At 42.3% G+C, this 72,089-nt stretch overlaps 4 protein-coding genes across 8 annotated transcripts in view; 2 read left to right on the top strand and 2 right to left on the bottom strand.

Moving 5' to 3' along the window:
* The window catches only part of LOC109874582 (SLAM family member 9), a 15,895-nt gene extending 9,124 nt beyond the window's left edge, over nt 1-6,771 (bottom strand). Inside the window, exons 1-4 of one of the 2 annotated variants that reach the window (XR_002252722.2) lie at nt 6,673-6,754; nt 5,044-5,343; nt 4,580-4,858; nt 4,278-4,394 (exon numbers count right to left, since the gene is read on the bottom strand). Coding sequence is in view for 1 of the 2 variants with exons in the window: in XM_020466559.2 (XP_020322148.1) it covers nt 4,291-4,394; nt 4,580-4,858; nt 5,044-5,343; nt 6,673-6,727 (738 nt within the window). In the remaining variant the exon portion in view is untranslated. Of the gene's footprint in view, nt 1-4,277; nt 4,395-4,579; nt 4,859-5,043; nt 5,344-6,672 lie in introns of both variants that reach the window. The other variant, XM_020466559.2, reaches the window with a different exon arrangement.
* An 18,786-nt stretch (nt 6,772-25,557) lies between these two features.
* Nucleotides 25,558-32,767, top strand: LOC109874580 (SLAM family member 9). Of its 2 annotated transcripts, XM_020466557.2 has the most exons (6): nt 25,558-25,676; nt 28,366-28,680; nt 28,924-29,205; nt 29,354-29,467; nt 29,643-29,686; nt 30,812-32,767. In XM_020466557.2, exons 1-6 carry the CDS (start codon nt 25,622-25,624, stop codon nt 30,968-30,970), a joined length of 969 nt encoding a protein of 322 aa, XP_020322146.1. In that variant the 5' UTR covers nt 25,558-25,621; the 3' UTR covers nt 30,971-32,767. The 2 variants fall into 2 exon arrangements, with proteins under 2 accessions (XP_020322146.1, XP_020322147.1); XM_020466558.2 differs by lacking the exon at nt 29,643-29,686 and having other exon boundaries at nt 30,812-30,929.
* A 6,689-nt stretch (nt 32,768-39,456) lies between these two features.
* Nucleotides 39,457-53,326, top strand: LOC109875432 (SLAM family member 9). 3 transcript variants are annotated; one of them, XM_020467782.2, is made up of 7 exons: nt 39,457-39,546; nt 40,949-41,251; nt 41,552-41,833; nt 42,041-42,154; nt 43,849-43,892; nt 44,063-44,245; nt 52,503-53,326. In XM_020467782.2, the coding sequence occupies exons 1-7, from the start codon at nt 39,492-39,494 to the stop codon at nt 52,524-52,526; spliced, it is 1,005 nt and encodes a 334-aa protein (XP_020323371.1). In that variant the 5' UTR covers nt 39,457-39,491; the 3' UTR covers nt 52,527-53,326. The 3 variants fall into 3 exon arrangements, 2 of the variants coding, with proteins under 2 accessions (XP_020323371.1, XP_020323370.1); XM_020467781.2 differs by lacking the exon at nt 52,503-53,326 and having other exon boundaries at nt 44,063-44,383; XR_004206374.1 differs by lacking the exons at nt 39,457-39,546; nt 52,503-53,326 and adding an exon at nt 39,680-39,762 and having other exon boundaries at nt 44,063-44,383.
* Nucleotides 53,327-53,659: 333 nt separating this feature from the next.
* On the bottom strand, nt 53,660-57,673 carry LOC109875334 (SLAM family member 9-like). Its single transcript, XM_020467662.2, has 4 exons — nt 57,442-57,673; nt 56,154-56,453; nt 55,750-56,031; nt 53,660-55,153 (listed from the first exon to the last, which is right to left on the bottom strand). The coding sequence occupies exons 1-4, from the start codon at nt 57,488-57,490 to the stop codon at nt 55,029-55,031; spliced, it is 756 nt and encodes a 251-aa protein (XP_020323251.1). The 5' UTR covers nt 57,491-57,673; the 3' UTR covers nt 53,660-55,028.
* Nucleotides 57,674-72,089: the final 14,416 nt, after the last annotated feature.

Raw genomic sequence — 72,089 nt, 5'->3', positions numbered from 1 at the left:
TAATGTGGGTAAAGAGTTACCTGCCTAACAGAACACAGAGGGTGTTCTTTAATGGAAGCCTCTCAAATATAATCCAGTTAGAATCAGGAATTACCCACAGTAGCTGTTTAGGCCCCTTGCATTTTCAATTTTTACTAATGACATTTCACTGACTTTGAGTAAAGCCAGAGTGTCTATGTATGCGGATGACTCAACACTTTACATGTCAGCTACTACAGCGACTGAAATGACTGAAAACCCTCAAAAAAGAGCTGCAGTTAGTTTCAGAGTAGGTGGCAAGGAATAAGTTAGTCCTAAATATTTCTAAAACTTAAAGCATTGTATTTGGAACAAAACACTCAGTAAACCCGAAAAACCTCAACTAAATATTGGATAAATAATGTGGAAATTGAGCAAGTTGAGATGACTAAACTGATTGGAGTAACCCTAGATTGTAAACTGTCATGGTCAAAACATATTGATCAAATCAATCCAACTTTATTTGCAACATGCACCGAATACAAGTGTAGACTTTACCGTGAAATGCTTACTTACAAGCCCTTAACAAACAGTGCAGTTCAAGAAGAAGAAAATATTTACCAAGTAGGCAAAAACAAAAAGTAATAATAAAAAGTAACACAATAGGAATAAAATATAACGAGGCTCCATACAGGGGGCACCGGTACCGAGTCAGTGTGCAGTACAGGCTAGTTGAGGTAATCTGTACATGTAGGTTGGGGAGAAGTGACTATGCATAGATAACAAACAAACAGCGAGTAGCAGCAGTGTACAAGACGGGGGCCAATGTAAATTGTCCGGTGGCGATTTTTATGAATTGTTCAGCGGTCTAATAGTTTGGGGGTAGAAGCTGTTGAGGAGCCTTTTGGTCCTAGACTTGGCGCTCCAGTACCCCTTGCTATGCGGTAGCAGAGAAAACAGTCTTTAACTTGGGTGACTGGAGTCTCTGACAATTTTATGGGCTTTCCTCTGACACCGCCTATTATATAGGTCCTGGATGGCAGGAAGCTTGGCCCCAGTGATGTACTGGCCCGTTCGCACTACCCTCTTTAGGGCCTTACGGTCAGATGCCGAGCAGTTGCCATACCAGGTGGTGATGCAACCGGTCAGGATGCTCTCGATGGTGCAGCTGTAGAACCTTTTGAGGATCTGGGGACCCATGCCAAAACTTTTCAGTCTCCTGAGGGGGAAAAGGTTTTGTCATGCCCTCTTCACGACTGTCTTGGTATGTTTGGAACAAGATCAGTCATTGGTGATGTGGACACCAAGGAACATGAAACTCTCAACCCGCTCCACTTCAGCCCCGACGATGTTAATGGGGGCCTGTTCAGACCACCTTTTGCTGTAGTCCACGATCAGCTCCTTTGTCTTGCTCACATTGAGGGAGAAGTTGTTGTCCTGACACCACACTGCCAGTTAACTGACCTCCTCCCTGTAGGCCGTCTCATCGTTGTCTGTGATCAGGCCTACCACTGTTGTGTCGTCAGCAAACTAAATGATGGTGTTGGAGTCATGTTTGGCCACACAGTCATAGGTGAACAGGGAATACAGGAGGGGACTAGGTACACACCCCTGAGGGGCCACAGTGTTAAGGATCAGCATGGCAGACGTATTGTTGCCTAGTCTTACCACCTGGGGGCGGCCCGTCAGGCAGTCCAGGATCCAGTTGCAGAGGGAAGTGTTTAGTGCGAGAGTCCTTAGCTTAGTGATGAGCTTCTTGGGCACTATGGTGTTGAACGCTGAGCTGTAGTCGATGATAAGCATTCTCACATAGGTGTTCCTTTTGTCCAGGAGAGAAAGGGCGGTGTGGAGTGCGATTGAGTTTGCGTCATCTGTGGATCTGTTGGGGCGGTATGTGAATTGGAGTGGGTCTAGGGTGTCTGGGAGGATGCTGTTGATGTGAGCCATGACCAGCCTTTCAAAGCACTTCATGGCAACCGCTCCATGAGTGCCATGGGGCGGTAATCATTTAGGCAGGTTACTTTCGCTTCCTTGGGCACAGGGACTATGGTGGTCTGCTTGAAGGTTTACAGTCTCGGTCAGGGAGAGGTTGAAAATGTCAGTGAAGACACTTGACAGTTGGTCTGCACATGCTTTGAGTACCCGTCCTAGTAATCCATCTGGCCCAGCGGCTTTGTGAATGTTGACCTATTTAAAGGTTTTGTTCACATCGGCTACCGAGAGAGTTATCAGACAGTCATCCAGAACAGCTGGTGCTCTTGTGCATGCTTCAGTGTTGCTTGCCTCGAAGCGAGCATAACGGCATTTAGTAGCGAAGATTTAGTAGCTAAGATTTAGTAGCTAAGATGGGGAGCAGCCTGTCTATAATAAAGCGATACTCTGCCTTCTTAACAACACTATCAACAAAGCAGGTCCTAAAAGCCCTAGTTTTGTCGCACCTTGACTACTGTTCAGTCATGTGGTCAGGTGCCACAAAAAAGGACTTTGTAATTTGATCAAAACAGGGCAGCACGGCTGGCTCTTGGATGTACACAGAGAGCTAATATCGATAATATGCATGTCAATCTCTCCTGGCTAAAAGTGGAAGAGAGATTGACTTCATCTCTACTTTTATATATGAGAGGTATTGATATGTTGAATGCACCGAGCTGTCTGTCTAAACTACTGGCACACAGCTCGGACACCCATGCATACTGCACAAGACATGCCACAAGAGATCTCTTCACAGTCCCCACAACCAGAACAGACTATGGGAGGCACACAGTACTACATAGAGCCATGACTACATGGAACTCTATTCCACATCAAGTACCTGACGCAGTAAAATTAGATTTAAAAAACAGATAAAAAAACTTTATGGAACAGCGGGGTCTGTGAAGCAACACAAACATTGGCACAGACACATGCATTCAAGAACTACCCAGGAAGAGTAGCAGCTGCCTTGACAGCAGCTAATGGGGATCCATAAAAAATACAAATACATCAGCAAACCTTTCACCCACACAACGCCAAACACATTGCGAGACCGGTTGGACGTACTGACAAATTCTCTAAAATGACATTGGTGGACATTCCTGCAGTCACCATGCCAATTGTACACTCCTCAACCTGAAATTTGTGGCATTGTGTTGTGTGACAAAACTGCACATTTTAGAGTGGCCTTTTATTGTCCCCTGCACAAGGTGCACCTGTGTAATGATCATGCTGTTTAATCAGCTTCTTGATATACCAAACCTGTCAGGTGGATGGATTATCTTGGAAACGGAGAAATGCTCACTAACAAGGATGTAAACATATTTGTGCAAAGCATTTGAGAGAAATAAACTTTTTGTGTGTATGGAAAATGTCGGGTCGTCATGGTTGTTGTCAGGCAACATTTCTTCGGTTTATCACAGTTTCCCTGTGGGTTTAAGCCTTTGGCTGCCTTGATGTGCTGCAGCAGACAGAACGCATTTATCCGGGTTGCCACAATTCCCTGTGGGTCTGAGCATTGGGCTGCCTTGGCAGTGTGCGGGTACACCCTTCCAAGGTTACTGCAGGTTTCCTGTGGGTTTCAGTGACACTACTTGACGCTAATGCAGTGCGCGTGCGTTTTACCAAGTCATGACTTGGTGTTCTGTTGTTTTGGACTTGCGGTTCCTTGTACGAGTTCTGACATTTTAGGCTCACAAAGTTAGTGTTATTCTTGGAACCGTGGGGTCTGGGGACTTGGGCTGCAGTGGCAGCGTGTCAGTATACATAACCGTGTTGTAGCAGGTTCTGGTTTGTTATATAGGGCTCTGACAGTTCAGGCCTCATGAGGTACTGACAATTCAGGCTTCTCAGGTAAGTATTAAGGTAGGGGAAAAAGGTGGCTTCTGTGACCCTTTTTGGATCCGGTGGAACCTGTGGGTACTTGGGCGGGTCTCCTAGTTTGGTACCGTCTGAGCCGGCTTGGGGCTTGATTGTATGTCTGCATGTTTTATACCTAGTGGCCGACTGAAAGGGGATGTACAGTAATGAATATAACTACTGTTCCCTGAAGGAGAGAATGTGGTATAACATATTTTGGCCTTGTGCAGTCAGGGGGTTTGGGCTTACTAAAGTGCTGTAATGAATTTTGGAAATGGATGCGAGCCCCGGTATTATAGCCAGAATTGTGGGGCTTCCGAGGGTGGGCTTGGCATCCATTGGCACGTTGGGCATGATTTCAGTTTGCTTCAGGTGAACAGGATTGGTTGTTGACTCCCCTGAGTATGTTATACCTCCTTCCCTACTCCAGGGAACCGTTTTATTCACAACTGTACGGTTTCTGTAATAAGCAAGAACAGTGAGCTTACCTTTATTTAGCTTTCACCAACCAATCAAGGCGCATCCAACAAAGATGATGATGACGTGGATGATGGGACCTGGCATCCCGACTGTGACAGCGTAGTTATGGTCCTCGCTGTCACACTCTGATTTTGGAATTACAGTGACATCAAAATCTAAACGTCAACATACGTCAGCATATAACATCTAGTCTATTGTGTGTGTGTGTGTGTGTGTGTGAGCGTGTGTGTGTGTGTGTGTGTGTGTGTGTGTGTGTGTGAGCGTGAGCGTGTGTGTGTGTGTGCACGGTGTTTGTATAAATCTGTCTTACCTTTTTCCAGACAAATTGTTTTGATCTCCTTGGTGTCTTTGGCCCAGCTGACTTGGTTGCTGTGGTTACAGATGATGAAACTCCCTGCCACATAGACAGAGAGCAGGGGGACAGTGGAGGTCTCAGCCCCTCTACTCTCTCCTCCCACCTGAGAGCAGGTGCTGCTGTTACAGCTGGAGTTGACAGAGATGTTCTGACCTCTGCAGGCCACAGTCACGTTACAGTTGCCATTGATGGAGGAGACAGAGTTCACTGTCAGGACTGGAGGCTCAACTCTCTCTGAAAACAAATAGAATTCCTTTATTGTTTGTTTATTAACCCGAGTACATGAGCTAGAGTCCCAATGAATATGCATTTAACCTGAGTACAGGAGCTAGAGTCCCAATGCATATGCATTTAACCTGAACACCATGTTTAGCTTGTTTAATTAAACTGTGAAAAAATAGAAAAACTGTCAGACATACCTTGGACTTTTATCAAGAATTTAGCAACGTTTCTGTCATTGTTACCAGACACTACTGCATCATAAAGTCCACTGTCTTCTTCCTGGAGGTTCTTCAGTAGCAGAGAGAAGTTTCCCACAATCAATTCAGCCCTACCTCGGTACCTTTCAAAGGTAACTTTTTGGGGGTACTTTACAACATTGTCTGATCTGTTAAACTTCCAAAATAGCACATCAACATCTTGGAGTTGAACATTTGTCTGGACATTCAGGCGAACATCCTGTCCCTTCAGCACAAACACAGAGTTCTCAGCACTGGGCTCTGAAATAAACACACAGAATACTTCATGTAAAAAAAGAAAAAGCCCATCGTACAATGTGACAAATACAGCAGTAGGATATGAATTTAGCAACGCAACCTCCTAAAGGAAAATGTGGAAATGGATTGTTTTTGCAAATAGCCAAACTGACTGACACATTGTAATGATCCAATTTGCAGGCTTGTAGTTTGGGCAGGAATGGTTCTATATGTGTCATGCCCTGATCTGAGAGAGCCTGTGTATTTCTCTATTTGGTTAGGTCAGGGTGTGATTTGGGTGGGCATTCTAGTTTTCTATTTCTTTGTTGGCCGGATATGGTTCCCAATCAGAGGCAGCTGTCTATCTCTGATTGGGAATCATACTTAGGCAGCCTGTTTTCCATCTGAGTTTGTGGGATCTTGTTTTTACACAGTTGCTGTATAGCCCTGCAGAACTTTACGTTAGTTTATATTTTGTTGTTTTGTCGGTGTTTCAGCATTACATATCATGAACACTTTCCACGCTGCGCTTTAGTCTAATTCATTCAACGACAGACGTAACAATACGCCCTATTTGCTAAACGGTTTAAAGATGAACCCATTAATAAGATCAGCTGCCTTTAGATCAACAGAGTCACAACCTTTGTTACAGAAGTAATACAGAAGTACTTTTACAATAAAGAACTGGGTTATGATACACACTATCAACTGTTCAGTATCAGAAACCATTCAGTAAAAGCAACATGATGAAGTATAACTCCAGGAAGTACAACCTAATCTGCCTAAAAGCATAGATAACCTGGATGCTTATAAATATGGGCACATATTTGTGGTTGATTCTTACAGACACATGTGAAAACAAGTTGAGCTGTGCATTTCCGATATTGAGAAGTTTTCTTGCTTCAAATGGCGTTCTTGGGTAGTTTCCTGTCAGTAACCTTCTTGTAATTGACGCAGAACTTTTCCTCACAGTAGTGCAGTATTGTATACTATCAGTATACTATCACCACCCAAAATTGCTGTATTACTCATTACTTGTAAACAAATGTGTATTAGCTTCAACATATGTTTAAAACTATAGTATCATCAAAAAATGTTGCCCTAAAGTTAATGACAAATTTTCAATTTAAAAGTCAATGAATTACTTGAATGTGGTAAAGTTCAACACATCTTAAAAGTCATGTGATTCGTCTGGTTAGACAACCAGTACACTGATTAGACTGGTTATAAGCAGAGTAATCAGTACAAACTATACTGCCTGTTACTTACTAACCTACTAATCAGATTATAGACACACATGTCGAATCAATATAATAAATATCACTATACAGATGTTTTAGAAAATGCTTTTACCTGCTTGATGGAGAAGAGTTAGTAGAATAGCGATGGGGAAACACAAGGTCGCCATACTTTGATAAATGACTAAACCTAAATGAGGAAGTATTGTCACATAGGCCTATACTTCCTCTTCCTCCAGTAGATTTTTACACCCATAACCGGAAGGTTAACACATTCTGTTTGCCATTTTAGCTGGTTCCATGGCATTTGAAATGACTTGATAGATATTTATATAGGAACTGAAAATGCTCTCCAAACTCAGGTGTTTGTGAAATTAAAGACATGGTAGAATGCATTTTTAGCATGTTACAAATCAACTTGTGTAACTGTAAGATTTGTTATTGCGTAATTATAGTATTTCCAACACGTTTTTAACATGTACATTTCTGATGGGGCAGCCCCTACCAAATTACTGACACCAAAATAGGGCAGCCCCTACCAAATTACTGAGACCCAAATAGGGCAGCCCCTACCAAATTACTGAGACCCAAATAGGGCAGCCCCTACCAAATTACTGAGACCCAAATAGGGGAGCCATTGGTTTCATTAACTAGCAGAAAACAAATAATTCAGTAGACATTCATACAAGTCATAGATTATGGTGATATTGTCTATATGACTGCAGCTGCCACTGTATTGAAGTCATTGGACACTGTTTATCATAGCGCACTGCACTTTATTACGGGCGACAGGTTCAGTACACCTCACTGCACTTTATTAAGGGCGACAGGTTCAGTACACGTCACTGCACTTTATGAAGGTCGATAGGTTCAGTACACCTCACTGCACTTTATTAAGGGCGACAGGTTCAGTACACGTCACTGCACTTTATTAAGGTCGACAGGTTCAGTACACCTCACTGCACTTTATTACGGGCGACAGGTTCAGTACACGTCACTGCACTTTATTACGGACGACAGGTTCAGTACACCTCACTGCACTTTATTAAGGTCGACAGGTTCAGTACACCTCACTGCACTTTATTAAGGGCGACAGGTTCAGTACACGTCACTGCACTTTATTACGGACGACAGGTTCAGTACACCTCACTGCACTTTATTAAGGGCGACAGGTTCAGTACACCTCACTGCACTTTATTAAGGGCGACAGGTTCAGTACACCTCACTGCACTTTATTAAGGTCGACAGGTTCAGTACACCTCACTGCACTTTATTAAGGGCGACAGGTTCAGTACACGTCACTGCACTTTATTAAGGTTGACAGGTTCAGTACACCTCACTGCACTTTATTACGGGCGACAGGTTCAGTACACGTCACTGCACTTTATTAAGGGCGACAGGTTCAGTACACGTCATGGCACTTTATTACGGACGACAGGTTCAGTACACCTCACTGCACTTTCTTAAGGGCGACAGGTTCAGTACACCTCACTGCACTTTATTAAGGTCGACAGGTTCAGTACACGTCACTGCACTTTATTACGGGCGACAGGTTCAGTACACGTCACTGCACTTTATTACGGGCGACAGGTTCAGTACACGTCACTGCACTTTATTACGGGCGACAGGTTCAGTACACGTCACTGCACTTTATTACGGGCGACAGGTTCAGTACACGTCACTGCACTTTATTAAGGGCGACAGGTTCAGTACACGTCACTGCACTTTATTACGGACGACAGGTTCAGTACACCTCACTGCACTTTATTAAGGGCGACAGGTTCAGTACACCTCACTGCACTTTATTACGGGCGACAGGTTCAGCACACGTCACTGCACTTTATTACGGGCGACAGGTTCAGTACACGTCGCTGCACTTTATTAAGGGCGACAAGTTCAGTACACGTCACGTCACTGCACTTTATTAAGGGCGACAGGTTCAGTACACGTCACTGCACTTTATTAAGGGCGACAGGTTCAGTACACGTCACTGAACTTTATTAAGGGCGACAGGTTCAGTACATGTCACTGCACTTTATTAAGGGCGACAGGTTCAGTACATATCACTGCACTTTATTAAGGGCGATAGGTTCAGTACACGTCACTGCACTTTATTAAGGGCGACAGGTTCAGTACACATCACTGCGCTTTATTACGGGCGACAGGTTCAGTACACGTCACTGCGTTTTATTAAGGGCGAAAGGTTCAGTACACGTCACTGCACTTTATTAAGGGTGACAGGTTCAGTACACCTCACTGCACTTTATTAAGGGCGACAGATTTAGTACACGTCACTGCACTTTATTAAGGGTGACAGGTTCAGTACACGTCACTGCGCTTTATTACAGGCGACAGGTTCAGTACACATCACTGCACTTTATTACGGGCGACAGGTTCAGTACACATCACTGCACTTTATTAAGGGCGACAGGTTCAGTACACGTCACTGCATTCTGTATCAGAAATGAGGGTGGCCCTCTCTGAAGTCTCATTTGTCGATGCATTGCACTCTTTTAGTTTATACCGCCATCCTGCATAAACCTCCGCCGTACCTTACTTCATTGTTACAGACGTATGAGACACCAGACCCGATCTCAGAGATGGAGAACTCTGGAGATCCCTTTGATCTCCACTGAGTTTGGTAAATCTGCTTGAGTTTTTTTCCGTTACTTATGGAATAATCTCTGTGCATTGATGTGTATTGATTGATGGGTATATTGATGTGTATTATTGATGTGTATATTGATGTGTATTGATTGATGTGTATATTGATGTGTATTGATTTATGTGTATTGATTGATGTGTATATTGATGTGTATTGATTGATGTGTATATTGATGTGTATATTGATGTGTATTGATTGATGTGTATATTGATGTGTATTATTGATGTGTATATTGATGTCACGACTCCCGCCGAAGTCAGCTCGTCTCCTTGTTCGGGCGACGCTCGGTGGTCGAAGTCACCGGTCTTCTAGCCATCGATGCTCCACCTTTCATTTTCCATTTGTTTTTTCTTGTTTTCCCGCACACCTGGTTTACATCCCCCTCATCACTCTATGTGTATATTATCCTCTGATCCCCACCATGTCTGTGTGTGTAATTGTTCGTTACGTTTATTGTGTGACGCGTCAGGCTGTTTTTTTCTGGGTATTGTTTTGAACCTGTGGTATTGTGTTGTTGTACATTATTTTGTGTGCCAGGGTTACCTGCTATAGCTGGACCTATACCTGGCCACTGTTTACCCGGCTCCCACGGGAAGGGAGAGGGTGTCCGCACTTGTCTCATGCCTCTCAGGGAGAGCTCTGGAGTGGGCTAACGCCGTGTGGGGAGAAGGAGATGCCGGCGTTGGACGACTTCGAGGAGTTCACCCACCACTTCCGGGCAGTCTTCGACCACCTGCCCGAGGGTAGAGCGACGGGTGAATGTCTCTTCCACCTGAGACAGGGGATGAGGAGCGCCCAGGAGTTCGCCCTGGGATTTCGGACCCTGGCCGCAGGAGCGGGATGGAACAACAGGGCCCTTATCAACCACTACCGCTTAATGTTAGATCCCTCACTTCAAAGGCAATTATAGTCAATGAACTAATCACTGATCATAATCTTGATGTGATTGGCCTGACAGAAACATGGCTTAAGCCTGATGAATTTACTGTGTTAAATGAGGCCTCACCTCCTGGTTACACTAGTGACCATATCCCCCGTGCATCACGCAAAGGCGGAGGTGTTGCTAACATTTACGATAGCAAATTTCAATTTATAAAAAAATATATATATGTTTTCGTCTTTTGAGCTTCTAGTCATGAAATCTATGCAGCCTACTCAATCACTTTTTATAGCTACTGTTTACAGGCCTCCCGGGCCGTATACAGCGTTCCTCATTGAGTTCCCTGAATTCCTATCGGACCTTGTAGTCATAGCAGATAATATTCAAATTTTTGGTGACTTTAATATTCACATGGAAAAGTCCACAGACCCACTCCAAAAGGCTTTCGGAGCCATCAGTGGGTTTTGTCCAACATGTCTCTGGACTTACCCACTGTCACAGTCATACTCTGGACCTAGTTTTGTCCCATGGAATAAATGTTGTGGATCTTAATGTTTTTCGTCATAATCCTGGACTATCGGACCACCATTTTATTACGTTTGCAATTGCAACAAATAATCTGCTCAGACCCCAACCAAGGAACATCAAAAGTCGTGCTATAAATTCACAGACAACATAACGATTCCTTCCAGACTCCCTCTGTCTACCCAAGGACGTCAGCGGACAAAAATCAGTTAACCACCTAACTGAGGAACTCAATTTAACCTTGCGCAATACCCTAGATGCAGTTGCACCCCTAAAAACTAAAAACATTTCTCATAAGAAACTAGCTCCCTGGTATACAAAAAATACCAGAGCTCTGAAGCAAGCTTCCAGAAAATTGGAACGGAAATGGCGCCACACCAAACAGGAAGTCTTCCGACTAGCTTGGAATGACAGTACCGTGCAGTATCGAAGAGCCCTTACTGCTGCTCGATCATCCTATTTCTCCAACTTAATTGAGGAAAATAAGAACAATCCAAAATTCCTTTTTGATACTGTCGCAAAGCTAACTAAAAAGCAGCATTCCCCAAAAGAGGATGGATTTCACTTCAGCAGTAATAAATTCATGAACTTCTTTGAGGAAAAGATCATGATTATTAGAAAGCAAATTACGGACTCCTCTTTAAATCTGCGTATTCCTTCAAAGCTCAGTTGTCCTGAGTCTGCACAACTCTGCCAGGACCTAGGATCAAGAGAGACACTCAAGTGTTTTAGTACTATATCTCTTGACACAATGATGGAAATAATCATGGCCTCTAAACCTTCAAGCTGCATACTGGACCCTATTCCAACTAAACTACTGAAAGAGCTGCTTCCTGTGCTTGGCTCTCCTATGTTGAACATAATAAACGGCTCTCTATCCACTGGATGTGTACCAAACTCACTAAAAGTGGCAGTAATAAAGCATCTCTTGAAAAAGCCAAACCTTGACCCAGAAAATATAAAAAACTATCGGCCTATATCGAATCTTCCATTCCTCTCAAAAATTTTAGAAAAGGCTGTTGTGCAGCAACTCACTGCCTTCCTGAAGACAAACAATGTATACGAAATGCTTCAGTCTGGTTTTAAACCCCATCATAGCACTGAGACTGCACTTGTGAAGGTGGTAAATGACCTTTTAATGGCATCAGACAGAGGCTCTGCATCTGTCCTTGTGCTCCTAGACCTTAGTGATGCTTTTGATACCATCGATCACCAAATTCTTTTGGAGAGATTGGAAACACAAATTGGTCTACACGGACAAGTTCTGGCCTGGTTTAGATCTTATCTGTCGGAAAGATCTCAGTTTGTCTCTGTGAATGGTTTTTCCTCTGACAAATCAACTGTCAATTTCGGTGTTCCTCAAGGTTCCGTTTTAGGACCACTTTTGTTTTCACTATATATCTTACCTCTGGGGGATGTCATTCGAAAACATAATGTTAACTTTCACTGCTATGCGGATGACACACAGCTGTACATTTCAATGAAACATGGTGAAGCTCCAAAATTGCCCTCGCTAGAAGCCTGTGTTTCAGACATAAGGAAGTGGATGGCTGCAAACTTTCTACTTTTAAACTCGGACAAAACAGAGATGCTTGTTCTAGGTCCCAAGAAACAAAGAGATCTTCTGTTGAATCTGACATTCCAGAGGGACATCAGAGACTGTAACGTTCTCTGCTTCACGGAAACATGGCTCACCGGAGAGACGCTATCCGAAGCGGTGCAGCCAACGGGTTTCTCCACGCATCGCGCCGACAGAAACAAACATCTTTCTGGTAAGAAGAGGGGCGGGGGCGTATGCCTTATGGCCAACGTGACATGGTGTGATGAAAGAAACATACAGGAACTCAAATCCTTCTGTTCACCTGATTTAGAATTCCTCACAATCAAATGTAGACCGCATTATCTACCAAGAGAATTCTCTTCGATTAGAATCACAGCCGTAAATATCCCCCCCCAAGCAGATACATCGATGGCTCTGAACGAACTTTATTTAACTCTCTGCAAACTGGAAACGATTTATCCGGAGGCTGCATTCATTGTAGCTGGGGATTTTAACAAGGCTAATCTGAAAACAAGACTCCCTAAATTTTATCAGCATATCGATTGCGCAACCAGGGGTGGAAAGACCTTGGATCATTGTTACTCTAACTTCCGCGACGCATATAAGGCCCTGCCCCGCCCCCCTTTCGGAAAAGCTGACCACGACTCCATTTTGTTGATCCCTGCCTACAGACAGAAACTAAAACAAGAGGCTCCCACGCTGAGGTCTGTCCAACGCTGGTCCGACCAAGCTGACTCCACACTCCAAGACTGCTTCCATCACGTGGACTGGGAGATGTTTCGTATTGCGTCAGATAACAACATTGACGAATACGCTGATTCGGTGTGCGAGTTCATTAGAACGTGCGTTGAAGATGTCGTTCCCATAGCAACGATTAAAACATTCCCTAACCAGAAACCGTGGATTGATGGCAGCATTCGTGTGAAACTGAAAGCGCGAACCACTGCTTTTAATCAGGGCAAGGTGTCTGGTAACATGACCGAATACAAACAGTGCAGCTATTCCCTCCGCAAGGCTATCAAACAAGCTAAGCGCCAGTACAGAGACAAAGTAGAATCTCAATTCAATGGCTCAGACACAAGAGGCATGTGGCAGGGTCTACAGTCAATCACGGACTACAGGAAGAAATCCAGCCCAGTCACGGACCAGGATGTCTTGCTCCCAGGCAGACTAAATAACTTTTTTGCCCGCTTTGAGGACAATACAGTGCCACTGACACGGCCTGCAACAAAAACATGCGGTCTCTCCTTCACTGCAGCCGAGATGAGTAAGACATTTAAACGTGTTAACCCTCGCAAGGCTGCAGGCCCAGACGGCATCCCCAGCCGCGCCCTCAGAGCATGCGCAGGCCAGCTGGCCGGTGTGTTTACGGACATATTCAATCAATCCCTATACCAGTCTGCTGTTCCCACATGCTTCAAGAGGGCCACCATTGTTCCTGTTCCCAAGAAAGCTAAGGTAACTGAGCTAAATGACTACCGCCCCGTAGCACTCACATCCGTCATCATGAAGTGCTTTGAGAGACTAGTCAAGGACCATATCACCTCCACCCTACCTGACACCCTAGACCCACTCCAATTTGCTTACCGCCCAAATAGGTCCACAGACGATGCAATCTCAACCACACTGCACACTGCCCTAACCCATCTGGACAAGAGGAATACGTACGTGAGAATGCTGTTCATCGACTAGAGCTCGGCATTCAACACCATAGTACCCTCCAAGCTCGTCATCAAGCTCGAGACCCTGGGTCTCGACCCCGCCCTGTGCAACTGGGTACTGGACTTCCTGACAGGCCGCCCCCAGGTGGTGAGGGTAGGCAACAACATCTCCTCCCCGCTGATCCTCAACACTGGGGCCCCACAAGGGTGCGTTCTGAGCCCTCTCCTGTACTCCCTGTTCACCCACGACTGCGTGGCCACGCACGCCTCCAACTCAATCATCAAGTTTGCGGACGACACAACAGTGGTAGGCTTGATTACCAACAACGACGAGACGGCCTACAGGGAGGAGGTGAGGGCCCTCGGAGTGTGGTGTCAGGAAAATAACCTCACACTCAACGTCAACAAAACTAAGGAGATGAATGTGGACTTCAGGAAACAGCAGAGGGAACACCCCCCTATCCACATCGATGGAACAGTAGTGGAGAGGGTAGTTTTAAGTTCCTCGGCATACACATCACAGACAAACTGAATTGGTCCACTCACACAGACAGCATCGTGAAGAAGGCGCAGCAGCGCCTCTTCAACCTCAGGAGGCTGAAGAAATTTGGCTTGTCACCAAAAGCACTCACAAACTTCTACAGATGCACACTCGAGAGCATCCTGGCGGGCTGTATCACCGCCTGGTACGGCAACTGCACCGCCCTCAAACGTAAGGCTCTCCAGAGGGTAGTGAGGTCTGCACAACGCATAACCGGGGGCAAACTACCTGCCCTCCAGGACACCTACACCACCCGATGCTACAGGAAGGCCATAAAGATCATCAAGGACATCAACCACCCGAGCCACTGCCTGTTCACCCCGCTGTCATCCAGAAGGCGAGCTCAGTACAGGTGCATCAAAGCTGGGACCGAGAGACTGAAAAACAGCTTCTATCTCAAGGCCATCAGACTGTTAAACAGCCACCACTAACATTGAGTGGCTGCTGCCAACACACTGCCAATGACACTGACTCAACTCCAGCCACTTTAATAATGGGAATTGATGGGAAATGATGTAAATATATCACTAGCCACTTTAAACAATGCTACCTTATATAATGTTACTTACCCTACATTATTAATCTCATATGCATACGTATATACTGTACTCTATATCATCGACTGCATCCTTATGTAATACATGTATCACTAGCCACTTTAACTATGCCACTTTGTTTACATACTCATCTCATATGTTATACTGTACTCGATATCATCTACTGTATCTTGCCTATGCTGCTCTGTACCATCACTCATTCATATATCCTTATGTACATATTCTTTATCCCCTTACACTGTGTATAAGACAGTAGTTTTTTTGGAATTGTTAGTTAGATTACATGTTCGTTATTACTGCATTGTCGGAACTAGAAGCACAAGCATTTCACTACACTCGCATTAACATCTGCTAACCATGTGTATGTGACAAATAAAATTTGATTTGATTTGATTTGACAATTAATCTTAATGGTTGTACAGTCGTCTCAAATAAAACTGTGAAGGACCTCTGCGTTACTCTGGACCCTGATCTCTCTTTTGACAAACATATCAAGACTGTTTCAAGGACAGCTTTTTTCCATCTACGTAACATTGCAAAAATCTGAAACTTTCTGTCTAAAAATGATGCAGAAAAATGAATCCATGATTTTGTTACTTCTCGGTTATACTGCAAAGCTCTACTTTCCGGCTACCCGGATAAAGCACTAAATAAACTTCAGTTAGTGCTAAATACGGCTGCTAGAATCCTGACTAGAACAAAAAAAATTGATCATATTACTCCAGTGCTAGCCTCCATACACTGGCTTCCTGTCAAGGCAAGGCCTGATTTCAAGGTTTTACTGCTAACCTACAAAGGGATTGCTCCTACCTATCTCTTTGATTTGGTCCTGCCGTACATACCTACACATACGCTACGGTCACAAGACGCAGGCCTCCTAATTGTCCCTAGAATTTCTAAGCAAACAGCTGGAGGTAGGGCTTTCTCCTATAGAGCTCAATTTTTATGGAATGGTCTGCCTACCCATGTGAGAGACGCAAACTCAGTCTCAATCTTTAAGTCTTTACTGAAGACTCATCTCTTCAGTGGGTCATATGATTGAGTGTAGTCTGGCCCAGGAGTGTGAAGGTGAACGGAAAGGCTCTGGAGCAACGAACCACCCTTTATTTATATATCCCTTCGTACATCAGCTGATATCTCCAAGTGCTGTACAGAAACCCAGCCTAAAACCCCAAACAGCAAGCAATGCAGGTGTAGAAGCACGGTGGCTAGGAAAAACTCCCTAGAAAGGCCGAAACCTAGGAAAAAACCTAGAGAGGAACCAGGCTATGTGGGGTGGCCAGTCCTCTTCTGGCTGTGCCGGGTGGAGATTATAACAGAACATGGCCAAGATGTTCAAATGTTCATAAATGACCAGCATGGTCGAATAATAATAAGGCAGAACAGTTGAAACTGGAGCAGCAGCACAGTCAGGTGGAAGTTGAAACTGGAGCAGCAGCATGGCCAGGTGGACTGGGGACAGCAAGGAGTCATCATGTCAGGTAGTCCTGGGGCATGGTCCTAGGGCTCAGGTCAGTTGAAACTGGAACAGCAGCATGGCCAGGTGGACTGGGGTCAGCAAGGAGTCATCATGTCAGGTAGTCCTGGGGCATGGTCCTAGGGCTCAGGTCCTCCGAGAGAGAGAAAGAAAGAGAGAAGGAGAGAATTAGAGAACGCACACTTAGATTCACACAGGACACCGAATAGGACAGGAGAAGTACTCCAGATATAACAAACTGACCCTAGCCCCCCGACACACAAACTACTGCAGCATAAATACTGGAGGCTGAGACAGGAGGGGTCAGCAGACACTGTGGCCCCATCCGAGGACACCCCCGGACAGGGCCAAACAGGAAGGATATAACCCCACCCACTTTGCCAAAGCACAGCCCCCACACCACTAGAGGGATATCTTCAACCACCAACTTACCATCCTGAGACAAGGCTGAGTATAGCCCACAAAGATCTCCGCCACGGCACAACCCAAGGGGGGGGCGCCAACCCAGACAGGAATACCACAACAGTGAATCAACCCACTCAGGTGACGCACCCCCTCCAGGGACGGCATGAGAGAGCCCCAGCAAGCCAGTGACTCAGCCCCTGTAATAGGGTTAGAGGCAGAGAATCCCAGTGGAAAGAGGGGAACCGGCCAGGCAGAGACAGCACGGGCGGTTCGTTGCTCCAGAGCCTTTCCGTTCACCTTCCCACTCCTGGGCCAGACTACACTCAATCATATGACCCACTGAAGAGATGAGTCTTCAGTAAAGACTTAAAGGTTGAGACCGAGTTTGCGTCTCTGACATGTGTAGGCAGACCGTTCCATAAAAATGGAGCTCTATAGGAGAAAGCCCTGCCTCCAGCTGTTTGCTTAGAAATTCTAGGGACAATTAGGAGGCCTGCGTCTTGTGACCGTAGCGTACGTGTAGGTATGTACGGCAGGACCAAATCAGAGAGATAGGTAGGAGCAAGCCCATGTAATGCTTTGTAGGTTAGCAGTAAAACCTTGAAATCAGCCCTTGCTTTGACAGGAAGCCAGTGTAGAGAGGCTAGCACTGGAGTAATATGATCAAATTTTTTGGTTCTAGTCAGGATTCTAGCAGCCGTATTTAGCACTAACTGAAGTTTATTTAGTGCTTTATCCGGGTAGCCGGAAAATAGAGCATTGCAGTAGTCTAACCTAGAAATGACAAAAGAATGGATTAATTTTTCTGCATCATTTTTGGACAGAAAGTTTCTGATTTTTGCAATGTTACGTAGATGGAAAAAAGCTGTCCTCGAAATGGTCTTGATATGTTCTTCAAAAGAGAGATCAGGGTCCAGAGTAACGCCGAGGTCCTTCACAGTTTTATTTGAGACGACTGTACAACCATTAAGATTAATTGTCAGATTCAACAGAAGATCTCTTTGTTTCTTGGGACCTAGAACAAGCATCTCTGTTTTGTCCGAGTTTAATAGTAGAAAGTTTGCAGCCATCCACTTCCTTATGTCTGAAACACATGCTTCTAGCGAGGGCAATTTTGGGGCTTCACCATGTTTCATTGAAATGTACAGCTGTGTGTCATCCGCATAGCAGTGAAAGTTTACATTATGTTTTCGAATAACATCCCCAAGAGGTAAAATATACAGTGAAAACAATAGTGGTCCTAAAACGGAACCTTGAGGAACACCGAAATTTACAGTTGATTTGTCAGAGGACAAACCATTCACAGAGACAAACTGATATCTTTCCGACAGATAAGATCTAAACCAGGCCAGAACATGTCCATGTAGACCAATTTGGGTTTCCAATCTCTCCAAAAGAATGTGGTGATCGATCGAGATGATTGTGGACTTCAGGAAACAGCAGAGGGAACACCCCCCTATCCACATTGATGGGACAGTAGTGGAGAGGGTAGTAAGTTTTAAGTTCCTCGGCATACACATCACAGACAAACTGAATTGGTCCACCCAGGCGCAGCAGCGCCTCTTCAACCTCAGGAGGCTGAAGAAATTTGGCTTGTCACCAAACGCACTCACAAACTTCTACAGATGCACAATCGAGAGCATCCTGTCGGGCTGTATCACCGCCTGGTACGGCAACTGCTCCGCCCACAACCGTAAGGCTCTCCAGAGGGTAGTGAGGTCTGCACAACGCATCACCGGGGGCAAACTACCTGCCCTCCAGGACACCTACACCACCCGATGTCCGAGGAAGGCCATAAAGATCATCAAGGACAACAACCACCCAAGCCACTGCCTGTTCACCCTGCTATCATCCAGAAGGCGAGGTCAGTACAGGTGCATCAAAGCTGGGACCGAGAGACTGAAAAACAGCTTCTATCTCAAGGCCATCAGACTGTTAAACAGCCACCACTAACATTGAGTGGCTGCTGCCAACACACTGACTCAACTCCAGCCACTTTAATAATGGGAATTGATGGGAAATGATGTAAAATATATCACTAGCCACTTTAAACAATGCTACCTAATATAATGCTTACATACCCTACATTATTCATCTCATATGTATATGTATATACTGTACTCTATATCATCTACTGCATCTTTATGTAATACATGTATCACTAGCCACTTTAACTATGCCACTTTGTTTACATACTCATCTCGTACTCATATCATACTCACCGGAAGCATACTCATATCATATGTATATACTGCACTCAATACCATCTACTGTATCTTGCCTATGCCGCTCTGTACCATCACTCACTCATATATCTTTATGTACATATTCTTATCCCCTTACACTTGTGTCTATAAGGTAGTAGTTTTGGAATTGTTAGCTAGATTACTTGTTGGTTATTACTGCATTGTCGGAACTAGAAGCACAAGCATTATTTTTACTAAAATATTTCAGAGTTCCATACGGCATTCCCTTTTATCAGCTCGTCCATTTCAATTTCTCTTTAAAATCCATGCGAATTTAAAATTAAACATACAAACGGTACAGAAAAATAAAAATCTAATCAAGTCCAATTTTATTGGTCACATACACATGGTTAGCAGATGTTAATGCGAGTATAGCGAAATGCTTGTGCTTCTAGTTCCGACTATGCTGTCACGTCCTGACCTTAGTTCCTTTATTATGTCTCTATTTTGGTTTGGTCAGGGTGTGAGTTGGGGTGGGCATTCTATGTTTTTCATTCTATGTTTTGTTCTGTGTGTTGTATTTCTATGTGTTTGGCCTGGTATGGTTCCCAATCCGAGGCAGCTGTCGATCGTTGTCTCTGATTGAGAACCATACTTAGGTAGCCTGTTCCCACCTGTGTTTGTGGGTAGTTGTTTTCTGTTTTGTGTATTGCACCTTGCAGAAAGATAAGATAAGATAAGATAAGATAAGATAAGATAAGATAAGAAGATAAGAAGATAAGATAAGATAAGAATGCAGTGATTGACAGAGTCGAAAGCCTTGGCCAGGTTGATGAAGACGGCTGCACAGTACTGTCTTTTATCGATGGTGGTTATGATATTGTTTAGCACCTTGAGCGTGACTGAGGTGCACCCATGACCAGTTTGGAAACCAGATTGCATAGTGGTGAAGGTATGGTGGGATTCGAAATGGTCGGTGATCTGTGTGAGAACTTGGCTTGCGAAGATTTTTAGAAAGGCAAGCTGCTGCAGGGTGTGCAGAGTTGTTGGCCGGGGTAGACAGGTGGAAAGCATGACCAACCGTAGAAAAATGCTTATTGAAATCATCAATTATCGTAGATTTATCGGTGGTGAAAGTGTTTCTTAGCCTCAGTGCAGTAGGCAGCTGGGAGGAGGTGATCTTATTCTCCATGGACTTTAGTATCTGTTAGGAAAATTATGATTAAATGACTGAACAATACTTATTTTAAATGAAACTGTCAGTAAGTAAACTTATACTCTGTTTTATTATATCTGATTAACAATATGAGTTCATAAGAAGGGATTGTGTGACACGGACAAGGAGTAATTAAAGTTAATGAACACCATTCCAACTAGGAAGAAAGGAATGGTTTGTGGATTAAGTAAACAGATAAGGTAGTTAACCTATGGTTGAACCGACAACTGAGCTCTGGGGTGTTTTAGATAAGGCTGTGAGTGCATTCCTAGGTTTTCTGTTAATTAGAACTTTCAGCTAAGTGGTGATCGATAATGGTGAGGAGTCAAAAGTTAATTCAGTTGTGTTGTGTGTCCTGTGTATGTGCTAGTGGGTCAGAATGAACTCAGAATGAACTTTTAAAGTTCCCTTTGTCTCGGTCGAGAGGAGGAGATTCATTTTTTAAGCAATGAAATGACGTCATATTATTGTATATAAACTGTTGCTCGTGGTAACGTGGCAGCGTGCTCCGAGAATAAATTCTGTTACCTATCATTGAAAGGACTGGTCTCCGTCTATTTTATGCAAACAAGAATCTTACAAATTCTCATAAAATAGATTAAGGGAATTCAATGAATGAAAACACATTGGTTTAATTAAATTACAGTAACAGTATCCCAAACTTAATTAGTGCTACACACATTTATTTTTGAAAAGCTAGCCTTAGCTTTCCTAACTGACTGTGTATATTGGTTCCTGACTTCCTTGGAAAGTTGCATATCGTGGCGGCTATTCGATGCTCATGCAGAACGCCACAGGATGTTTTTGTGCTGGTCGAGGGCAGTCAAGTCTGGGGTGAACCACGGGCTATATCTGTTCTTAGTTCTACATTTTTTTGAATGCGGCATGCTTATTTAAGATGGTGAGGAAAATACTTTTAAAGAGCAAGCTGGCATCCTCTGCTGATGAGATGAGGTCAATATCCTTCCAGGATACCTGTGCCAGGCTGCATAGAAAGGCCTGCTCGCTGAAGTGTTTTAGGGAGCTTTTGACAGTAATGAGGGGTGGTCGTTTGACCGCGGACCCATGCAATGATGCAGTGATCGCTGAGATCCTGGTTGAAGACAGCAGAGGGGTATTTAGAGGGCAGGTTGGTTAGGATGATTTCTATGGTTACTGATTTAGGGTTGGACATGGTAGATTCCTTGATGATTTGTGTGAGATTGAGGGCATCTAGTTTAGATTGTAGGACGGCCGGTGTGTTAAGCTTATCCCAGTTTAGGTCACCTAACAGTACGAACTCTGAAGATAGATAGGCGGCAATCAATTCACATATGGTGTCCAGGGCACAGCTGGGGGCTGAGGGGGTCTACAACAAGTGGCAACAGTCAGAGGCTTGTTCTGGAAAGGTGGATTTTTAAAAGTAGGTGGGCACAGACCTGGAAAATATGACAGTACTGGTCTGAAGTGAGCTCCCCTCAGGGCAGTCCCGTTACATGTCTTATACTGCTTCCACAGACAAGTTACATAGGTTTGGTTCCTGTATGTGTCTGGCACCGTCTCCTATTTTAACATATAGAACATTTTTTGGGCGTTCTGCCGCCCAGGAACCAGGATTGTTTATGACACAAAAGACAAGATGAACATTTTCAAGGCTGTCTTTTCACATAATACAATGTTCCATCACATGAAATTTGTATAACCATGGCTTTAGACCGTCGCTTCATACAGTTACACATATGCTTCATTATACAATTTAATTTATGGGTTCTGGCAATGATATTTCAGCTGGAGCTTTTGTTGCGAAAGGCATAGGAGGTGCTCTTATTCTCCATGGACTCCATGGACTGAAAGATCAGTGTCAGAAATACCTCTCCCTCTCTTTTTCCTCTCTCTACCCTACTGATGTGACATTTGAAAATCCCTTGGTTAACATAGAGATTCTGGGATCATCAGAAGTTGAGGGGAAATGTGCATATGCATTGGTACTTAATGAATATGATGTCAGTTCCGTTGTCATCTGAGACATTCTCATCAATGATAGTATGACAAACTCTACAGTAGAAAGGCTACACATTGTAGTTATCAGATTCTCATGGAATTGTTGGGCTTTTTAAATGTTTAAATATACAATTATTGGTGAAGAGATTTAAATGTAATTTTAGCTTCCAAATTAGAGATTTGGGTTTTCATAAGGTTAGGGCTCTGCTCAATCAGTGACCCGCCCCTGTGAAGAGACATGGGCTGTAGACCTGTGAAACACGCCCTTCTCCCTCCACTATATAAGCCCTTGACGACCTATAACCTCATGTTCTGGGTACATTAGGATGACGATCCGATGTCAGAATGGTTCAGATAATAACTACAGAACGAAGCCAACCTCAGCATGAGCTTAGGTTGTGAATGGTATGAACTTTGAACTCTTATTCACTACAGAAGTGATACCTCCTAGCCGTTGAGTTAGCAACAGCCGTTGCAAATGTGGGCTAGGACAGAACAGACAGAGTATCCCGTCTACCACACAATGACGTTACTACAAAGAATCAATTTACCACCAGAGACATTCTTCAAAGGACAAAGGACTCGGTTGGGCAACACAGCCTTCCATCTACAATCTACCACCAACCTACCAAAGCACAGCTCAGAGTAAATATTTATTGCATTTTCCTTTTCCAAATGGTCATTTAAAATGAATAAGATACTGTATTCACGATAGCATGGCTTCTCCCTTTGTTCCCCAAGTCTTCCCGCTTCACTCAAACCCAGCCTCCCTTTCTTTTGTGTAACCAACTGTCATATCTGTTCTGTCCGCTAGGGACGTTTTCCTTTATGACATCATTTGTAATCAAGGTATGATTCATTCTGTGTAAATGTAATTATGTGTGATTTAGTTAGGTATTTAGTAAATAAATAATTAAACCCGATTTTGTATTGCTGATTCAACTTGTTAGCCAGGGTTCGTGAAGATAACCAAGAATTTACAACTTTCAGATAAGACTGAAATAAGTTGACTATTAATATTGACTGCTATTGATGTAAAATATTACTATTCGGACGATAACTGCTCTATAAATATTATTTTGTGGTGCCCCGACTTTCTAGTTAATTGCATTTACATGATTAGCTCAATCAGGTAATATTAATTACAGAGAAATTATTTTATAGAATAGCATGTCATATCACTTAATCCGGCATAGCCAAAGACACGACACTGGGGAATAATCCGATTTTTCCAAGCAGACAAATCTCTCACCTGAGCTGATAGGGAGATGCTAGCGTCTCAACTGCCCAATTGCCTGGGGAAATGCAGAGCACCAGATTCAAATAAAATGCTATAAAATTCAAGCTTTCATTAATGAATATGATGTCAGTTCGGTTTTCATCTGAGACATTCTCATCAATGATAGTATGACAAACTCTACAGTGGAAAGGCTACACATTATAGTTATCAGATTCTCATGGAATTGTTGGGCTTTTTAAATGTTTAAATATACAATTATTGGTGAAGAGATTAAATGTAATTTTAGCTTCCAAATGAGAGATTTGGGTTTTCATAAGGTTAAGGAGAAGTGTATCTATATTTCCATGCATAATAGTTGTATATTTTATATCAATGTTTATTATGAGTATTTTTGTAAATTGATGTGGCTCTCTGCAAAATCACCACAAGTTTTGGAACTACTGAACATAACACGGCAATGTAAAATCAGATTTTTTGATATAAATATGCACTTTATCGAACAAAACATACATGTATTGTGTAACATGAAGTCCTATGAGTGTCATCTGATGAAGATCATCAAAGGTTAGTGATTCATTTTATCTATGTTTCTGCTTTTTGTGACTCCTCTCTTTGGCTGGAAAAATGGCTGTGTTCTTCTGTGATTCGGCGGTGACCTAACATAATCGTTTGGTGTGCTTTCACTGTAAAGCCTTTTTGAAATTGGACACTGTGATGGGATTAACAACAAGATTATCTTTAAAATGGTATAAAATACGGCCCAGAGGAGCGGTGTTGGGTCCCGAGGACATTCTGTATCCCAGCATCATCCGTATTTTCCATCTTCACCACCTGGACCAGTCCGCTCCTCGTCCTCGGGGCCGTCCCTCTTGATGAGGGGGAGGGGGTACTGTCACATCTACTCCCGCTCCTCCCCTCCGGTGGTCAATGTCGCTGGTTTACTAACCACCGGTCCTGGGAACCGTCTTCACGCGCACCTGGCATTCCTCATTACCCGCACTTCATCATTACGCACACCTGGACTCCATTACCTCACTCATTACCTCCCCTTTATCTATCACTCCCTTAGGTTCTTTCCCCAGGCAGTATTGTTGTCTAGATGCTGCTCCGACGTTGTATTTGTTCATGCTTCTTGTTATATTAAACTTACCACCTGCACCTGCTCCTCAAATCCCAGCATCTATGTTCACTTAGTTAGTGCATTAATTTTAAGATACTTAGGTGAGACAACCACATATCACAGTCGAAGCAAGCAATTTTTTTGCAACAATTAAATTATCTGCAAAATCAGTGGTAGTAGTAAAAGACGAGCACTTTTTGGGGGAGGGGGGGGGCATAAGACTGACTTACTGTGTTATTTAAGATTTTATTTGAAGAGGTACAGTAGGGTTTCAGACTTTCAGAACGTCTTTTGCAACATAAGACAAAATACTTGTATAATTTGAAAATGCATTACGATGTTGACTCCTTATTGCAGGATTGTGGTATATTTTAATTTAAAAAAGACAGTCAATGCAGGAAGTGATTTTAATCTACAATCATAAAATGGAAAACTTTTCACAAATAGTTTCTCATTTTCAGTTTACAGAGAAGGCTTTGTAAATAGAAGCCCTTTTTAAATTATTGAATTGGAATTTCAGTTTACTTCCTGCATCGACTGCCTCCAATTCGAATTTACCCAAGTCATGCCTTCATAGACTGAAAAATATGTAACCCACCCATCGTGTGACTTATAATGTGCTTGTCACACCCTGACCATAGTTTGCTTTGTATGTTTCTATGTTTTGTTTGGTCAGGGTGTGATCTGAGTGGGCATTCTATGTTACATGTCTAGTTTGTCTATTTCTATGTTTGGCCTGATATGGTTCTCAATCAGAGGCAGGTGTTAGTCATTGTCTCTGATTGGGAACCATATTTAGGTAGCCTGTTTAGTGTTGGGTTTTGTGGGTGATTGTTCCTGTGTTTGCACCAGATAGGGCTGTTTTGGGTTTTCACATTTCTTGTTTTGTTAGTTTGTTCATGTGTAGTTGCTTTATTAAAGAACCATGAATTATCACCATGCTGCGTTTTGGTCCGCCTCTCCTTCGACTCAAGAAAACCGTTACAGTGCTACACAAGTTGAGGAACTTACTTTAACTTCCTGTTTTACTGGGTATGTTCAACAAACAGTATGGCAGCTCTCCTACATTATATTGTTTTTCTATCAGCTCTAGTCCAAGGATCAGGTAAATATTCTACCTTTTCTCTAGTATTGGCTGCATTGATTAGATATATTTACCAATAATCTGATCGGAAAGGCAGGTATCAGGCAATAGGTTTGTGCTGATAGTTTCACTTGATGTTAGGGATGGGCTACGCACATGTTGATGACTCATTTTTTTACTATTTATAATTTGTATGTTTTATTTACAAAGACAACAGCACAGTGACAAAACATTCACATGATAAACAATAAGGGGGAAGGGCAAGGCAGGGTAGCCTGGGTCCTAAAGGACACACAAGACAAGAGTCCATGAGTCACTGTTCTTCAGATAATTGTCACTATCCTGTAAAACCAACAAAAACAAAAAATGTGTATATATACTGGATATCCAGTCATATACCTGATATGTCATGCTTCCTACTGTACTTTACCACTTCTCTTGATGTTAGATCCCAAATAACCATATCACAGAGGTTCTCTCTGTATGGGGATAGGGGGTAAGAATTATTTTTGATTTGTTTAACCTTTATTTAACTAGGCAAGTCATTCAATTCTGATATTTTAAATATATATTATAATATTTGAAATGGAATGGAATAGAATTTGGATATTATGATATTTCATTGAAAGTAGCTCTATCGGTTAACATTGATCAATTGGTTAATTTGTTGAATCATACTGTTGTGTATTACAAGTAGCAAACGTATAGTGTTTTAGAGTTAGTATAAACATGTGAGAAACACCTTGAGCTACAGGATGTGGAAACTACAGCTTCATCACGAGGGTGGGGGTGGTATTGACAGAACGTTGACAGCCATTTATAAGCCAACTGGTTTCATGATGGATATGCACTGTATTTTAGACAACAAACTCTACAATGAACATAAACAGTTTAATGCATGAAACATCACCCAACATACTGTATCTTAGAACAGGTCTCTGAATTAAGGTGGATTTAGTACAATGCACAGAAAACAGGCAAAGTGTTTTGTAATTCATGCTAATTCAACTATAGTTACCATAAACATACTGTTGCACTGTGAAAAAAAGTTAACTTAAGCAATTGCTTAATGAGCTCAATTCTGTGAGTTTGGTGGACTTCTAAAGGACAATTTCAGCTAATGTGTTAAAGTTTGTTTATTTGACCCCTAGAGTTTGTTGATGCACCGCTGTCAATCAAAACAAAATCAGTCAGTTCAAGCTGGAGATATCTGTGTTTTTGTATGGGCTGTGTCTTAATGCATCACATCCTATGGCGGCCTTCCACATATGCGATGGAAGGTGGCCGAGCTACAGCGGTGTTTGTCAGACCATGAGACATCCTGACAATCGGTCTTCTCCCGCAAACCTTTGTAGTGTCCGAACAGTTTGGCCTAGAAACCACTCTATGGAAAGAGGAGAGTCTCATGAACACCAAGGTTGTCTCCGGTGGTCTCCGTAAAACATTTATGGAAGTACACTGATTTTACCTACCTAAAAAAAAGGGCCAAAATATGTGTAAAAATATATATTTCCTGAATGTTCTTATATCTCCTAGATATAAGGACAGACACTTAAAAACTGCATTCCTTATGATTTATTTTTTTGACTGTCTTTTTTGCCATTTATAAATGTCATTCAATGCATTTCTATGGGCTAGTCAAAGCCAAATGTAATATTTTCTATCAAATAATTGTTTATATATATATATATATATTTTATACCTAAAGGGTCCTAAAATTCTAAATCAAATAGCTAAATGATACATCTTAAAACAATGCCATATGTCTGCTTAGGACCCTCCCTCTAAAATTCTAAGTGTTTATGTTGGTTCAGCTACAGTGCCTTCAGAAAGTATTCATACCCCTTGACTTATTCCACATTTTGTTGTGAAATCAAAATGCATGAAATATATATTTTTCTCACCCATCTACACACAATACCCCATAATTACTAAGTGAAAACATGTTTTTAGAAATGTAGAAATGTTTTGAAAATGAAATACAGTATGAAATAAGTATTCACACCACCAAGTCCATACATTGTAGAATAACCTTTGGCAGCGATTACATCTGAGAGTCTTTCTGGGAAAGTCTCTAAGTTTTCCACACCTGGATTGTGCAAAATTTTACCCTTATTGTTTTCTAAATTCTTCAAGCTCTGTCAAATTGGTTTCTGATCATTGCAAGACAACCATTTTCAGGCCTTGCCATAGACTTAAGTAGATTTCAAGTCAAAACTGTAACTCGGCCACTCAGGAACATTCATTGTCTTCTAAAAACTCTTATTGCACACAGAGTGAGTCCATGCAACTCATTATGGGATGTGTTATGCACATTTTTACTCCTGAACTTATTTAGGCCATAGCAAACTTGGTTGAATACTTATTGACAAGACATTTCAGCTTTTCATTTTTAATGAATTTTCAAAATGTTTCAATAAACATAATTCCTTTGACATTATGGGATATTGTGTGTAGGCCAGTGACAAAACAATCTTAATTTAATCCATTTTATATTCAGGCTGTAATACAACAAAATGTAGAAAAAGTCAAGGGGTAGAATACTTTCTGAAGGCTCTGTATATGCCCAAATGTTGAGCAAACGCACAATCATATTGCACCTGGTTAACTTACAATTGTATAGTACATTGAATGACCATATTTGTTTTTATAACGTGTTCTTGGTAGACTGTTTCATTTTTACATGAAGTTTTCTGTCTGTTTATTTCAGAGTCCAGCATTGAGACTCTGAAACAGTTTGTGCTGAAGGGAGAAAATGTTCATCTGGATGTCCAGGGATATGCTAAACTAAATAATATTGAGGATTTCAAGTGGACTTTTAACAAATCTCACACTTTAGTAAAATACTCCAATGAATCATCAACAGTGAAAGTATACACTAAATACCAAGGCAGGGTTGAGTTTAGTGAGGCAAACTTCTCTCTAGTACTGAAGAACCTACAGGAAGGAGACAGTGGTCTTTATGACGCAGGAGTGAGTGGTGAAGAAAACAAAGATGTTGCCAAGTACCATATATCAGTTCAAGGTAGGTTGTCCTCCTTCCTGCCATCCTTCTCTTTGTATCGATATGGTTACAGTAGCAATCAATAGTGAAATATGAATTCTATCTCAGGTTAAATGCATTTAAATTTACTGCATCTTAAGGTACAGAAAATGTCAACCACATGAAATGGTGTCTAGAAAAATTATCAGCATGTGTGTGTGTGTGTGTGTGTGTGTGTGTGTGTGTGTGTGGTTTTCTAACCATGTTTATCTGTTGTGTATTCAGAGAGAGTTGTGACACCAGTCCTGACAGTGGACTCTAACTCCACCATCAATGGCAACTGTAATGTGACTGTGACCTGCAGAGGTCAGAACACCTCTGTCACCTCCAGCTGTAACAGCAGCACCTGCTCTCAGGTGGGAGGAGAGAGTAGAGGGGCTGAGACCTCCACTATCCCCCTGCTCTCTGTCTATGTGGCAGGGGGTTCCATCATCTGTAACCACAGCAACCAAGTCAGCTGGGCCCCTAACATGAAGGAGATCGAAACAATTTGTGCATCCAATTCTAGTAAGACACGCACCCATGCATGCACACACTTTTGTGGATACACACTTTCGTGTGCACACACACACGAACACACGAACACACACATACACACTAGACTAGATGTTATATCCTATGTTGACGTTGTGATTTTTATGTCACTATATTGCAGAACCAGAGCGGGACAAAGAAAACCAAAACTACAATGTCGGCATCATCATCATCATCTTCATCATCATCATCTTCGTTGGATGTGTCCTGATTGCTTGGCAGAAGCTGAATAAAGGTAAGCTCACTGTTCTTGCTGCAGGATCACTCTTAATACAGAAACTTCATTTTATTAATTGAACCACTGTGAGTACTGTTGATAACAGGTTAATGATTTCACATTATATATATATACTGTATGTATGTACACTCATAGCAAACCTTTATAGATCTTTTATGTGGTTGATTTATAGGTTACAAAGAGGATAGTATAAACACAGAGTATGCTACTGTCAGGGTAAGATACCTCATATTTAACACTACTGATACTGTGTCATTCTTGATGAAAACATTGTATTCACAAAAATAAATTCCAAATTACTGGTAAACTCAAGTTAATTTCATGCTCATATTGTAGATTATTGAACAGCCACAGATAAAATGTTTATTTATTTGAGGTCGTTAAAGGGGCAATCTGCAGTTGCTACATCCATATATGGACTCAGTTTGTAAACAAAGCAAATGTAAACAACCACTATAATACAGTGTGGTCAGAAATGATTGCCACCCTTAATAATGAATATTAATCATATTAATTTATACTAATACAATTGCAAAATATATATATATATATTTTAAATAATTTTCTCACAAAGGTAGGTGTCAGAATTGTCACTCTAAAAATCATACCCTCAAGACATACTAACCTCTCACCATTACCAATAACAAGGGGTTAACATGTCTTGAGGGTATGGTTATGATCTTTGACCGTTTAGCTTTCTCACTAATCATTATTCACGAATCCTTAAGGAATCCTTAAGGATTTTCCGAGGTCATTGTAGCATCCACATTAATGTAGAATTGTTTAGAAACAACCAAAACTATTTGTAAATTCATCCAACAAGTATGAAGAGTCACAAGCTTGACCTAGTCACTGCGTAGTAGGAATGTGTGACCAAATACTAAGCTTTTAACTACTTTATTTATAAAAATCTTTAGGGGTGTCAATAATGTTGGCCCCTCTCAAAAAGAGAGAAAAAAAGTAGTTGTTAAACAAAATCTCCTTCTCTGAGCAATTGTATTAGTATAATATAAATTACAGACCCTGGCCAGTCATTATTGCTCAACTTTATCAAGGTTGTAAATCATTTAGGACACCACTGTAGCCTCAAAACATGGGTAAAAACATGGATGGGCAGTTCTTTAATTAATTAATTAATTTAATTTAATTCTTTAAGCTCTGTCTATGAATTTAAGAGTGGTTACATTTCTCCAGCCTCATCGCTCAGCTTTTTACCAAAACAGGGGCAGTGAGTTTGCTTTGTTTCAACTGCTGATTGCAGCTTTTATGACCTTGTTTTATACCCGGGTCACCGTTCATAAATTCATAGTGAAGTTGTTACTGTATGTTTTTATTCTCCAGACTCCATGTAACAGTCATGTAGGTGGTGAAGAGCAGGAATCTACAGGTCCAGGTCCAACAACACCCACCATCTACAGTGAGGTGGGACTACCCCAACCCCAGCTGTGTGAACTACCCCACCATGGTGGGAGACGGAAATCATCTGTAAATGGTGCCTAGATGACAATGTGTGATCGCATTCAAATCCTTAAATTGAAAGGCAATTTTCTCAAGTTTATGGAGACGGCATTCACAGTAAACGCTGTGTCATGTGTCGGCTCGATCAGAAATTACCTTTACATTTCATTTGCACTATAACACAGATCTTCCGTGGTCCGGATTGAATGGCCCTTACTCTCAATAGCTCTGTTTATAACTGGTTCTCACATGTGTCCTTTGTCCTGGTCTTGTCCACTTTCGGATTGTCTACACCTGTCTAAAATTGTGGACACAATCAAAAGTCAAATTGAGATCTGATTGGGATCTTCCTGCCCACCTCCGGAGGTAGTAGTCAGCCATGCATTGTGTCTGGATATATTGCAAGTGTAGACGAATCTGGACAGTTAAACTATTTAAATCATAATTATCCTGCCCTCTCAAACATTTCCAGGTTGCACAATTGACTTATGGCATCAATGGTGGTGTTGGAGGGCCAGAAGGAGGCCCTCTGGACTACAGATCTCATGCCAATACCCCAGGACAGTGATGAGGACATCACCCCGAGTAGAGTGCAGTCTTCTGGATGGAATGTTAAATGGGTGTCCTGACTCTCTGTGGTCATTAAAAATCACATGGCACTTATTGCAATCCACCAAACCCATAATTCATCCATTGGACTGCTAGATGGTGAAGTGTGAGTCATCACTCCAGTGAACTCATTTCCACTGCTCCATAGTCCAATGGCAGTATGCTTTACTCCACTTCAGCCGATGCTTGGCATTGTGCATGGTGATATTACGCTCGTGTGCAGTGATGGAAAAAGTACCCAATTGTCATACTTGGGTAAAAGTACAGATACCTTAATAGTTACTCAAGTAAAAGTGAAAGTAAACCAGTAAAATACTACTTGAGTAAAAGTCTAAAAGTATTTGGTTCTAAATATACTTAAGTATACAAAGTAAAAGTATAAATCACTTGAAATTCATTCTTTTAAGCAAACCAGACGACACCATTTTCTTGTTGGGGCACGCTCCAACACTCAGACATCATTTTCAAATGATGCATTTGTGTTTAGTTAGTTCACCAGATCAGAGGCAGTAAGGATGACCACGTGTTCTCTCAATACGTGCGTGAATTGGACCATTTTCCTGTCCTGCTAAGCATTCAAAATGTAACAAGTACTTTTGTGTGTCAAGGAAAATGTACATTATTTTCTTTATGAATATAGTGTCGTGTGCAGGTCCTCGACTATGGAAACCCATTTCATGAAGGTCCCCTGACGAACAGTTCTTGTGCTGAAGTTGCTTCCAGAGACAGTTTTGAACTCGGTAGTAAGCGCTACACGCTTCAGCACGCAGCGGTCCCGTTCTGTCACCCTGATGAAGACAGCTTGGCTGTCGAAACGTTGGTATTACATTTTTGCATCTGAGCTCCTAGAGTGTGCCCTGTCCTTTACTTTCAAGTTTCTACTCCGCTAGCCAGCACCTCGCCTTCATAGGTGTGCGTTTCTTGTTCTTCTAGCTTGTGTGGCATACCACTTTGCGGCTGGCTGAGCAGTTGTTGCTCCTAGATGTTTCCACTTCACAATAACACCCCTTACAGTTGACCAGGGCACCTCTAGCAGGCCAGAAATTTGACGAACTGACTTGTTGGAAAGTTGGCATCCTATAGACAGTGGCACATTCTTTATTTATTATTAGCTTTTTAATATTTGCTGCTTTATTCATTTTATCGTATTTCATTAACCTGGTTGACTTAGCGTCTGCTGGTTCTGCATGGATAATATCTGAGAACAGATCTGCTGCTTTAGATGAGATGGGGGGCTTCTGCATTTATTTTCTTTATTTCACCTTTATTTAACCAGGTAGGCTAGTTGAGAACACCTTTATTTAACCAGGTAGGCTAGTTGAGAACACCTTTATTTAACCAGGTAGGCTAGTTGAGAACACCTTTATTTAACCAGGTAGGCTAGTTGAGAACACCTTTATTTAACCAGGTAGGCTAGTTGAGAACACCTTTATTTAACCAGGTAGGCTAGTTGAGAACACCTTTATTTAACCAGGTAGGCTAGTTGAGAACACCTTTATTTAACCAGGTAGGCTAGTTGAGAACACCTTTATTTAACCAGGTAGGCTAGTTGAGAACACCTTTATTTAACCAGGTAGGCTAGTTGAGAACACCTTTATTTAACCAGGTAGGCCAGTTGAGAACTCCTTTATTTAACCAGGTAGGCTAGTTGAGAACACCTTTATTTAACCAGGTAGGCTAGTTGAGAACACCTTTATTTAACCAGGTAGGCTAGTTGAGAACACCTTTATTTAACCAGGTAGGCTAGTTGAGAACACCTTTATTTAACCAGGTAGGCTAGTTGAGAACACCTTTATTTAACCAGGTAGGCCAGTTGAGAACTCCTTTATTTAACCAGGTAGGCTAGTTGAGAACACCTTTATTTAACCAGGTAGGCTAGTTGAGAACACCTTTATTTAACCAGGTAGGCCAGTTGAGAACTCCTTTATTTAACCAGGTATGCTAGTTGAGAACACCTTTATTTAACCAGGTAGGCTAGTTGAGAACACCTTTATTTAACCAGGTAGGCTAGTTGAGAACACCTTTATTTAACCAGGTAGGCTAGTTGAGAACACCTTTATTTAACCAGGTAGGCCAGTTGAGAACACCTTTATTTAACCAGGTAGGCTAGTTGAGAACACCTTTATTTAACCAGGTAGGCTAGTTGAGAACACCTTTATTTAACCAGGTAGGCTAGTTGAGAACACCTTTATTTAACCAGGTAGGCTAGTTGAGAACACCTTTATTTAACCAGGTAGGCTAGTTGAGAACAAGTTCTCATTTACAACTGCGACCTGGCCAAGATAAAGCAAAGCAGTGCGACACAGACAACAACACAGAGTTACACATGGAAAAACATGGAATAAACAATAAACAAGTCAATGACACAGAAGAAAAGAAAAACTCATAGTAGAGAAGAATTACAATTAGGCAGATTAACACTGGAGCGATAAATGAGCAGATGTTGTGTAAGTACTGGTGTGCAAAAGAGCAGAAAAGTAAATAAAAACAATATGGGGATGAGGTAGGTAGATTGGGTGGGCTATTTACAGATGGACTATGTACAGCTGCAGCGATCGGTTAGCTGCTCAGATAGCTGATATTTAAAGTTGGTGAGGGAAATATCAGTCTCCAGCTTCAGCGATTTTTGCAATTCATTCCAGTCACTGGCAGCAGAGAACTGGAAGGAAAGGCGGCCAAATGAGGTGTTGGCTTTGGGGATGATCAGTGCTTGAACATGTGCTATGGGTGGGTCTTGTTATCGTGACCAGTGAGCTGAGATAAGGCGGAGCTTTACCTAGAATAGACTTATAGATGACCCGGAGCCAGTGGGTCTGGCAATGAATATGTAGCGAGAGCCAGCCGGCTAGAGCATAGAGGTTGCAGTGGTGGGTGGTATAAGGTGATTTGCATGGATGATATCTGAACAGTTCCGGTGGCAACAACTGCCCGAGATACGCCAGGAACGCACAATCCCTCCATCAGTGCTCAGACTGTCCGCATAAGGCTGAGAGAGGCTGGACTGAGGGCTTGTAGGCCTGTTGTAAAGGCAGGTCCTCATCAGACATCACCGGCAACAACGACACCTATGGGCACAAACCCACCGTCTTTAGACCAGACAGGACTGGCAAAAAGTGCTCTTCACTGACAACTCGCGGTTTTGTCTCACCAGGGATGATGGTCGGATTTGCGTTCATCGTTGAAGGAATGAGCGTTACACCGAGGCCTGTACATGACCCTCCAGCATGATAATGCCACCAGCCATACTGCTCGTTCTGTGTGTGATTTCCTTCAAGACAGGAATGTCAGTGTTCTGCCATGGCCAGCGAAGAGCCTGGATCTCAATCCCATTGACCACGTCTGGGACCTGTTGGATCGGAGGGTGAGGGCTAGGGACATTCCCCCCAGAAATGTCTGGGAACTTGCAGGTGCCTTGGTGGAAGAGTGGGGTAACATCTCACAGCAAGAACTAGAAAATCTGGTGCAGTCCATTAGGACGAGATGCACTGCAGTACTTCATGCGGCTGGTGGCCACACCAGATACTGACTGTTACTTTTGATTTTGACCCCCTCTTTGATCAGGGACACATTATTCCATTTCTGTTAGTCACATGTCTGTGGAACTTGTTCAGTGTATGTCTCAGTTGTTGAATCTTGCTATGTTCATACAAATATTTACACATGTTAAGTTTGCTGAAAATAAAGTTGACTGTGAGAGGACATTTATTGTTTTGCTGAGTTTCTGTCCACTACGTGTGACTCTTATGACTGACTAAAAAGGCTTCATGCATAGCGTGTTACCAATAATAGGTTAATATCCAAAGCCACATCTCTTGACACACATCTTCACATCTCTCTCAAGTGCTGACACTGATCCAGTCCTGACACATCTCTCTCAAGTGCTGACACTGATCCAGTCCTGACACATCTCTCTCAAGTGCTGACACTGATCCAGTCCTGACACATCTCTTTCAACTCAGTTTACCCGACAGGAAGTTCCCCAACACTAACTTGACACATGAAAACCATGGTTACCACCAGAGGCAGAAATAGAAGTGTGTGCTTGTAAGAGTCACTGGGCGTGTGTCTCAAATGGCACCCTATTCCCTATGTAGTGCACTACATTTAACCACAACCTGAAGGACCCTGTTCAAAAGTAGGGCACTACATATGGAATAGGGTGCTATGAGTCAAGGCTCTGTTTTAAGACAGTTGTGACCTACAACATAGAATAGACCTAGAACGCATCCTTCTGCTACTGTTGAGTCCTCCAATTAGCTCTCCTTGATTACCTAGAAAAATATTATTTCCTATAAATGCAAGCATTTCGCTACACCCGCAATAACATCTGCTAAACGTGTATGTGACCAATACAAAATGTGCTTACAGCCACAAAAACAAACCGACTAAAGAGACGAAAATCATTTTAAATCATCGTTGTTATTTCACAATGATACACAATCACATACAATATGAATAGAAAGCATCATTAAAACCTTTCCTTCATTGTTAAAGTGCTTTAAGGTTAAAATCACAACTCTATATTCTATCCAGTAATGTGTGCTACAAAAGTTCCTGAGGTGTCAACGTACTTAAAGTGCTGACTGCGGTCCTCTGTATCGACAATAACAGATACATATGTGCAGACAATGCAGACTGACACCTATACACAGCAACTTAAAATAGCATGTTCTCCTGTCTTCATTTCCAGTCAAAGACCAGTGCTTTAGCATATTCTACAGTACATTGGCAAATAACAAAATCATCATCATGAAATCTATAGTGTTACATATGTATATGTTTTGAACATGTATGGATGAACAGATGGTCCAGAAGAAAGACTAAAGTGCATCCCAATGGCACTCTATTCCCTATAAAGTGCACTACTTTGACCAGGGCCCATGGAGCTCTATAAAGGGAATTGGATGCCATATGGGACACAGCGGAAGCATTCAAGGCATTTCCATGGCCTCCTCTGTCCCCAACACACTGAACTCCTTTACATCTCTCTCTACATACCAATATCAGGTAAATTAACAAGTAATGAATTCATCATTTGAATAGTTGTAGTAAACGGTAACAGACCCTACTTAGAATCCAGTATATGCCAGACCTGGGTTCAAATAGTATTTAAAATCTTTCAAATACTTTGAGAATTCGCTTGAGTCTACCTGAAGTGCTAAATGGGCAGAGTTAACCAATGTCGGGACTATTCTATTGGTTCCATTAAGACAAAGATCAATCAAGCACAGATTAAGTATTTGAGATGATTTCAAATAGTATTTGAACCCAGGTCTGCTGTTTGTCTCTGTGTGTAGGCTCTCAGACATTGCTGATTCAGACACTGACTCTGACCCTACTGTCTCTGACCCTCCCTATCTTCTCTCCATGTAACTCTGCTCCAATCGGATCTTCTCTGGATCAGTGCCACACCACTCCCAACTCCTCCTCTGTTGCCATGGTAATTCTGTGGGCAAGACATTTTGAAGAGGGGCATGGTCTTGGTCTTGGCCACTTTGTCAAAGAAATGCGATGTCAGCCATGTCTTTCCCTCACGGGGACAGAGAGACCACGGGGGGGAACTCGTACCCCCACAGGACCTCATCAGGCAGGTAGGAGGTGTGCACCTGGTAGGTGACAGAGGAGGGCTTCACCGTGGCACTCATGATCACCAGCAACTCAGTCTGTCCATCCCCAACCTGGGGAGGGAGGGAAAAGAGTGTTTCAGGACAGGAAAAAGCACTGACACACACTTCTAGTGTGCATTTCAACTAGCACCCTATTTCTTACGTAGTACACTACTTTTGACCCTGACCCTAGTTAAAAGTAGTGCACTATAAAGGGAACAGCCCTAACCAGGTGTAGTGTAGCCTTGGTAGACCAGGTCCTGAGCGGGCTGCTGCCATCTATGATGTGATAGAAGGTGAGGGGGGGGGGGGGGTTGAGGAAGGGGCTGTCGCTGGACATGTCCACCTGGAAGGGAACGTTCCGTCACATTCACTAGGGGGTCACGTTGGGAGTGCGTCCCAATTGGCTCCCTTATTGCCCTCAAGGGGAAATGTGTCTGGGACACGATGAGGTAAATCCCATTTACAGGAGAATGTTTTGTTCGTAGTTGGTTGGTAAGAACCTGATGTCACAATGTAATTGTTGGCAAAAGACACAAAAAGACTACACTGGCAGTTAAGCACACACACACACACACACACACAGAGAGGCAGTTAGTCTCCATCCTCTCACCCAGCAGAGCTCCTTGCACAAACGCCACCAGATACCACAGAATCCTGAACAGGAACCACGCCCCCATGAAGGTAAGCCTGGGGAGGAAGAACTTCTAATGCCACTGCATATCCAGGAAGGTCTTCCAGAGGTCGCACAGGTACAGGGCCGACCGCCCACTGATGTGCACAATGAGTATGTTAATGCATCCATCTTTAGACAGAACACGCCTCCTCAGAGTCCCGCCCCCACCGGTGCATTCTGCAGGGCTGCCTGCCCCCCAATAGGGGCTTTAGAACATCTGTCTGCATCTGGAAGTGACACCTTCTGAGGGGAGGAGCTTCGGGAAGAAGGAGTGTAGCAGATGTCATCTGTCAGTAAAACAGGAAGGAAGGAGAGAGACATTGTTGCCAACGTCGTTGCCACAGTAACAAGGCATGAAATATTAATGTGTTTGAGCCAATCAGTTGTGTTGTGACAAGGTAGGTGTAGTATACAGACGATTGGTAAAACATGATGTCTTCACTATTGTTCTACAATGTGGAAAATAGTAAAAAATAAAGAAAAACCTTTGAATGAGTTTGTGTGTCCAAACTTTTGACTAGTACTGCATATATATTAGAGTATTCGGCTATTTCTGCCACACCCATTGCTGACACCTGTATGAAATCGAGCTCACAGTCATGCAATCTCCATAGACAAACATTGGCAGTAGAATTGCCTTACTGAATAGCTCTGACTTTCAACGTGGCACCGTCATATGACTTTCCAAAAGTCCGTTCGTAAAATTTCTGCCCTGCTAGAGCTGCCCCAGTCAACTGTAAGTGCTGTTATTGTAAATTGGAAACGTCTAGGAGCAACAACGGCTCAGCCATGAAGTGGTAGGCCACAAATGCTCACAGAATGGGACTGCCGAGTGCTGAAGCATGTAGTGCATGAGAACATAACTTGCCCGAATGCATAGTGCCTAATGTAAAGTTTGGTGGAGGAGGAATAATGGTCTGGGGCTGTTTTTCATAGTACAGGCTCCTTAGTTCCAGTGAAGGGAAATCTAAACGCTACAGCATATATTCACATTCTAGATGATTCTGTTTTTCCAACGATTAGGGGAAGGCTCTTTCCTGTTTCAGCATGACAATGCCCCAATGCACAAAGCGAGGTCCATACAGAAAAGGTTTGTCAAAATCGGTGTGGAAGATCTTGACAGGCCTGCACAGAGCCCTGACCTCAACCCCATCGAATACCGTTGGGATTATTTTTTAAGACATTTTCAAACATTTCTAAAAATCTGTTTTTGCTTTGTCATTATGGGTTATTGTGTATACAGTGGGGAGAACAAGTATTTGATACACCGCCGATTTTGCAGGTTTTCCTATTTACAAAGCATGTAGAGGTCTGTAATTTTTATCATAGGTACACTTCAACTGTGAGAGACGGAATCTAAAACAAAAATCCAGAAAATCACATTGTATGAAAAAATATAATTACACAATAGCAAATCCAATATTTTTAAGTTGATTTGTAACATGATAAAAATGCATTCTACCACGTCTTTAATTTCACAAACACCTGAGTTTGGAGAGCATTTTCAGTACCTATATAAGTGTAGTGTATTGGAAACAGGTTATCAAGTCGTTTCAAATGCCTTGGGACATTTTAGAATTGTGGTTATTGTTATAAAAGCCTTCTAGAGGAAGAGGAAGTTTAGGCCTATGTGACAATACTTCCTCATTTAGGTTTAGTCATTTGTCAAAGTATGGCGACTATGTATTTCACCCTCGCTATTCTACTAACTCTACTCCATCATTCAGGTAAAAACATTTTATAAGACATCTGTATAGTGATATTTAATATATTGATTTGACAAATGTCTATAATCTGATTAGTAGGTTAGTAAGTAACAGGCAGTATCATTTGTACTGATTACTCTGCTTATAACCAGTCTAATCAGTGTACTGGTTGTCTAACCAGTGGATCACACAGGAACTCAGAAGAAGTCATAATCTAATGAAGTACTGAAGTTTTAGGTGATGTGTTTAACTTTACAACATTCAAGTAATTCATTGACTTTTAAATTGAAAATGTGTAATTACCTTTAGGGCAACATTTTTTGATGATACTATAGTTTTAAACATATGTTGAAGCTATACACATTTGTTTCCAAGTAATGAGTAATACAGCAATTCTGGGTGGTGATAGTATACAATACTGCACTACTGTGAGGAAAAGTTCTGTGTCAGTTACAAGAAGGTTACTGACAGGAAACTACGCCACAATGCCATTTGAAGCAAGAAAGCTTCTCACTACTGGAAATGCACAGCTCAACTTGTTTTCAGACATGTCTGTTAGAATCAACCAGAAATATGTCCACATTTGAGCACCCAAGTTATCTGTGCTTTTAGGCAGATTAGGTTGTACTTCCTGGAGTTATAATTCATCAAGTTGCTTTTACTGAACAGTTTCTAAAACTGAACTTTATTTTTATTTAACCTTTTGGGCGGCAGGGTAGCCTAGTGGTTAGGGCATTGGACTAGTCACCGAAAGGTTGCAAGTTCAAACCCCTGAGCTGACAAGGTACAAAATCTGTCGTTCTGCCCCTGAACAGGCAGTTAACCCACTGTTCCTAGGCCGTCATTGAAAATAAAAATTTGTTCTTAACTGACTTGCCTAGTAAAATTTTTTTTTTTTTAACTAGGCAAGTCAGTTAAGGACAAATTCTTATTTACAATGACAGCCTACCAAGGAACAGTGAGTGAACTGCCTTGTTCAGGGGCAGAACGACAGATTTTTACCTTGACAGCTCGGGGATTCGATCCAGCAACCTTTGTTATTGGCCCAACCTGCCGCCCCAACTGAACAGTTGATAGTGTGTATCATATCCTAGTTCTTTATTGTAAAAGTACTTCTGTATGACTTGTAACAAAGGTTGTGACTCTGTTGATCTAAAGGCAGCTGATCTTATTAATGGGTTAATATTTAAACCGTTTAGCAAATAGGGTGTATAGAGAAATTCCTGCCCAAACTACAAGCCTGCAAATTGGATCATTACAATGTGTCAGTCAGTTTGGCTATTTGCAAAAACTAAAAATGTGCACATTTTCCTTTAAGGGGTTGCGTTGCTAAATTCATATATCCTACTGCTGTATTTGTCACATTGTACGATGGGCTTTTTCATATTTTTTTTACATGAAGTATTCTGTGTGTTTATTTCAGAGCCCAGTGCTGAGACCTCTGTGTTTGTGCTGAAGGGACAGGATGTTCGCCTGAATGTCCAGACAAATGTTACACTGAAAGAAGATGTTGATGTGCTATTTTGGAAGTTTAACAGATCAGTCAATGTTGTAAAGTACCCCCCAAAAGTTACCTTTGAAAGGTACCGAGGTAGGGCTGAATTGATTGTGGGAGACTTCTCTCTGCTACTGAAGAACCTACAGGAAGAAGACAGTGGACTTTATGATGCAGTAGTGTCTGGTAACAAAGACAGAAACGTTGCTAGATACTTGATAGAAGTCCAAGGTATGTCTGACAGTTTTTCTATTTTATTATAAAGTAACACAGTTACCGTATCAATCAAGAGCTAAACATAGAGCTAAACATAGAGCTAAACATAGAGCTAAACATAGAGCTAAACATAGAGCTAAACATAGAGCTAAACATAGAGCTAAACATAGAGCTAAACCAATCAATCAAAAAATCTAAAGTATCAATCAATAGAGCTAAACATGGTGTTCAGGTTAAATGCATATACATTAGTACTCTAGCTCCTGTACTCAGGTTAATATATTAACAATAATGTTGTTCTATTTTTTTTTTCAGAGAGAGTTGAGTTTCCAGTCCTGACAGTGGACTCTGTCTCCTCCATCAATGGCACCTGTAACGTGACTGTGACCTGCAGAGGTCAGAACACCTCTGTCACCTCTAGCTGTAACAGCAGTACCTGCTCTCAGGTGGGAAGAGAGAGTAGAGGGGCTGAGACCTCCACTGTCCCCCTTCTCTCTGTCTATGTGGCAGGGGGTTCCATCATCTGTAACCACAGCAACCAAGTCAGCTGGGCCAACGACACCAAGGAAATCAAAATAATTTGTGTATCTAATTCTGGTAAGTCTGGTAAGACACAAATGCATGTACACATTAGGCTAGCGAGCATTTAGCCAGGTAGCGTAGACCACAAAAACAGACCATTTCATCAACATGAGTTTTTCTACAAGTAGGGTGTGTCAACATGTTTTATCTACTTGCGCACACATTCAGACACACAAAGTAACACTCAGGGTGTAGTGATTGATGATTTCTGACTATTTCCAGATCAAGAAGACCACACCTACCGTGTCATACTCATTCTCATAGTCTGTGGCATTGCCATCATCATCATCATCATCATCATCATCATTGTTTTGATTCGGCAGAAGCAAAATGGAGGTAAGCTACCTAATGCTGCTAATAAACAGGATGATTTCACATTATTTACACAGTGCATTCAGGAAAGTATTCAGACCCATTTTCTCCACATTTTGTTATGTTACAGCCTAATTCTAAAATGTATTAAATAGTTTCCCCCATCAATCTACACACAATACCCCATGATGACAAAACAAGAGGTTTTTTAGAAAATTCTGCTAATATATAAATAATAAAACCTGAAATGTTACATTTACATAAATGTTGAGACCCTTTGCTTAGTACTTTGTTGAAGTACCTTTGGCAGCGATTACAGCTTAGAGTCTTTCTGGGTATGACAGTACAAGCTCTACACACCTGTATTTGGAGAGTTTCTCCCATTCTTCTCTGCATATCCTCTCAAGCTCTGTCAGATTGGATTGGGAGCGTTGCTGCACAGCTATTTTTAGGTCACTCCAGAGAGATACAATGGGTTCAAGTTCGTGCTCTGGCTGGGCCACTCAAGGAGATTCAGAGAAAGCCACTCCTGCATTGTCTTGGCTGTGCGCTTAGGTTCAGTGTCCTTTTGGAAGGTGAACCTTCGTCCCAGTCTGAGGTCCTGAGCGGTCTGGAGCAGGTGTTCTTCAAGGATCTATCTGTACTTTGCTCCGTTCATCTTTACCCTCGATCCTGACATGTCCCCCAGTCCCTGTCACTGAAAAACATCCCTAAAGCATGATGCTGCCACCACCATGCTTCACTGTAGGGATGGTGCCAGGTTTCCTCCTGACGTGACGCTTGACATTCAGGCCAAATAGTTCAATCTTGGTTTCATCAGACCAGAGCATCTTGTTTCTCATGGTCTGAAAGTCCTTTAGGTGCCTTTTGGTAAACTCCAAGCAGGCTGTCATGTGCCTTTTACTGAGGAGTGGCTTCTATCTGGCCACTTTACCATAAAGGCCTGATTGGTGTAGTGCTGCAGAGATGGTTGCCCTTATGGAAGGTTCTCCCATCTCCACAGAGGAACTCCAGAGCTCTGTCAGAGTGACCAGCGGGTTCTTGGTCAGTCCCATCCCCCCAATTGCTCAGTTTGGCCGGGCGACCAGCTCCAGGAAGAGTCTTGGTGGTTCCAAACTTCTTCCATTTAAGAATGATGGAGGCCACTGTGTTCTTGAACCTTCAATGCTGCAGAAATGTTTTGGTGCCCTTCCCCAGATCTGTGCCTCGACACAATCCTGTCTCGGAGCACTATGGACAATACCTTTGACCTCATGGTTTGGTTTTTGCTCTGACATGCACTGTCAACAGTAGGACCTTATAAAGACAGGTTTGTGCCTTTCCAAATCATGTCCAATCAATTGAATTTACAACAGGTGGACTCCAATCAAGCTTAGAAACATCAAGGATGATCAATGGAAACAGGATGCACCCGAGCTCAATTTCGAGTGTCATAGCACAATGGTCTTAATAATATTGACATAAATATGGTGTTTGTCTTGAATTTTTTATACATTTGCTAAAAATAAATAAATATCTGTTTTCGCTTTGTCATTATGGGGTATTGTTTGTAGATTGAGGTATATTTGTTTAATCCATTTTAGAATAAGGCTGTAAAGTAACAAAATGTGGAAAAAGTCTTGGGGTCTGAATAGTTTCCGAAGGTGCTGTATATTCTCATAGCGAATCTGAAAATGTAACTTTTAAATATTTATTGGATTTATGTGGTTGATTTATAGGTGACATAAAGGATATTATAAACACTGATTATGCTACAGTTGGGGTAAGATATTTAACATCACTGATACTGTCGATGACATTTTTTTGAAAATGTTGTTAGTGGAAAACATATAAATTCCAAATGAACAACAAACTCATCTTAATTTTGTGCGTATATGTAGAGCATTGAACAGCTACTGAGAAATATTTAATGAAGTGAATTTTATTCTCTAGACTCCAGATAACAGTCAAGCAGGTGGTGAACAGCAGATGTCTCCAGGTCCAGCATCACCCACCATCTACAGTATGGTGGGACATCCCCAATCCCAGCCTGTGAACCACCAGCCCCTGCCTGTAGACCTCCCCATGACTACCATGGCTCCCATGACCTCCATGCCTGAGAGTTTATATGCTATGGTGGGGAAAAAGACTAGCAAACAATAATCAGGAATTTGAACATCATCTTAGGCCGGGATTCTATTCAATCCTTTTAAAGGCAATGTTCCCATGTTCGTGTAACAACCAAATAAAAATGGTCACACGCTTCGTAAACAACAGGTGTAGACTAACAGTGAAATGCTGACTTACGGGAACTTCCTGTCAGGCCCTTACTTACAGGCCCTTCCCAACAATGCAGAGAGAAACAACAGTGAAATGCTTACTTACAGGTCCTTCCCAACAATGCAGAGAGAAACAACAGTGAAATGCTTACTTACAGGCCCTTCCCAACAATGCAGAGAGAAACAACAGTGAAATGTTTACTTACAGGCCCTTCCCAACAATGCAGAGAGAAACAACAGTGAAATGCTTACTTACAGGCCCTTCCCAACAATGCAGAGAGAAACAACAGTGAAATGCTTACTTACAGGCCCTTCCCAACAATGCAGAGAGAAACAACAGTGAAATGTTTACTTACAGGCCCTTCCCAACAATGCAGAGAGAAACAACAGTGAAATGTTTACTTACAGGCCCTTCCCAACAATACAGAGAGAAACAACAGTGAAATGTTTACTTACAGGCCCTTCCCAACAATGCAGAGAGAAACAACAGTGAAATGCTTACTTACAGGCCCTTCCCAACAATGCAGAGAGAAACAACAGTGAAATGTTTACTTACAGGCCCTTCCCAACAATGCAGAGAGAAACAACAGTGAAATGTTTACTTACAGGCCCTTCCCAACAATGCAGAGAGAAACAACAGTGAAATGTTTACTTACAGGCCCTTCCCAACAATACAGAGAGAAACAACAGTGAAATGTTTACTTACAGGCCCTTCCCAACAATGCAGAGAGAAACAACAGTGAAATGCTTACTTACAGGCCCTTCCCAACAATGCAGAGCGAAACAACAGTGAAATGCTTACTTACAGGCCCTTCCCAACAATACAGAGCAAAACAACAGTGAAATGCTTACTTACAGGCCCTTCCTAACAATGCAGAGAGAAACAACAGTGAAATGCTTACTTACAGGCCCTTCCCAACAATGCAGAGAGAAACAGTGAAATGCTTACTTACAGGCCCTTCCCAACAATGCAGAGAGAAACAGTGAAATGCTTACTTACAGGCCCTTCCCAACAATGCAGAGAGAAACAGTGAAATGTTTACTTACAGGCCCTTCCCAACAATGCAGAGAGAAAGAAAATAGAGAAATAATAGAAAAGTTAAAATCCTATGAATGAATAAATAAATACACCATGAATAAAGATAACTATATACACGGGGTAACAGTACCCAGTCGATGTGCAGGGGTACAAGGTCATTGAGGTAGATATGTACAGTTGAAGTCAGAAGTTTACATACACCTTAGCCAAATACATTTTAACTCAGTTTTCAATTCCTGACATTTAATCCTAGTACAAATTCCCTGTTTTAGGTCAGTTAGGATCACCACTTCATTTTAAGAATGTGAAACTTCAGAATAATAGTAGAGAGAATGATTTCATTCAGCTTTTTTTTCTTTCATCACATTCCCAGTGGGTCAGAAGTTTACATTCACTCAATTAGTATTTGGTAGCATTGCCTTTATTAACTTGGGTCAAACGTTTTGTGTAGCCATCCACAAGCTTCCTACAATAAGTTGGGAGAATTTTGGCCCATTACTCCTGACAGAGCTGGTGTAACTGAGTCAGGTTTCTAGGCCTCCTTGCTTGCACATGCTTTTTCAGTTCTGCCCACAAATGTTCTATAGGATTGAGGTCAGGGCTTTGTGATGGCCACGCCAATACCTTGACTTTGATATCCTTAAGCCAGTTTGCCACAATTTTGGAAGTATGCTTGGGTTCATTGTCCATTTGGAAGATTAATTTGCGACCAAGCTTCAACTTCCTGACTGATGTCTTGAGATGTTGCTTCAATATATCCACATCATTTTCCTACCTCATGATGCCATCTATTTTGTGAAGTGCACCAGTGAAGTGCAAGCCTCCCCATTTTTCTTCCAAACATAACAATAGTCATTATGGCCAAACAGTTCTATTTTTGTTTCATTAGACCAGGGGACACTTCTCCAAAAAGTATGATCTTTGTCCCCATGTGCAGTTGCAAACTGTAGTCTGGCTTTTTAATGGCGGTTTTGGAGCAGTAGCTTCTCCCTTTCTGAGTGGCCTTTCAGGTTATGTCAATATAGGACTCGTTTTACTGTGGATATAGATACTTTTGTTGTTCTGGGATTGATTTGCACTTTTCGCACCAAAGTACGTTCATCTCTCCTTCCTGAGTGGCTGCGTGGTCTCATGGTGTTTATACTGGTGTTTATACTTGCGTACTATTGTTTGTACAGATGAACGTGGTACCTTCAGGCGTTTGGAAATTGCTCCCAAGGATTTACCAGACTTGTAGAGGTCTACCATTTGTTTTGAGGTCTTTGTTCATTTCTTTTGATTTTCCCATGATGTAAAGCAAAGAAGCACTGAGTTTGAAGTTAGGCCTTGAAATACATCCACAGGGTTACCTCCAATTGCCTCAAATGATGTTAATTAGCCTATCAGAAGCTTCTCATGCCATGACATCATTTTCTGGAAATGTCCAAGTTGTTTAAAGGCACAGTCAACTTAGTGTATGTCAACTTCTGACCCACTGGAATTGTGATACAGTTATTTTTAAGGGAAATAATCTTTCTGTAAACAATTGTGGAAAAATTACTTGTGTCATGCACAAAGTAGATGTCCTAACCGACTTGCCAAAACTAAAGTTTGTTAACAAGAAATTTGTGGAGTGGTTGAAAAACAAGTTTTAATGACTCCAACCTAAGTGTATGTAAACTTCCGACATCAACTGTATATAATGAATATGAACTGGGTGGGTTGAGATGATTAAATATAAAAGCACTACCCTCTCTCTAAAAGCTTCACTCATACAAAAGTTTTACTTGAACCCAAAATGGTTCTCAAGTAGATTACTAAGAAAAGCTCATCCATTGTTAAAAATGTTCCTTTTTGCCTTTGTGCAGATTACCATGTCTCATTTACGATTCATTTATATTCAAACCTTGTTCAAAGTATCTTCAAACAATCATTTCAGAACTAGTTACAATTTCAATTTCATCCCCCAGAAAAGATAGAACAAATATTACAACAAATATTATGTTTGAACTCAATTGTGCTGGTTGATAAAACACCTGTATTCATGGAAAAGATGTTTGAAAATGGAGTTTTGTTTTTAAATTATATTGTAAATTGGAATGGTAGAATTATGTCTTTTATATCATAATTGTTTGGGAATGTCTGCTCAATCCAAGATTACAACCAATTGATTACAGGATTACCCCCAAAATGGAGGAGGAAGGTTGTAGCAGGAGGAGGTAGGGACATGGTCTGTCTGCCCAATATAAATGATCAAAACTGTCAGAAAAAAGCTGAAATAGGAAAGTATACCAGTTTTATTTAAGGACCAGAATGTTGACAGCTGTACCCTACAGATTTGTGCACACACACAGATATATACACACAGATATACACACACAGATATACACACACAGATATACACACACACAGATATATACACACAGATATATACACACAGATATACACACACAGATATATACACACAGATATATACACACAGATATACACACACAGATATATACACACAGATATACACACACAGATATACACACACAGATATACACACACAGATATATACACACAGATATATACACACAGATACAGTGCCTTGCGAAAGTATTCGGCCCCCTTGAACTTTGCGACCTTTTGCCACATTTCAGGCTTCAAACATAAAGATATAAAACTATATTTTTTTGTGAAGAATCAACATCAAGTGGGACACAATCATGAAGTGGAACGACATTTATTGGATATTTCAAACTTTTTTAACAAATCAAAAACTGAAAAATTGGGCGTGCAAAATTATTCAGCCCCCTTAAGTTAATACTTTGTAGCGCCACCTTTTGCTGCGATTACAGCTGTAAGTCGCTTGGGTTATGTCTCTATCAGTTTTGCACATCGAGAGACTGACATTTTTTCCCATTCCTCCTTGCAAAACAGCTCGAGCTCAGTGATGTTGGATGGAGAGCATTTGTGAACAGCAGTTTTCAGTTCTTTCCACAGATTCTCGATTGGATTCAGGTCTGGACTTTGACTTGGCCATTCTAACACCTGGATATGTTTATTTTTGAACCATTCCATTGTAGATTTTGCTTTATGTTTTGGATCATTGTCTTGTTGGAAGACAAATCTCCGTCCCAGTCTCAGGTCTTTTGCAGACTCCATCAGGTTTTCTTCCAGAATGGTCCTGTATTTGGCTCCATCCATCTTCCCATCAATTTTAACCATCTTCCCTGTCCCTGCTGAAGAAAAGCAGGCCCAAACCATGATGCTGCCACCACCATGTTTGACAGTGGGGATGGTGTGTTCAGGGTGATGAGCTGTGTTGCTTTTACGCCAAACATAACGTTTTGCATTGTTGCCAAAAAGTTCAATTTTGGTTTCATCTGACCAGAGCACCTTCTTCCACATGTTTGGTGTGTCTCCCAGGTGGCTTGTGGCAAACTTTAAACGACACTTTTTATGGATATCTTTAAGAAATGGCTTTCTTCTTGCCACTCTTCCATAAAGGCCAGATTTGTGCAATTTACGACTGATTGTTGTCCTATGGACAGAGTCTCCCACCTCAGCTGTAGATCTCTGCAGTTCATCCAGAGTGATCATGGGCCTCTTGGCTGCATCTCTGATCAGTCTTCTCCTTGTATGAGCTGAAAGTTTAGAGGGACGGCCAGGTCTTGGTAGATTTGCAGTGGTCTGATACTCCTTCCATTTCAATATTATCGCTTGTACAGTGCTCCTTGGGATGTTTAAAGCTTGGGAAATCTTTTTGTATCCAAATCCGGCTTTAAACTTCTTCACAACAGTATCTCGGACCTGCCTGGTGTGTTCCTTGTTCTTCATGATGCTTTCTGCGCTTTTATCGGACCTCTGAGACTATCACAGTGCAGGTGCATTTATACGGAGACTTGATTACACACAGGTCATTTAGGTCAACATTGGATCATTCAGAGATCCTCACTGAACTTCTGGAGAGAGTTTGCTGCACTGAAAGTAAAGGGGCTGAATAATTTTGCACGCCCAATTTTTCAGTTTTTAATTTGTTAAAAAAGTTTGAAATATCCAATAAATTTTGTTCCACTTCATGATTGTGTCCCACTTGTTGTTGATTCTTCACAAAAAAATACAGTTTTATATCTTCATGTTTGAAGCCTGAAATGTGGCAAAAGGTCGCAAAGTTCAAGGGGGCCGAATACTTTCGCAAGGCACTGTATACACACAGATATATACACACAGATATATACACACAGATATATACACACAGATATACACACACAGATATATACACACAGATATATACACACAGATATATACACACAGATATACACACACAGATATATACACACAGATATACACACACAGATATATACACACAGACATGCACACACAGACATACACACACACACACACACACACACACAGATATACACACACAGACATGCACACACAGACATACACACACATACATGTGCACACACACACAGACATTAACACACATTATTATCTATGCATAACCACTTTAATAACTCTACCTACATGTACATTATTACCTCAATTACCTCAACACCGGTGCCACATTGACTCTGTACAGGTACCCCGTGTATATAGCCTCCAGATTGACTCTGCACTGGTACCCCCTGTATATAGCCTCTACATTGACTCTGTACCGGTACCCCTGTATATAGCCTCCACATTGACTCTGTACCGGTACCCCCTGTATATAGCCTCCACATTGACTCTGTACCGGTACCCCCTGTATATAGCCTCCACATTGACTCTGTACCATAATACCCTGTATATAGTCTCCACATTGACTCTGTACCGGTACCCCCTGTATATAGCCTCCACATTGACTCTGTACTGGTACACCCTGTATATAGTCTCCACATTGACTCTGTACCATAATACCCTGTATATAGTCTCCACATTGACTCTGTACCGGTACCCCCTGTATATAGCCTCCACATTGACTCTGTACCGGTACCCCCTGTATATAGCCTCTACATTGACTCTGTACTGGTACCCCTTGTATATAGCCTCTACATTGACTCTGTACCGGTACCCCCCTGTATATAGCCTCCACATTGACTCTGTACTGGTACACCCTGTATATAGCCTCCACATTGACTCTGTACCGGTACCCCCTGTATATAGCCTCCACATTGACTCTGTACCGGTACCCCCTGTATATAGCCTCCACATTGACTCTGTACCATAATACCCTGTATAAACCCCCACTATTGTTATTCATTGCTGCTCTTTAATTATTTGTTATTCTCATCTCTTTTCTTAAAACTGCATTGTTGTTTTAAGGGCTTGTAAATAAGCATTTCACTGTTAGGTACCTGTTGTATTCGGCGCATATGACAAATAACATTTGATTTGATAGACACACGTAAATAGTGCCACACATGCACTCAGACGCATCCAGTTGTTCTTGCTGTTTAGAGTTTTGTTGTCCTTGATGTCTTTTGTTTTTTGCAGTGTTGCTTTCTATTGTTTTCCTTTGTTATCCTCTTCTTCTTTTTAATTGGTTGTTGGCGCATTGGGGGACGGTGGCTTGGTGGGGGCGGAGTGTAATGAGAGGTTTATTTCGGGGTGGGGGGGCTGTTAGGGGGGTTATCGGAGAGTTGTGGGGCAGCTCTCGAGAACTGTTAAGAGGATCTTGGATGGTTGGTGGCCTGGCGGTTGGGAGCTTGTCCCAGTGGCTGATAGGTCGCTGGTCCGGCTCCCTGATTTGACTTGGTGAGAGATCTGTTTGATGTGGCCCTGGGCGGGGCGCTTCACCTTGGTTGCTCCTGTGGTTCGCTCTGGATGGGAGTGTCTGCTAGATGACTGAATATAATGTATATGTTGAGTGGCTTCACTGCAGGTAGTTTGTATGTTTGTTTGTATGTAACAATTTGATTGTATGTTTTAACATTTAATTTTAAAAATGAAAACAATTGTTGGAAGTGAAGATGATGGTTTTGATGATGAAGGCATGGGCCGTAGACATATTATTATTGTATTTCTATGACATGGATCAGATTTGGAATGCTTTTGATTAGGAACATTTTGGTCAACAGGTTTTTTTCTCTGCTCAGACAGGAGTAATAAAAGACTAGTGCACTTATTTTTTTTTATAAATTGTGATTTATCAGGGGGTGCTGCAGCACCCATACATCCCGCAGCTATGTTAGCAGTAACCTGTAAATCATGGCATTAGCATAAAGTAGCTAGCTTTCTAGCTTCCTTGCTCAAAGCACAAAAAAGCCAATTAAATGAATTTTGGGCCGAGAGCAGATCTGCCCTGGGACTCTTGAAGAAATAAAACTGCAGTGTGCTCAAGGCTCATGCGATGTCACTGCAGTGAGTCATAGGAAAATAACAACTTCTTCAATTCTGTGTGACCTTGTGGTGGTTTTGACAGGAAAGTCCCACCATACACTCTTAGAAAAAAAGGTGCTATCTAACGCCTAAAAGGGTTATTCGGCTGGCCCCATGGGAGAACCCTTTGAAGAACCCTTTTTGGTTCCAGTTACATCCTTTTCCACAGAAGTTACTACATGGAACCAAAAAGGGTTCTCCTATGGGGACAGCCGAAGAACCCTTTTAAAACATTTTTTTTCTAAGAGTGTAGGCTGCTTTACAGTTTCCATGGTGATGTGTATCAAACCATGTGCCATATTAGAAGGATACTGTACAAGGCTGAACCGGTTATTCAACTTCCTAGTAGTTATACATTTGTAACTATTTCCATCAAATGTATATACCAGCCGACCTTTGACACATTTATGAAATATGACATGTGACAAAGTTGGTGCTCAGTAACTTAAGCTGGTGGGAACACTGATGAGGGCATCTTTGATTCATCTTTATATAAGCTCACACATATTGTTATTTGAGGTGAATATATTTGCATGATTACCCGGTAATAAAGTAGATATGTTTTTGTTGATACAAGCTAAACTGAGATGTTTTCTATTATGTTTTTGTATACACATCAATCAATAGAGCTAAACATAGTGTATAGGTCAACTACTTTCCACTAGTGTGTCAGATTCATTGGTACACCAGCTTATTATGGTATCTCAGGTTAATAAACAAACAATAACGGGTTTCTATTTGTTTTCAGAGAGAGTTGAGCCTCCAGTCCTGACAGTGAACTCTGTCTCCTCCATCAATGCCATCTGTAAGGTGACTGTGACCTGCAGAGGTCAGAACAACTCTGTCACCTCAAGCTGTAACAGCCGCACCTGCTCTCAGGTGGGAGGAGAAAGTAGAGGGGCTGAGACCTCCACTGTCCCCCTGCTCTCTGTCTATGTGGCAGGGGGTTCCATCATCTGTGACAACAGCGAACAAGTCAGATGGGCCTACAGATGTCAGATCTTAACTTGATTTTGTCGCAGATAATTTTGCTGATGCAAAAAACAAAAAAGGAAATTCAAATGAGCCTTGTGAGTGGCTGAAAATGAGCAGTTATCTTTTTCTCCATGTGGGGGCAGTCTATTCATTGGGATCAGGGCTTGTTTCAAAATTATGTTCCGTCCCGCTCACTCAAATGCCAGGCCTAGGTCCTATTACTGCAACATTCAAATGTACAAATATGTACACTACCGTTCAAAAGTTTGGAATCACTTAGAAATGTCCTTGTTTTTTTTTTAAAAAGCACATTTTTGGTCCATTTAAAATAACATCAAATTGGTAAGAAATACAGTGTAGACATTGTTAATGTTGTAAATGACTGTTGTAACTGGAAAAATATGATTTTTTAATGGAATATCTACAAAGGTGTACATAGGCCCATTATCAGCAACCATCACTCCTGTGTCCCAATGGCACGTTTTGTTAGCCTTTAAAATTATACACTTGGATTAGCTAATTGATCATTAGAAAACCCTTTTGCAATTATGCACAGATGAAAACTGTTGACCTGATTAAAGAAGCAATAAAACTGTCCTTCTTTAGACTAGTTGAGTATATGGAGCATCATCATATGTGGGTTTGATTACAGGCACAAAATAACCAGAAACAAAGACCTTTCTTCTTAAACTCGTCAGTCTATTCTTGTTCTGAGAAATCTCGTACAACGCTGTGTACTACTCTCTTCACAGAACAGCGCATCTGGCACTAACCAGAATGGAAAGTGGAGTGGGAGGCCCCGGTGCACAGCTGAGCAAGGGGACAGGTACATTGGACAGGTACACATGTGGGCATGTGGTGTCAATATTGTGAACAGAGTGACCCATGGTGGCGGTGCAGTTATGGTATGGGCAGACATAAGCTACGGTCAACGAACACAATTGCATTTGATTTATTTGAATGCACAGAGGTACCATGACAAGGTCCTGAGGCCCATCGTCGTGCCATCCATCCATCCAGCCCCATGTCGCAAGGATCTGTACACAATTCCTGGAAGCTGAAAATGTCCCAGTTCTTCCACGGCCTGCATACTCAGACATTTCACCCTTTGAGCACGTGTGGGATGCTCTGGATCAACATGTACGACAGCGTGTCCCAGTTCCCACCAATATCCAGCAACTTTGTACAGCCATTGAAGAGGAGTGGGACAACATTTTCACAGACCACAATCAACAGCCTGATCAACTCTATGCGAAGGAGATGTGTCGCGCTGCATAAGGCAAATGGTGGTCACACCAGATACTGACTGGTTTTCTGATCCACGCCCATATCTTTTATCTTAAGGTATCTGTGACCAACAGATGTATGTCTGTATTCCCAGTCATGTGAAATCCATAGATTAAGACCTAATTTATTTATTTCAATTGACTTATTTCCATATAAGAACTGTAACTCAGTAAAATCTATGAAATTGTTGCATGATGAGATAAACAAAACATCTGGACTAGTGTCATGCACCCAGAACGTCCAGTTTAGACATCAGGCACATTTTAATGTAACAGTCCAAGCCTTCTGCGAGATTTGAAAACAGCAGAAGTATCCATGGTGACACAAGAGTCAATAGAACTGGTTGAGCTAGCCACAATGGGCTTCCTGGTTCCTGAGCTAATATAAGAATTCAGATAAATGAGTACAATAGAACAATTAACAATAACACTATGCTTATGAGCAAATGTAGCAAAACAATAGCTTGATATACTGTCAAACTATTAATAGCATAGGTGGCGCTAACAACAGAGCTAACGGGAGCTAACAGAGCTGTCAATGGAAATTAAAATAGCAGGCACAGAATTACTGTTTACAATACACCTATCAACATGAGAAGCTGTGGCAGAATGATATCAATGCTATTTAATGGGAGTAAATACATTTTGAGGAGCTTGATTTGATCAGTCAATGCCTCAACTCTGCCTTGTAGTGTTGAGACAGGATCCAGACACAGAAGTGATTAGGGTGGATCCCATCCTCCTTATAGAGCATTGTCTGCTTCCAAAAGGTGTCAAATTTGTCAACAAAAGTAGGTTGACTGATCGATCATCCATCGAGGGAACTGGAGGCTTTATGTGGGAAGAGCAGTCAACTGACTGGCCAAGACCAGTATGACCAACAATTATTTCAAATAGGAAACCAGATGAGGCAAAATACTGATAATAATCATCATGAATCTCTACTTTTTCAGTAATGAAGCATGAGTCTAAATCACTTTGTCTGAGGTAGAAAAAATACAACACACATGATTCTATCCATAGTGGAATCTGTGCCTGATGTGGACAGTGATGACAGCAGAGATCATGATGACCAGCCCCACAGACACCAGGATGATCTTCAGCATGCACACAGACATGCTACCAGCAGGGGGAGACACTGGTTTACAACAAACAGACAATATGTTACAGTTCCTCTCACAGATTAGACACTTCCTCCTGTGTGAGATTAGTCTGGGGACACGGTTACAGTTCTTCTATTAATACACAGAATGTACAAAACTTTAAGAACACCTGCTCTTTCCGTGACATAGACTGACCAGGTGAATCCAGGTGAAAGCTACGATCTCGTATTCATGTTACCTGTTAAATCCACTTCAGTCAGTGTAGATGAAGGGGAGGAGACAGGTTGAAGAAGGATTTTTAAGGCTTGAGACAATTGAGACATTGAATGGCATATATACACAATCCGCGGGTGAATGGGCAAGACAAAATATTGAAGTTCCTTGAAACGGGATATGTGATAGGTGCCAGGACAACCAGCCAACTTAACACAACTGTGGAAAGCAATGGAGTCAACATGGGCCACCTTGTAGAGTCGATGCCTAAATGAGCTGAGGCTCTTCTGGGGGGAAAATTGGGTGTGCAATTCAATTTTAGGAAGGTGTTCTTAATGTTTTGTGCACTCGGTGTATACCTGGCATACAATATTGGAGATGTGTATTTGTGTGCAGTATTTGTGTGTTTGTGTCTTACCAGATTTCAATGGACAGAGTTCCACTATCTCCTTGGTGTCGTTCGCCCAGCTGACTTGGTTGCAGTGGTTACATATGATGGAACCCCCTGCCACATAGACAGAGAGCAGGGGGACAGTGGAGGTCTCAGCCCCTCTACTCTCTCCTCCCACCTGAGAGCAGGTGCTGCTGTTACAGCTGGAGGTGACAGAGGTGTTCTGACCTCTGCAGGTCACAGTCACGTTACAGGTGCCATTGATGGAGGAGACAGAGTTCACTGTCAGGACTGGAGGCTCAACTTTCTCTGAAAACAAATAGACAAACTGGGATAAATGGAGTTGTATACCAGTAGAAAACGTTTGGTCAAGTAAAGTGCTACCAAACAACAGCAAGAAGAACAACAACAAATAACAAGGTTAAACCTACCTTGAACTACCAACACGTATCTAGCAACATTTCTGTCATTGATACCAGACACTACTGCATCATAAAGTCCACTGTCTTCTTCCTGGAGGTTCTTCAGTAGCAGAGAGAAGTCTCCCACAATCAATTCAGCCCTACCTCGGTACCTTTCAAAGGTAACCTTTCGGGGGTACATTACAACATTGTCTGATCTGTTAAACTTCCAAAATATCACATCAACATCTTTCAGTTGAACATTTGTCTGGACATTCAGGCGAACATCCTGTCCCTTCAGCACAAACACAGAGGTCTCAGCACTGGGCTCTGAAATAAACACACAGAATAGTTTATGTGATGAAGAGGAAAAGAACAGGAGGAAAAGATGAAGATGAATACATAATTCCACAAGTATTAATGAGGGCTTTGTGTTATACACTATCATGTGACATAGCAAGCTCTTATCCTGTTTAAAGCCTTATACAGAAATGATAATTACACCAAAAATGAAAGTAATTGTCTGAGGATGGTTCTAGATCTGACATAAAAATAAAAGAGGACAGTTTGATGAAAAAGCTTCAAATAAACGTTATAATCCAGCTCATGTCACAAACCACATGGCCCTGAATCACATGATACTAGAGGAGAACAGGCTACTCTGGAGAATCATTCTTCTTAAATAAAGTTTGATCAAAGCTGAATGAATGTCTGTAGACTACTTTGAATCAACACTATATAACTCAGGAAGATCTAGATATATCTGTAGACTACTTTGAATCAACACTGTATAATTCAGGATGATCTAGATATGTCCGTCGTTTTATTGGGTATCTGTACTTTACTATTTATATTTTTGACAAATTTTACTTTTACTTCACTACATTACTGAAGAAAACAATTTACTTTTTACCCCATACATTTTCCCTGACACCCAAAAGTACTCGTTACATTTAGAATGCTTAGCAGGACAGGAAAATGTTCCCATTCACACATTTATCAAGAGGAAATCCCTGGTCATCCCTACTGCCTCTGATCTGGCGGACTCCCTTAAGAAATAAAATGTCTGGTTTGCTTAATATAAGGAATGTGAAATGATTTAAACGTGTACTTTTCATCCTAAAGTATATTTTAGCAAATACATTTACTGTTGATACTTAAGTTTAATTGTTTTACTTTTACTCAAGAAGTATTTTACTGAGTGACTTTTACTTGAGTCATTTTCTATGAAGGTATCTATACTTTTACTGAAGTATGACAATTGACTGCTCTTTATGAGGCCCAGACAACAGAACCTGAGAGATACATAAAAGCCTACCTGATGATGTTATGCAGGTCAGCAATCCAATCCCTAAAAGGAGAGACATGGTGTTGAGATGGTGCTCCAATGAATATAATAGATAGGTAGACGGACAGACAGATTAACATGTGAAATGTTTGATTGTGTCTGTGTTTCCTGTTGAGCAACTTCTCTTTTCTTAGTCAATCCACACTGACAGCAGTAACACCAGTGGGATAGGTTTGGTTCATGGGGGTTGTGTGTCTTGCAAGTAATGACAACTTGTAACTAAAATCGAGCCTGTGTTTATGTGCATCTCCCCAACAGAGAAATTCAATTCCTTCACAGAAAAGTTCTGTACTAAATAAGATGCAACAGTAGAAAACTATAGATTCAGAGATCAACAACATTTCAGCCATGTTTGTTCAGGCTTTTTCATCTAAGTGAACTAAGTATTATTGAACAAAAAGTTGATCTCAAATGTATAGTGACGACAGAATAACAGTTGTTCTTATGGATTATCGGGTCAAAGTGTCCACAGTATATTACAAGGTGTGTGACACCCCTCCCTCCTCTCAAGGGGACGGTAGGGGGAAGTTGACCATAGGTGAATTTCCCCCACTGATGGTAAAGGTTAGGATTGTGGGAGGGGAAGCTGATCCTAGATCTGTAGCTAAGTGAAACTTCACCCTACACTCAGTGGGGTGAAGGAGAAGCGCTCTGTACTGGTATTAGAAGCTGTGGTCTTTCACTCTGAATCCAGTAACCAGCTCCAGTACCTAGTTCAACAACTAACAGTATCAGGTGACTGGCCTGCATGGCTCGATGGCTTCTCCACCACTTCCATCTTCAGAAAGGAAACATTTCTTTCTGCTGTTCTGTTCTGCCTCCCTGACTGTCATCCTGGAACCACGTACAGTAACATTTAAATGATATTTTCTTACGGTAATGTCACCACATGAAACCTGTAGTTCACAACGTGAATGATACATTGAATAGTAAACATGTATCTAACATGAGCTAGAAAATATTTGATTGGTTTGACTACCTGTCAGGTGAGTCATTAGGGGACATTGGCTATTATAGTAAATAAAGAAACTGGTAAATATCAGCACATGATTATTCAAGTTGAGGTATTTATGACACAGGCAACATCCTGGAGGAGAACCTGGTTCAGTCTGATTTCCACCAGACACTGGGATATGAATTCCCCTTTCAGCAGAACAATAACCTAGAACACAATGTCACATCTACACTGGAGTTGCTTACCAAGAAGACAATGCGTTTTCCTGAGTGGCCGAGCTACAGATTTGACTTAAGACTTCCTGTTAATTAAGGCTGTTTTCAAGGTTTTAATGTTAACCTACAAAGCATTACATGGGATTGCTCCTACCTATCTCTCTGATTTGGTCCTGCCGTACATACCTATATGTACGCTGCGTTCACAAGATGCAGGCCTCCTAACTGTCCCTAGAATTTCTAAGCAAACAGCTGGAGGCAGGGCTTTCTCCTATAGAGCTCCATTTTTATGGAATGGTCTGCCTATTCATGTGAGAGACGCAGACTAGGTCTAGTCCTTTATGTCTTTACTGAAGAGTAATCTCTTCAGTAGGTCCTATGATTGAGTGTAGTCCGGGCCACGGGTGCGAAGGTGAACAGCAAGGCACGGGAGAGAAGAATCACCTTTGCTGACTCTGCCTGGCTGGCTCCCCTCTCTCCACTGAGATTCTCTGCCGCTGACCCTATTACTGGGGCTCAGTCACTGGCTTTTGCTCCCATGCCGTCCATAGGAGGGGCGCGTTACGCCACGCCAGGCTTTTTTCGCTATACTCGACTTGAGTGGGTTCTTGGGCTCTTTCGGTAGAGGAGATCTTCAGGGACTATACTCAGCTTTGTCTCAGGGTAGTCTGTTGATATCTCTCTAGTGGTGTGGGGGCTGTTCTTTGGCAAAGTGGGTGGGGTTATATCCTGCCTGGTTTGCCCCGTCCGGCTGAATCGTCAGACAGGGCCACAGTGTTCCCAACCCCCCACCTTTTCTCAGCCTCTAGTATCTATACGGCAAAAATCTGTGCTGGAGGCTAGGGTCAGTCTGTCCTATCTGGTGTAATTCTCCTTATGTGTTGTCCTTTGTGAACTTAAGAATGCTCCCCTTAATTCTCCCATCTCTCTCTCTCCTCCCGGAGTACCTGAGCCCTAGGACCATGCCTCAGGACTACCTGGCCTGACGACTCCAGGCTGTCCCCAGTCCACCTGGTCGTGCTGCTGATCCAGTTTCTGCTGTTCTGTCTGCGGCTACGGAACCCTGACCTCTTCACCAGACGTGCTACCTTGTCATGCTGCTGCTCCAGTTCCAACAGTTCTGCCTGAGGATTTGGAACCCTGATCCGTTCACCTGACGTGTTACCTTGTTTTCGTCTCTCTTGGGTTCTATCACTTTGGTAACATTATTCACTCAGTTTAATGTCTGTGTATTATTAAAACCTGTTGACGGGGTAGGGTTCCCTTTTGGGAACGACCCCTCCCACGTTCAACTGGAACGGTGGCGCACGGAATGCAAAAATATTCGTAGAAATATTTAACCTCCACACATTAACAAGTCCAATAGCTCAAATGAAAGATAAACACCTTGTTCATCTAGCCAGCAAGTCAGATTTCTAAAATGTTTTATGGCGAAAACATAGCACATATTTATGTCAAAACACCACCAAAGACACAGCTAATTTGAATAGCCAAAAAATGCAATCAACAAACGCAGGATTAAAAGAAAAATAATTCACTAACCTTTTGAAAATCTTCATCAGATGACAGTAATAGGACATGTTACACAGTACATTTATGTTTTTTTCAATAATATGCTATTTATATCCATAAATCTCTGTTTACAATGACAGCATGTTCACCAAATGCTACTCAAATGTCCGGAGAAATGATGATAGCTCCGGCAGATAACAAGCAATACACATCATAAACTTTGACTAAATATACATGTTCTACATATAGATAGAAAGATACACTTCTTCTTAATGCAACCGCTGTGTTACATTTATTTTTAACGTTACAGAATTCGTTCACTAGGCTATAATATGAGACGGCGCTCAGAAATTAGCATTATGTCTCCTCTATCTCGGAGTCCACAGAAACCCATAATTAACACATAAATATTCCCTTACCTTTGATGTTCTTCGATCAGAAGACGTGGAAGGAGTTATACTTACCAAAAACTGTGTTTGGTTTTCAAGTCTGTGTCTTTAGGTTATCAAACGCGACAAATTCCGGTTGAAATGCAGCCAAAATTCTAGTGGATGCGCATCTAAACTTCAAAATTACATATTATATGTCAACTAAACTGGTCAAACTAAGTGCAGAATCAAGCTTTAGCATGTTCTAAACATGCAAAACAATCCTTAGCTCGAACAGACAAACCGAAATCGTTTGGTCAATCCTGGAAGAAAGAGAGCTCCGGACCAGACGCGCGCATGAAAGTACATGTATTTTCGCGTGACCCGGAGGTTTCAGCCCGCCAAAACTCGAGGGAGCACGATTCTCACAATGAGAGGCCCCACTGAAAGGGGACATCGCGCTGAAGAGATAGGAACTGTTCCCAGATCTGTAGCTGGTTGGGAAGGGTGGGGGCGATGACGTCAAAGTTGGCCCAACTTTCATGATGGCAAGAGAGAGTTTGGGAGAATGGCTGCCCTGAGAGTTCTGCTTTACATACAGACATAATTTAAACGGTTTTAGAAGCTTTAGAGTGTTTTCTATTCAATAATAATTATTATATGCATATATTAGCAATTTTTGACAGATTTTTTTCCTGTTTACTATGGGCACGCAATTCCTCCAAAGGGGGCAGTAGTCAGCCCTATCTTTTTAAACTAATGTGGATTTTACTTGTTGATCTTGTGTCTTGATGATCTTCTAATCTGCGTCCGTCTACAGTGCTCTTTATACTCAGTGTTTCGGGGGTTTTGTTTAGTGATTTTGTCTGTCAGTGTGAAGTGTTGCAAAGGTGTCATGAAAAACGCTGAGATGAAAGAATCGGAACGAAAGACAGAATATGGTGACATTTTAATTTGGTAGTAGGTGATGGCTTTGGTGTGAATTGATATTGATAATAACACAAATTAAAAACTTGTCTAGCTATTCCTTTACAGTCAAATCAATTAACAGAGGAGCCAAGTGTGTCCATCAGCCTCCAACGTGAGTTAGAAAATATCAGAGGGCTCGTTGTAATGGCTGGAATAAATGGAACGGTATCAACAACATGGAACCCAAACATGCATTTGATGTGTTTGATACCTTCCTATGTATTGTGGTCCTCTGTGGCTCAGTTGGTAGAGCTGAATGGCATGTATTACATTGTCCTTATCAGGAGCCCATCCTCCTTAATCTCATCCCACCAGCCACCTATGATGTGTGGGCCCTGGTCAAAAGTAGTGCACTGAATAGGGAATAGGGTTCTATAGGGTCCTGGTCTATAGTAGTGCACTATGTAGGGAATAGGGTTCTTTAGGGTCCTGGTCTATAGTAGTGCACTATGTAGGGAATAGAGGGCCATGTGGGACGTAGTCATGGTTCTTAAAACCCCTGCCTGGCCTGCACACTGTCCTGGTCATAGTATGTTCATTTGGGTTGAGTTGCTTTACATAACATACCTTTGACATGTGTCACCCTATGTACTGTAACTCTGATGGGGAGGGACTCTTATAAAACCCTATGTACTGTAACTCTGATGGGGAGGGACTCTTATAATACCCTATGTTCACTGACAACGATGAGACAGCCTATAGGGAGCAGGTCAGAGACCTGACCGTGTGGTGCAAGGACAACAGTGGTGCCAGAATAACAACCTCTCCCTCAACGTAACCAAGACTAAGGAGATGATTGTGGACTACAGGAAAAGGACGACCGAGTACGCCCCCATTCTCATCGACGGGGCTGTAGGTGAGCAGGTTGAGAGCTTCAAGTTCCTTGGTGTCCACATCACCAACAAACTAGAATGGTCCAAACATACCAAGACAGCTGTGAAGAGGGCACGACAAAGCCTAATCCCCCTCAGGAAACAAAAAAGATTTGGCATGGGTCCTGAGATCCTCAAAAGGTTCTACAGCTGCAACATCGAAAGCATGGTTGCATCACTGCCTGCTACGGCAATTGCTCGGCCTCCAACCGCAAGGCACTACAGAGGGTAGTGCGTAAGGCCCAGTACATCACTGGGGCCAAGCTGCCTGCCATCCAGGACATCTACACCAGGCGGTGTCAGAGGAAGACCCTAAATATTGTCAAAGACCCCAGCCACCCCAGTCATAGACTGTTCTCTCTACTACCGCATGGCAAGCGGAGTGCCAAGTCTAGGACAAAAAGTCTTCTCAACAGTTTTTACCCCCAAGCCATAAGACTCCTGAACAAGTAATCAAGTGGCTACCCTGACTATTTGCATTGTGTGCCCCCCCCCAACCACTATTTTAAGCTGCTGCTACACTCTGTTTATCATATATACACAGTCAATTTAACTATACATTCATGTACATATGTACATACTACCTCAAATGGCACGACCAACCAGTGCTCCCGCACATTGGCTAACCGGGCTATCTGCATTGTGTCCCGCCACCCACCAACCCCTATTTAAGCTACTGCTACTCTCTGTTAATCATATATGCATAGTCACTTTAACCATATCTACAAGTACAGACTACCTTAATCAGTCTGACTAACCTGTGTCTGTATTTAGCCTCGCTACTTTTATAGCCTCGCTACTGTATACAGCCTCACTACTGTTATTCACTGTCTTTTTACTCTTGTTTGTATTTCTTTACTTACCTATTGTTCACCTAATACCTTTTTTGCACTATTGGTTAGAGCCTGTAAGTAAGCATTTCACTGTTGTTTGATTCTTTATTTTACCTTTATTTTACTAGGCAAGTCAGTTAAGAACACATTCTTGTTTTCAATGACGGCCTAGGAACAGTTGGTTAACTGCCTGTTCAGGGGCAGAACGACAGATTTGTACCCTGTCAGTTCAGGGATTTGATCTTGCAACCCTTCGGTTACGAGTCCACCGCTCTAACCACTAGGCTACCTGTATTCGGCGCACGTGACAAATAAACTTTGATTTGATTTGATTAACCCGATGTACTGTAACTCTGATGGGGAGGGACTCTTATAAAACCCTACAGTGTGTACTGTAACTCTGATGGAGAGGGACTCTTATATAACCCTATGTTCTGTAACTCTGATGGGGAGGGACTCTTATGTAACCCTACAGTGTGTACTGTAACTCTGATGGGGAGGGACTCTTATATAACCCTATGTACTGTAACTCTGATGGGGAGGGACTCTTATGTAACACTATGTACTGTAACTCTGATGGGGAGGGACTCTCATGTAACACTATGTACTGTAACTCTGATAGGGAGGGACTCTTATATGACCCTATGTATTGTAACTCTGATAGGGAGGGACTCTTATATAACCCTACAGTGTGTACTGTAACTCTGATAGGGAGGGACTCTTATATAACCCTATGTTCTATAACTCTGATGGGGAGGGACTCTTATATAACCCTATGTTCTATAACTCTGATGGGGAGGGACTCTTATATAACCCTATGTTCTATAACTCTGATGGGGAGGGACTCTTATATAACCCTATGTACTGTAACTCTGATGGGGAGGGACTCTTATATAACCCTATGTTCTATAACTCTGATGGGGAGGGACTCTTATATAACCCTATGTTCTATAACTCTGATGGGGAGGGACTCTCATGTAACACTATGTACTGTAACTCTGATGGGGGAGGCAGGCAGGCAGGACAGACATGCATGTAGGCAGGAGAGACAGGCATGACAGACAGGCAGGACAGACAGGCATGCAGGCAGGAGAGACAGGCATGACAGACAGGCAGGACAGACATGCATGCAGACAGGACGGACAGACAGACAGGCAGGACAGACAGGCATGCAGGCAGGACAGACAGGCATGCAGGCAGGCAGGACCTGCACAGACTCAGGTTGTACAACACACTTGACACAATGTTTGTAACAACAGTTAATTTTTGGACACAGACAACAGAAGGTTTTTCTGCACAGAATTATTGACACAACCATTGTTCTGTGTCGACTTTCCACTAAGCTTGTGTCATTGTTCACCAAAGTCGTGGTAGCTCAGTTGTACAACTTGAGTGTGTACGGCGCAGCAGTGATGGATGGTTTATGGGAAGTGAACGAGTCACGTGTCACCATTAGCAGTGTTTGTGGTGTAGCACTTAACAGAAAATACCCTTGAGATTGAAATAGCATTTCCTCAAAAATACCCATGTACATTGCCTTCTGAAAGTATTCTGACCACTTGACTCTTTCAACATTTTGTTACGTTACAGCCTTATTCTAAAATATATTGAATAAAAATCTACACACAATACCCCATAATCACAAAGAGAAAACAGGTTTTTTTAAATGTTAGCAAATATAAAAAAAATAACAGAGACACTTTACTTTGTGACTCGAAATTGAGCTCAGGTGCATCCTGTTTCCTTTGATAATCATTGAGAGGTTTCTACTACTTGATTGGAGTCCACCTGTGGTAAATTCAATTGTTTTGACATGATTTGAAAAAGCACACACCTGTCTATATAAGGTCCCACAGTTGACAGTGCATGTCAGAGCTAAAAACAAGCCATGAGGTTAAAGGAATTGCTCGTAGAGCTCTGATATAGGATTGTGTAGAGACACAAACCTGGGGAAGAGTACAAAAACATTTCTGCAGCATTGAAGGTCCCCAAGAACTCATTGGCCTCCATCATTCTTAAATGGAAGAAGTTTGGAACCACCAAGACTCTTCCTAGAGCTGGCTGACCTGTCAAACTGAGCAATCAGGGGAAATGGGTATTGGTCAGAGAGGTGACCAAGAACCTGGTAATCACTCTGATAGAGCTCCAGAGTTCCTCAGTGGAGATGTGAGAATATTCCAGAAGGACAACAATCTCTACAGCACTCCACCAATCAAGCCTTTATGGTAGAGTAGCCAGACGGAAGCCACTCCTCAGCAAAAGGCACATGACAGCCCACTTGGAGTTTGACAAATGACATCTAAAGACTCTGACCATGGGAAACAAGATTCTCTGTTGTATTCGGTGCAACTGAAAATAAACTTTGATTTGCTTTGAACCCAAGGTGGAACTCTTTGGCCTGAATGCCAAGCGTCACACCTGGAGGAAACCTGGCATGGTGAAGCATGGTGGTGGTGGCAGCATCATGCTGTGGGACTGGGAGACTAGTCAGGATCGAGGGAAAGATCAACAGACCAAATTACAGTGAAATCCTTGACGATAACCTTCTCCGCTCAGGACCTCAGATTGTGGCGAAGGTTCACCTTCCAACAGAACAACGACCCTAAGCACACAGTCAAAACAACACCAGATTGGCTTGGAGACAAGTCTTTGGATGTCCTTGAGTGGCCCAGCCAGAGCCTGGACTTGATTCTGATCGAATATGTCTGGTGAGACCTGAAAATAGCTCTGCGGCAACTCTCCCCATCCAACCTGACAGAGTTTGAGACTATCTGCAGAGATGTCAACATCCGGTGCCGACAGAGATGGCCGCCTCGCTTCACGTTCCTAGGAAACTAGGCTTTTTTTTAACGTGTTATTTCTTACACTGTTACCCCAGGAAATTAGGTTAGGTTTTATTACATACAGTCTGGAAGTACTATTGGATATAAGAGCAACGCCAACATTACCACCAACCAGGACAATGGATCGGATCCCAGCCGGCGACCCTAAACAACGACGCCGCAGAAGGGGCAGACAGAGCGGTCTTCTGGTCAAGCTCCGTAGACGGGCACATCGCGCACCGCTCCCTACCATACTACTCGCCAATGTCCAGTCTCTTGACAACAGGGTAGACGAAATCCGAGCAAGGGTTGCCTTCCAGTGAGACACAAACATCTCTCTAGTAAGAAGAGGGGCGGGGGGTGTATACCTTATGATTAACGAGATGTGGTGTGATCATAACAACATACAGGAACTCAAGTCCTTTTGTTCACCTGACCTAGAATTCTTTACAATCAAATGCCACATTATCTACCAAGAGAATTGTCTTCAGTCATACTCACAGTCGTGTATATCCCGCCCCAATCAGATACATCGACGGCCCTGAAAGAACTTCATTTGACTCTATGTAAACTGGAAACCACATATCCTGAGGCCGCATTTATTGTAGCTGAGGATTTTAACAAGGCTAATCTGAAAACAAGGCTACAATAATTTTATCAGCATATAGAATGCACAACCCTGGCTGGCAAAACCCTAGATCATTGTTATTCTAACTTCCGCGATGCATATAAAGCCCTCCCCTCCCTCCCTTTCAGAAAATCTGACCACAACTCCATTTTGTTACTCCCAGCCTATAGACAGAAACTAAAACAGGAAGCGCCTGTGCTCAGGTCTGTTCAACGCTGGTCCGACCAATCGGACGCTTCAAGATTGATTCATAACGTGGACTGGGATATGTCCCGAATAGCGTCGGACAATAACATTGATTTGGTGAGCGAGTTTATTAGCAAGTGCATCGTTGATGTTGTACCCACAGCGTCTATTAAAACATTCCCCAACCAGAAACCATGGATTGATGGCAGCATTCGCGCAAAACTGAAACCGCGAACCACGGCTTTTAATCAGGGCAAAATTACTATAAACATGACCGAATACAAACAGTGTAGCTATTCCCTCCGCAAGGAAATTAAACAAGCTAAGTGTTAGTGTAGAGACGCAATTCAACGGCTCAGACACGAGAGGTATGTGGCAGGGTCTACAGTCAATCACGGACTACAAAAGGAAAACCAGCCCCGGCGCAGACAACGATGTCTTGCCTCCAGACAAACTAAACAACTTCTTTGCTCGCTTTGAGGACAACACAGGGCCACTGACACGGCCCCCTACCAAAACCTGCGGGCTCTCCTTCACTGCAGCCAACGTAAACGTGTTAACCCTTGCAAGGCTGCGCGCCCAGTAGGCATCCCCAGCCACGTCATCAGAGCATGCGCAGACCAGCTGGCTGACATATTCAATCAATCCCTATCCCAGTCGGCTGTTCCCACATGCTTCAAGAGGGCCACCATTGTTCCAGTTCCGAAGAAAGGGAAGGTATCTGAGCTAAATGACTATCGCCCCGTAGCACTCACTTCCGTCATCATGAAGTGCTTTGAGAGAATAGTCAAGGACCATATCACCTCCACCCTACCTGACACCCTAGACCCACTCCAATTTGCTTACCGCCCCCAATAGGTCCAAAGACAACGCAATCACACTGCACACTGCCCTAACCCATCTGGACAAAAGGAAAATCTATGTGAGAATGCTGTTCATCAACAACAGCTCAGCATTTAACACCATAGTACCCTCCAAACTCGTCATTAAGCTCGAGACCCTGGGTCACAACCCCGCCCTGTGCAACTGGGTCCTGGACTTCCTGACGGGCCACCCCCAGGTGGTGAGGGTAGGTAACAACATCTCCACCCCGCTGATCCTCAACACTGGGGCCCCATAAGGGTGCGTTCTCAGCCCTCTCCTGTACTCCCTGTTCACCCATGACTGTGTGGCCATGCACGCCTCCAACTCAATCATCAAGTTTGCAGACGACCCTACAGTGGTAGGCTTGATTACCAACAATGACGAGATGGCCTACAGGGAGGAGGTGAAGGCCCTCGGAGCATGGTGTCAGGAAAATAACCTCACACTCAATGTCAACAAAACAAAGGAGATGATTGTGGATTTCAGGAAACAGCAGAGGGAGCAGTCCCCTATCCACATCGACGGGACAGTAGTGGAGAAGGTGGAAAGTTTTAAGTTCCTCTGCGTACACATCATGGACAAACTGAAATGGTCCACCCACACAGACAGCATGGTGAAGAAGGTGCAGCAGCGCCTCTTCAACCTCAGGAGGCTGAAGAAATTCGGCTCGTTACCAAAAACACTCACAAACTTTTACAGATGCACAATCGAGAGCATCCTGTCGGGCTGTATCACCGCCTGGTATGGCAACTGCTCCGCCCACAACCGTAAGGCTCTCCAGAGGGTAGTGAAGTCAGCATAATGCATCACCGGGGGCAAACTACCTGCCCTCCAGGACACTAACACCACCCGATGTCACAGGAAGGCCAACAATATTGTCAAGGACAACAACCACCCGAGCACCTGCCTGTTCAAACCGTTATCATCCAGAAGGCGAGGTCAGTACAGGTGCATCAAAGCAGGGACCGAGAGGCTGAAAACAGCTTCTATCTCAAGGCCATCACACCGTTAAACAGCCATCACTAACATTGAGTGGCTGCTGCCAAAATACTGACTCATCTCTAGCCACTTTAATAATGAAAAAATGGATGTAATAAATGTATCACAAGCAACTTTAAACAATGCCACTTTATATAATGTTTACATTCCCTACATTATTCATCTCATATGTACACCTCTGTATATACTGTACTCTATACCATCTACTGCATCTTCCCTATGCCGTTCGGCTCATTCATATATTTTTATGTACATATTCTTATACATTCCTTTACACTTATAAGGTATAAGGTAGTTGTTGGTAGTTGTTGTGAAATTGTTAGGTTAGATTACTTGTTAGATATAACTGCACTGTCGGAACTAGAAGCACAAGCATTTCGCTACTCGCATTAACATCTGCTAACCATGTGTATGTGACCAACAAAATACAGATGTGTCAAGCGTGTAGTGTCATACCCAAGAAGACTTGAGGCTGTAGTTTCTGCCAAAGGTGCTTCAACAAATTACTGAGTAAATGGTCTGAATACTTATGTAAATGTGATATTTCCATTTTATTTTTTTTATTTCTAAAAACATGTTTTTCTTTATCATTACAGGGTTTTGTGCATAGATTGATTATTTTTTATCAATTTTAGAATAAGACTGTAACCTATCAAAATGTAGAAAAAGTCAAGGGGTCTGAATACTTTCTGAATGCACTGTATCTCTCCGATTTGGTCCTGCCGTATATACCCACACTTACGCGTGCTGCTGATCCTGATTCTGCTGTTCTGCCTGCGGCTATGGAACCTTGACTTCTTAACCAGACGTGCTACCTTTTCCCAGACCTGCTGTTTTCGACTCTCCCTCTCTCTCTCTCTCTCTCTCTCTCTCTCTCTCTCTCTCCCTCCCTCCCTCTCTACCACACCTACTGTCTCGATCTCTGAATACTTGACAATGAAAAGCCAACTGACATCCGAAGGTGCTGACCTGTTGCACCCTGTACAACCACTGTGATTATTGTTTGACAGTGCTAGTCATCTATGAAACTTTTAACATCTTGAAGAATGATCTGGCCTTAATGGCCATGTACCCTGAAAATCTCCACCCGACACAGCCAGAGGAGGACTGGCCACCCCTCAGAGCCTGGTTACTCTCTAGGTTTCTTCCTAGGTTACTACCCATCTTGTGATTTTTTCGTAGCCACGTGCTTCCTAGCCATCTGCATTGCTTTGCTGTTTGGGGTTTTAGGCTGAGTTTTTGTATAGCACTTTGTGACATCTGCTGATGTAAAAAGGGCTTTAGAAATACATTTGATTTGATTAGATCCTGACTACACACCCATTCACATGCATGCTGCTGCTGCTCTGTTTTTCTTATGTCCTGTTGCCTAGTCTCCTTATTCCAATACATATCTACCTCCATTACTCCAGTTTCCCTGCACATGTAAATATGGTATTGGAACTGACTTTTTAAATATTTCCTGTATATAGTATGCTTACTTACTTTATTGTGTATTTTTTATTCTTATTTCTCGTGTGTGTTTTTCTCTAGTAATACATTGTTATTGATTATTGCATTGTTGAGTTTGCAAGAAAGGCATTTCACTGTACATTAAAACGTGAAAGTAGACAGACACCTTATTATGATACAGTACCATGGAGGTGCATGGAGAGGAATAAATGCACTTAATAAAATAAAATACGAATTTGAAACATTAGAATATTAAATCCATTTCATTTTAGAAAGAATCAAGATTACTCAGTGTGATGGTGTTGTTCATGGTGAGTCTATAGCAGGGGTTATTACCGGTTCAGGGAACAGAACCGAAAACCAAAAAAGAAAAATATTACAAAAGAGGAAGAGAAACAGAACAGATTTTCATTTGCATCTTGCGTCTGCACATCTCCTTCTATCGTACACGTAAACATCTAGCTTACCCATTCCATAGCAAGCTACTTTATCCATGCTTATTGGTGGAGTAAATTAATGAGATAAATGTAAGAACTATGTTGATTTCACGAGGTAAAGAATTAACGCAAAGGAACTATATAAACAGTTAAAAAATGTTGGTTCGAACCGGTTCAGAATTTTATCATGCTGGTCAGAACACAAAATGACAGGGGTTCTGCTCAGGACGGAACGATTGGAAATACTCAGTGTATATTATCATTACACTATAAATAATTAAGCATTAAAAACACAAGACAGTCTAACAAGGTATTTCCATTCTGGTCCTTGTTCGTATAACACAGGTGATTCTCCACAAGCCCCGGCTGGTCATGGTGGTTACCAGGAGTGATGGAACCATCATGTGAAACACCAGCAACCTGGTCAGTAAGAATAGCCAGAGGGGGCGTGTTAAAATATAACCATGGGAAGAGTCCACGTCTACTGAACAAGAGCCCCACCTGTTGGTCGTGGTCTCCAAGAGAGGTGCCGGTTTAGACTAGGAAGAATGGGACTGGGGCCTCCGGCTATAAGGCTGAATGACTGATACACTATCTAAGAAAAGAAGACAGATCGCTACAAAGAGAGCCAGTGGGGACGTGTGTAAGTATGAGTGACGGAGGTCAGTGTGCTTTCTGAGCTTTGCCACTTCGTCCCGTACAAGCTCACACCGAGACTAGAACTCCGAGACCACTGGCTGGCAAACCATGTGTGGCGGCCCTTGTTGATGAAACTGTGTTTGTAGGCTATACAATGCAGTACCTTACCTAGGGGGCTATGGTTTGAAAAAGGCTCTGCAAACCAACTTACCTCATACCATCAAGTTGTAACGGCGTTCTTCGTTTGTCGAAAGAGAGTCGGACCGAAATGCAGCGTGGTGGTTACTCATGTCTTTAATGAAAAAAGTGACGATACATGAATTAACTTAATAAATACAAAAAACAACAAACGGAACGTGAAACCTAATACAGCCTATCTGGTGAACACTACACAGAGACAGGAACAATCACCCACGAAATACAAAGTGAAACTCAGGCTACCTAAATACGGTTCCCAATCAGAGGCAACGAGAATCACCTGAAACCAGATTGAGAACCGCCTCAGGCAGCCAAGCCTAACTAGACACACCCCTAAACATAGCAATCCCAAATCCTAAAAAAAACCAATACGAAACCAAACACATAAACCCATGTCACACCCTGGCCTGACCAAAATATATAACGAAAACACAAAACACTATGACCAAGGCGTGACAGAACCCCCCCCCCCCAAGGTGCGGACTCCCGGACGCACCTCAAAACCATAGGGAGGGTCCGGGTGGGCGTCTGTCCTTGGTGGCGGCTCCGGCTCGGGACGTGGACCCCACTTCATTAATGTCCTAGTTCCTCCCCTTCGCGTCCTGGGATAATCCACCCTCGCCGCCGACCATGGCCTAATAGCCCTCACCCAGAACCCCACAGAACTGA

This window comes from Oncorhynchus kisutch, linkage group LG30 (genome assembly GCF_002021735.2).
Source record: "Oncorhynchus kisutch isolate 150728-3 linkage group LG30, Okis_V2, whole genome shotgun sequence".
NCBI classification, from domain to species: Eukaryota; Metazoa; Chordata; class Actinopteri; order Salmoniformes; family Salmonidae; genus Oncorhynchus; species Oncorhynchus kisutch.
This window is presented reverse-complemented; position numbering and strand designations above follow the sequence as displayed.

Excerpts from the sequence above, each read along its gene's own strand:
- LOC109874580 (XM_020466557.2), top strand. The coding sequence starts at position 25,622 with ATGGCAGCTCTCCTACATTATATTGTTTTTCTATCAGCTCTAGTCCAA. Across the intron at positions 29,206-29,353 it reads AATTTGTGCATCCAATTCTA|AACCAGAGCGGGACAAAGAA; the intron begins GTAAGACACGCA and ends ACTATATTGCAG. Across the intron at positions 29,468-29,642 it reads TTGGCAGAAGCTGAATAAAG|GTTACAAAGAGGATAGTATA; the intron begins GTAAGCTCACTG and ends GTTGATTTATAG.
- LOC109875432 (XM_020467781.2), top strand. The coding sequence starts at position 39,492 with ATGGCGACTATGTATTTCACCCTCGCTATTCTACTAACTCTACTCCAT. Across the intron at positions 39,547-40,948 it reads AACTCTACTCCATCATTCAG|AGCCCAGTGCTGAGACCTCT; the intron begins GTAAAAACATTT and ends TGTTTATTTCAG. Across the intron at positions 41,252-41,551 it reads ATACTTGATAGAAGTCCAAG|AGAGAGTTGAGTTTCCAGTC; the intron begins GTATGTCTGACA and ends TTTTTTTTTCAG.
- LOC109875334 (XM_020467662.2), bottom strand. The coding sequence starts at position 57,490 with ATGTCTCTCCTTTTAGGGATTGGATTGCTGACCTGCATAACATCATCA. Across the intron at positions 56,032-56,153 it reads ATACGTGTTGGTAGTTCAAG|AGAAAGTTGAGCCTCCAGTC; the intron begins GTAGGTTTAACC and ends ATTTGTTTTCAG. Across the intron at positions 55,154-55,749 it reads ACTCTGTCCATTGAAATCTG|TGTCTCCCCCTGCTGGTAGC; the intron begins GTAAGACACAAA and ends GTTGTAAACCAG.